Source organism: Gordionus sp. m RMFG-2023, chromosome 4, assembly GCF_954871325.1.
Source record: "Gordionus sp. m RMFG-2023 chromosome 4, tfGorSpeb1-WG-v2, whole genome shotgun sequence".
Lineage (NCBI taxonomy): Eukaryota > Metazoa > Nematomorpha > Gordioida > Chordodea > Parachordodidae > Gordionus > Gordionus sp. m RMFG-2023.
In genome coordinates, this window is record NC_088778.1 from 34,255,086 (window position 1) to 34,315,531 (window position 60,446).

The 60,446-nt window shown below is 30.3% G+C and overlaps 4 protein-coding genes across 4 annotated transcripts; 2 read left to right on the top strand and 2 right to left on the bottom strand.

Moving 5' to 3' along the window:
* Window positions 1–3,428: 3,428 nt before the first annotated feature.
* Window positions 3,429–4,713, bottom strand: LOC135928871 (uncharacterized). The gene is made up of 2 exons (XM_065465335.1): window positions 4,093–4,713; window positions 3,429–3,944 (listed from the first exon to the last, which is right to left on the bottom strand). Exons 1-2 carry the CDS (start codon window positions 4,711–4,713, stop codon window positions 3,429–3,431), a joined length of 1,137 nt encoding a protein of 378 aa, XP_065321407.1.
* Window positions 4,714–7,368: 2,655 nt separating this feature from the next.
* Window positions 7,369–20,750, bottom strand: LOC135928872 (E3 ubiquitin-protein ligase UHRF1-like). Its single transcript, XM_065465336.1, has 18 exons — window positions 20,598–20,750; window positions 20,399–20,515; window positions 20,274–20,348; window positions 20,099–20,229; window positions 19,831–20,055; window positions 19,172–19,293; window positions 18,069–18,264; window positions 17,501–17,582; window positions 16,328–16,390; window positions 15,612–15,719; window positions 15,351–15,455; window positions 14,807–14,913; window positions 13,752–13,914; window positions 11,914–12,051; window positions 11,071–11,461; window positions 10,392–10,525; window positions 9,754–9,852; window positions 7,369–7,683 (listed from the first exon to the last, which is right to left on the bottom strand). Exons 1-18 carry the CDS (start codon window positions 20,748–20,750, stop codon window positions 7,537–7,539), a joined length of 2,556 nt encoding a protein of 851 aa, XP_065321408.1. The 3' UTR covers window positions 7,369–7,536.
* Window positions 20,751–32,449: 11,699 nt separating this feature from the next.
* Window positions 32,450–34,621, top strand: LOC135927819 (uncharacterized). The gene is made up of 2 exons (XM_065464016.1): window positions 32,450–32,610; window positions 32,900–34,621. The coding sequence occupies exons 1-2, from the start codon at window positions 32,535–32,537 to the stop codon at window positions 34,543–34,545; spliced, it is 1,722 nt and encodes a 573-aa protein (XP_065320088.1). The 5' UTR covers window positions 32,450–32,534; the 3' UTR covers window positions 34,546–34,621.
* Window positions 34,622–35,303: 682 nt separating this feature from the next.
* On the top strand, window positions 35,304–38,736 carry LOC135927820 (brain-specific serine protease 4-like). Its single transcript, XM_065464017.1, has 4 exons — window positions 35,304–36,034; window positions 36,284–36,558; window positions 36,927–37,072; window positions 38,454–38,736. The coding sequence occupies exons 1-4, from the start codon at window positions 35,304–35,306 to the stop codon at window positions 38,604–38,606; spliced, it is 1,305 nt and encodes a 434-aa protein (XP_065320089.1). The 3' UTR covers window positions 38,607–38,736.
* Window positions 38,737–60,446: the final 21,710 nt, after the last annotated feature.

Genomic DNA, 60,446 nt, shown 5'->3' on the forward strand with positions numbered 1-60,446 from the left:
CCCCGTTTTATTTTCTCAGTATACGACAACTGCAGTAACGAAAAGAAAGAGAAAAGATGCTGAGATTTTTTTTTATCTGATTTGGTGTTGTGATCCTACGTAAAAAGTACATATTTGTTGGATGGAATATTCTTTGATCGTGATAATAACTCTATGAAAAAAAAGAGGAGAGTTACTAGTAGTGTTGTTAAATGCCTCATTTTGAGCCGATCTCAGTTTTTTATCCAGAAAAAAATATTATGCAAGCCTGAAAATTTTGCTCATAGAAGGAGCAAAGTTTCTAGACATCTAGTATCGAAATTTCGAGTCTTAGTCCATATTTTTCTGGCGAAAATATCGAGTTAGCTGTTTTTAAAAATCGGCTCAGAACGTTCCGTTTAACAACATTAGTTACTAGTAGTAATAACATTTGGTAAAAAAAGAAAAAGAAAAGATTTTTATTTTTATGTAATATGACGATCAATTGATCGATAAAAATGATTTTTCGATAAATATTTTTTTTTATCCAGCCTTCTCCTACCTATTTTTATATATATGAATGTGATTTGTGCTGCAGAAGGAAAAAAAAATGGAAGTTGCCTTTAATTTATAATTAATTTTATCAATTTAATGATATATAAGCGACTACACAGTTGACCATTATTGTATAAAATATGCAATCATATGCTCTCAGCAGCTGTAATAAGCTTAAATTAAATAGCCACACAAAAAATAGATGTTGGTTAATTTGCAGTCATAGCCATGACGCTAACGATGTTAACTCATATCAGAATTTATTATGTTAGATAAATGGATGAAACAAAAACACCAAAAATCTAGAAGATATTATGCAAATATATTGAAGCCTTAAGTTATTTACACGGCAGGGATGCCATATTAGAAATAAAACATTTTGTAACTATAAAATAAGAAAAAGTGTGTTATGATAAAAGCAATTAAGATATTATATATAATTTTCGCACCACCTCTAGTTGGTATATTATATCTTAAAATTATAGTGGCTTGTAAAAATATCAAAAATATACTCGTATTAAAAATTTAACACAAAACTGTTTTTCAAATATGAATAAAATAGTTTTCCTAATAACACGTAAAAAAGGGAAGAAAAGTTATCTAATTTATTACATCCAGTGGGATGAATAATAAAATGTTAAATTTTAATAATATTTATAAATAAATAGATGGCGTTAAATATTTGAATGTATATTATTACTTATATTTATTATCAAGAGCATTTATTAGTAAATTAAAATATTAACTGTAATATATTATTAGCTGTCAAATACGTTTGTAAAAGTGACATTTTACCTAATATTCTATAGCCAATTATATATAATAGAGGATTATAAACTATATGTCTACTTCTTTTTATAAATGAATCTCTTATATTTATTTGGATTTGGACCTTGAAAATAATTTTAGGAAGAGGCATGGTAATTAAATTTAGAAATCAATAACATAGTTAATTAGTGATTTTGAACTAGGCTAATTTCAATATTAAATTTGTTAATTTTTAATTAATATTTACTTAATTAGGGTTATATAATAATCTATTCTATTTTTAATACAGAAATTTAACAGTGAAAATATAATTTATATGTATTAATCTAATCTAATCTAAAAATTAAAATAGTATTCATTTAATAAAAATTTAGAATATCTTAATAATTTTTAAATAATAAAATTAAAAATATATATTACTCAATAGAATTATAAAAGAAATCGTTCGGGCAATTAAAATTATTTTTAGTTCAAGGGGATACTAAGGAGCCACAAAAAATTTTTTTGCTTCAGGGGGCTATTCAAATTTTTCAGGGGGCTCGAGCCCCTGTGCTCCCCCTCCCCCCTAGTGACGCCACTGATATTACCATATCTTTATAATCACATGTGATCAATTATAATTCCAAAAATGTCAACAAGAAATTGCGATTATTTTGAAAACAACGTATTCCCCATTATCAGTCCGATGTACGTATGATGACTCTTGTCAAGCTAGTTATCAAGCCAACGATCATAGAAAATTATCGTTTAACCGTTCGGAACAATTCCGATACGTATGATGCGTCTTTTTAAGCTATTTATCAAGCCAACGATCATAGAAAATCATCGTTTACCCGATAGTTTTGGAACAATCCTTATGGATATCCATATTCTTCACTATGAAAATACAGGTGTTCAGGAAACCATTCTCAGTTTGACGATTAAAAAATATTGCAAACCGTCATTATTCCAATACGTAATGTAATATTATATAACTTTCATTTCCTGGGGTTAATGCCGCTGGCCCATAAAGGGGTGGCATGTCATCACCGTCTTATTTTTTATTGATAAATATATATATATTTATAGAATGTCAATCAATTTTTCATGAACATTTGTTTTTTTTATTCGATTTTGTGAAAAGATGATAAAATTTCTTAAATTTGATGATAATTTATTGATTTTTTTTTTAACATTAATAAAAAATTTCTTGAATTCATGATGAAAATTTTGGATGATTGACATTATTTTGATTTTTAAGAAATTAATATTAAAAAAAAATATTTTGGTAAATCAATAAAAAATTTGCTTAAAAAATTATTATTGAAAATATTATCCGTATTAAATTTCAAGTGCTCTCCTTCGCTTCTTTTTGTATTTGAAATTTTATTAATAATCTTAATTTTGTAATCTTCTTTTTTTTGGGTGGTTTCTTCTTAATTTTGTCAGTATTTCTAAGCTGAGTTAATTTTGTCGGTTTTTATAAGCTGAGCTTTTTGTTAGTTTTATAATTTGTAACTTTCCTCTTCTCATTTTTTTTGTTTATTTTTAATAGATATCATATTTATTCTAGTGTTATTAAACGGCTCCTCGTTTTGAGCCGATTATAAAAAACGGCCAACTCAATATTTTAGCCAGAAATATATTGCCCAAGCCATGGGAATTCGCTAATAGATGTCCAAACCTTTGTTCTTTCTACAAACAAGATCTTTAGGCTCGCGTAACATTATTCTAGATGAAATATTGAGTTAGCCGTAAAAAATCCGCTCAAAACGAGCCATTCAACAACACTAATTTATTCAACATATTGTTTAGTTCGAAGTGGAGAACCAGAGAATATTTGTAAAGCTGCCAAGTCGTAACTCATCTTCCGTTGAAAAAAGTTCAGAAATTTTGGGAATATAAATTTAAAAAAAAACCCAATTGCACTTAAAGACACAAATACTTAAAACTAATTGTTATTAAAATAAGAACCAAATTATTTTATATTACCCCATATGTAACCATGAAAGTGTCAAGTGGATGCCATTTTTTTTTTAAAAAAAATATAATTTGTAAAATTTTTTTAATATAACTAAATAAATTTACTAATATAATGATCAAGATTAAATTTATTGTATATTTGTTATGATAAAATTTCGTAACCCCTACTCAAAAATTGATTATATTCATATCGGCAAACCTTTCCAATTTTGTGGATAATAAATATCATACGAAAAATTTCTATGAAATTCATTGGATGAGTTTTTTAGAAAATTTGAAGGGCAAATTGTTAAGCCACCACCATTTCCCAAGTCTCTCAAATAGGCTCCCCACCATCCATAAGTGCCTTGTGTTAGAATCGTATGATTGCAAGATGCTAGTATGGCTAAATCGTCGATGGGCGAACTTCCCGGGCAAAAATATATATTGTCGATATTTCCCAAATTTTGGCGGGACCACTCTAAATCATCGCTACACGCTATAAACGCGAAATGATGTTTCGAAGATTTATGGGATTTGTTATCCTTGCCAAAATAACGCCTAAAATAATTTATAGCTTTTTTCATGTAAGCCAATCCCGTAATGTCCTTGGTTATCTCTATTCCATTTGAACATGTCCGTTCTTCTAACGTGAATGGATACGAATACCAAATGTCGGTCATTTGACTTGGCATGGCTGTTAAGGGACTCAAAATAACTAGCTTTTATTTTTTTCCAAAAATTTGTCAGCTTTCGATTTGATGTTGTCCCTGAAAGTAAACTCTCTTTTGATTTCCTCTTTATATTTTTCGAAAAATTTATACGAGTTTTAGGGTATCCCGTGAATACATTGTATCCCTCCTTTTTTACTTTATCCACTAGTAAAGTATTGTATGCCGGAAGATCGAATTTTTTAACTCCACTCTTCGATCTAGTGGAAGCAGAATCTTTGTAATCACAAGTTATCGGCAATTTGAGCATTTCCCGATGACTTAACTTAAAATAATGGGAGAATATTTTCCCGTCTAAATATCCATCTGTTACCAATATCGTCGGAATTTTTCCCGTGTCCTTCGCCAGACTATATATCGCGGCGTATTGGAACATTATATTACCTAATCGCCCTAACGCCTCCCATCCAATGTATCTGTCATCTACATCACAAGTCATTGTCGTTTTATTTATGTCTTTAGTAATATTTGTGACTGGCATTATAGACGGTTTTTCGATGTAATTAGGATATGAATTATTCATGTTACGAACACCTGATGAAACAAATGAATAAGTATATAACAATTCTGGCCTAAAATCCTCGTGTTTAACGAATGATATGTTCAATTTCTTGGGCCACCATAGATGAATCCTACAAATACTAAATGAATAAAGGAACAAGACTAGACAAATCAAAGATATATGCGACAGCTTCGCTTTTCTAGGAGTCATGTTACAATATTCGTAAAGGGGAAATGCCCCTGCTTTATGCGTTACCATAAAATCTTGCGGATATTTTCCTTCAAATGCTTATTTTAATTCCTGGAAATAATGATTCTAAATATAATTATCATTTTTTATATTTAAAAAAAAAAATTATTTTTATAAGATTTGATAAAATTTTTAAATAATATTATTTGTTTTTAATACACTTTTCTAAAAAATTTATTTACTTTTTTAAATAATCACATCGATCAGCAGAACTCATAAAACAAAAACAAACAAATATTTGCTTCGCAAAGCATTTAATTTTGAAAAAATATAGGATAATTGGTGAACTTGAATCCTAAAATTCGGATTCGGTTTAAGGTCGGTTGAGTTCGGATATATTTTTCAACCCGGGTTCAGTTCCGGGTTCAGCTCTGGTTTAAGAATTTTTGAATTGATAAAAAAAATAAATAAATAATTCTATTATTTAAATCATAATTTAAAAACTAGACATAAATTTTGGTATAAAAAATTCATTTTTTTTATTTTATAGGAAAAATATAGTTAAAAATTCAAAGCAGTCATGTATCAATTTTAAAAATTTTGTTTCGACGTATTTCTTTAAATTAAAAATATCCGATATAATAATTTTTAACTTTGACTTGTTCACTTTCATTTTCCTCGAATTAATAATCTTCGAGAATAAGTTAAAAATTAAAAATAAATGGCGTAAATGAATTTAATTGGTTTAAAATTTATTAACACTCCAATAGGAATCTTTGGAAATAAATTTAAAAAAAAAAATTTAAAAATGGCGTAAATGAATTAAGTTGTTGTTTAAAATTTTATTAAACACTTCGCTTAATTGGAAAATTTAAAAATATTTATAAAATTTCGATTAATTTTCATTTAAAATCATACGAATATCTTAAATATATTATTTTAAACAATACACTGAACCCTGGTTTCAAATAAAATTCCCGGTTTCGATTCGGGTTCGGATTTTTTAAAAAACCCGGGTTTTTCTCCAGGCTCGGTTTGAATCCCTGTATTCGAACAACATATAAATAAATTAGAGGCGCACAATTATCAGAATTAGCAACATGTAGGATGTGCCCATTTTCGGAACGGAAATTCGGATATTACAATCTTTTCTTTGAGATAGCGGCAATTTGAAAAAATGTATCGAAATTGTATTTTTTTTAAAAAACTAATTTTTATCAAACGAAACATTTTAACAGTTTTACCCATAGCCGTTTTACCCGAGGAAAGGCATTTAACACACTAAATCATTATATTGTTTGACTTTTAACCTGAAAATTTTTTTTGGTAGTTTTTATTCTAAACGTTATATGGAAGGTGATTTATATATTTATATATATTTAAATAAATAAACAAATAATGCTATAAATAGGTAGTTTTTTTTTATCATTTATGTTTTTTTAAAAAAAAATAAATTGTTTTTAAGCAAATTCTATCAAACTAAGGAAGATTTTTCGAAAGATTAGCAGAGGCTAGACATTTGATCACACGGCGAAAGCATCGCCGCGTATTGAAAATCCACGCCACGTTATTCTGAAGATTGATCAATGTATCACGTATTGGCGATTCCAAACGGACGATAATAACAATAACACAACTCAAACGAGATCAATAAAGATTTGGATTGGTTGATCGTGCCTCGTTTAGCATATCCGGCAAATGATACATATTCTTAGGAAATGTTATGAAAAAGGATTGGAAAACATTTCACAAAACTATGAATCGGATTCTCGTTAAGAGGGAATCAATTTTTTTTCTACTTCCTCCCAAATTTAAAAGAAACAAAGTTGAATTTATAATCGTTTTATTTTGTTAATTTGGACGATTTCATTATTATTCTAACAAAGAAACGGTTATTTTACCTCGATATTTAACGAGAGAACCAAAATTATCTATATATATATAGCAGAGACCTTCAGGCCGGGCCCGGGTCACCTTAAATTTTTACAAAATCCGGGCCGGGCCGTTTCAATTGGTAACCTCAGCAGGTCTCCGATATATTGGTTCAATAAATATCAATAATTCCAAACATTTACAACTTTGGTATTTTTTTTATATCCCCTAATATTTATTACAATAAGATCACGGCCAACCCTATTGAAACCCATTCTAATCAATCTATATTGATCTTTCTCCAATCCCTACATAAGTGATTTGATCAAATTTTAAAAATGATAAATCTGATAACCAATGAAAATATGTTTCACGTTTTTTCAAAGAAAGTAGAAGTTTTTACAAATAAATTGCATAACTCGATCTTATAAAATACGCATGCGCAAGGTGGTAGACAGCTTATTCAGAATTCGAAAAATATAAAGGGGAACGTGATATACTTAAATAAAAATGGTGGCCCTATCAAAACAGAGTATCAAAGAATTACACATATTGTAAACAACACCCAATAATCGTTTTTCGAAATTTTTATTTACATAAAAATCGGTTACAATAATATATATTTATTCATAACTTTTTAACTAGAGTTTGTTAAACGGCTCAATTTTTAAAAACCGGCTAACCGAATATTTTAGCCTAAAAAATGTTATGCAAGGTCCCAGAATTTCGTTAATAGATCTCACCACCTTTCTTCCATCCATGAACAAAATCTCTAGACCTTTTTGAGTAATATCGATGCCCAGAATATTAAGATCAGCCGTTTTTTTTAAAAAAAAAATGGCGCCGTTCAACAACACTACTTTTACCGCGAATGTTATATATTCATAAATTAAAAAAAATCTAGAGGTAACTACGTTTTGGTTGGCTAAAATATCTAAACTATAAAAATCCACAAAAAAAAAATAAATATGTTTTTTTTAGAAAATAAGTTTATGATTCGCAAAAAATGATTTTTGATTTTCATCGTCCTTTATCGTAACCCGGAAATAGGTGGAGCAACGCTTTCCTCAGATTTTCGTTGATCGACATTTTGTAATTTTTCCCTAAATCTATTCGACACGTAGGACATTTGTGTATATCAGCCTTGAACGCTCTCTCCAAACATTCCTTATAAAATTTTAAAAAAAAGTTTGTGAAATAGTTTATTTTTTTTTTATATTTCCGATTTGTTATCTATTCAGCCAATAAAAATTTGGTATTCACGTGACACTTAAAAAAATGATAAATAATAAACATTTAAGAGTGACGTTTTTATTATATTGTTTATTATTATAAATATTTAAAACTATCTATTGATATTTTACGCAAAGATTTATATAAATTTTAGGAATTTGGAGTTACGTCAAAAAATAAACTTAGCCTATTATATCGAAAATTATGAAAATACGAAAATTTAGAAACAGATATGCTGGAGGTGGCGCCAAAAATAAAATCTCAAAAAAAAAATGCAATTCTTTTTACAATAACAAACAAAAAATTTAAGGATATTTTAAGAAGTCCCCCTTGAACATAACTCACGGAACGTAACGCCAGAAAAGCTATATCAGAGATATTAAGTGAGTATTCTAGTCCTTTTTTTCGGTACCATCACCATGTATCTGACCTTGACAATCCTTCGAGTAGTTTCGTTCGTGCTTAACATTCTAAATCTTAAATTTTCGTTCCCAGGCCTGGAATCGTATTCGAGCCTACCCTGGTAACATCCCGGATATATAAAAGTCAGATCCGTCCTTCGGGATTGGAGGCAATATAATGCTTGAGCTTTATTTTTTTTTTATGCCGTTGTAATGTTCGCTAAAGGGTTGACTTATTTGGCATACCCATCAATGTATTATAATCGCTTAATCTTGATTTCGTCTCTGATATAGCCTTTTTTCTGGCATTAGATTTGGGAAATGTCACATTCACCACGAGTATGTTCAAAGGCGACTTCTTAAAATATCATTAAATTTTTGTTGTTATAAAAAGAATTGCATTTTTTTCTGAGACTCTTTGGCGCACCCTCCAGCATATTTGATTTATTTTAATTTGTTCTAAATTCCGTATATTCATAATTTTTGATATAAAATGATAGGTTTATTTTTTTTTAATGTAAATCGAAATTCTAACAATGTAATTTAATAAAAAAATAAATATTCTTTAATATATAATAATATAGAAAAATTGAGCTATATATTATATAGAGAGAGAAATTCATAATATCATATTATGAATTTCAGATAATTTTGAACTATTTATATATATATGGATTGTTATATCATGTATCTTATAAAAATAAACCCAAAAATATAAGAATGCTATTTTTATGCTGAGTTTCCAATAAGAATCCATAATTTTTTCAAAGATCTCTATATTGTTTTTAGGAAAGAATAAGAAAATCTCTTGGTCCGCTTGAGAAGGTCCTAATTTTGAACCTAATGCTGAAAATAAGAATATTTCTTGCGAAAAATGTATTGGTACAAAAATTGGGTTGTTGATTTTTTTTTTGTATTTCTTAATCCTACTCTGTTATGCTGATATTAGTGGATAGAATTTGATCCAATAGGAATGAGTTAGACATAAGTGACGTCCCAAATAAATTACTTTTTGTTTACAAAAAGTGTTCACATAGTCTGGACCGCCAACAACGCCACGCCTCATAAATACAAATAATTAGTAAAAGCCTAAAAGCAGCTGACAATCCGAACATTCTCGAACCTACAAATCTGACCAAAATCTCTTATTATCGCTTCCCGGAAACCCCAACTCAAAAATAGTTGACCCTTATAAATAGTGTTTTTAATATTTTTTTAAACTAAACCAATGACAATATAATATGACAATGCATCATCCATTAAAATCATACATCAATGAAAACAGCTGGGGATGCCATTTTGATTACCCATATGATCATTACTATTCCTATGTCTAAAACAAACCTTATTTAAGATGCACCTGACCATCGAGATAATAAGGAAGCGTGTTATTAATTTTAATAGTAGTTTTTTAACACGTGATGGAGATCTCTAATTCACAGGTCATATTCCTGACATGGAATATAATTCCTGGAAAATAAATTTAACTCAAAAAAGAAAACACCAATAATTTAAAGTTGCATTGGCGCTAACATTGTGCTTATAAAATATACTTTTTAAATTATGATTGACAAATTTTTTTTTTTTTTAAAAAAAAATAAACTTTGCATATATTGTGGTTGCATTTGGTCGTGATTGGATTGCAAATCAATTCCTTGCAGCAGATGCATTCGAAATTTTCTGTCACCCTTTGCAGGAAGGGCTGAATCAAATGATAATTTAAAAAAAAAATATGATTAATAAGCTATAATACTGCAGCTATGGAAATCAACAAAGATCAATTAGACGTAGCTGTTGTAATTGTGTATTTTTATATGATAACTTTATATAATATCTAATGTCAATCAAATAATGTTTAAGGCTGCATTCAAAGTGGAGTCGGGTCCGTTTTTTTTTACTTCCGTTCCGTCAAAAGTCAATCTCATTAAAAGTGACATATATGTTCATATTGCGTCCATTCCGATACCTTCCATCTTAAAAAGGGATCGGTCTCCACTTAGAAATGCAACCTAAATGTAGATTAATATCTTATGACAATGAAATGATATGGATGTAAGACATCAGTCAATCACTATGGATTAGTGAGATAAAAGTGAATGATCAAAAAACCTATTTTGCCATGTATGATAAATAAAATTATATGTAGGACATTGTGGAGTTATTTTACGCCTACTTAAATAAGATTAAAAAAACAACTATAGAAAAATAAAAATATTTAGGAGTATTTTCAGCTGAATATACCTGGATGCCATCCTGGAGGAATTCCATGCAATAGACCCAAAGCTTGCGATTACATGTATCCCCATCTATAGTGTTTTGGATAACGGGGGGCAATTTAAAGGTGAACGCTAATTTAGGTGCCTTCTTGATAATACCTTAGTTGTATGAGCGATTTAAAAAAAAAAATTTTTTTTTTCCTAGAGGATACATGAATTATCAAAATCTGTAAACATGATTTTAGAATTTACATTGTTTACAAACGGAGAGAGATTTATTAATAATGGCGCAAATACTCAATGCCATGGACGTCGAATTATATTTATTAATGCAAACTTTTAAGGATTCTGTATCAAGAAAAAATGGAGGTCCAATAAAGGAATTCAGCCAAATCTCCCGCCAACCTTTTCGATCCCAAAATTTGGCGCCACAACCAGTTAAGAATCGAGATCGTTTAATATAAATGATAGGTAGTGAAAAAGTTTTACAAAACATATTTTGGAGTGCCCGTAAAATTATATATATCAGAAAACTTCGTATAGGTCGAATTTTTGATAAATTTTTTTTAGCCTATCTCTTTAAAAATTTTTTTTTTTTTGTCATTTTCTATTAGGATTTAAAAATTTTTTTTTGTTATTGTGTGTTGTTATATCGTTTCAAGTCCATTTTACAGTCCGCTAGCAGGAAAAAAGTTGAATCATACTTTTCTCATTTTTAGTTTCCAATTCACCCTTCGCATCTTTAGGATCGACTCCGTCGTTGTCGGAAAGAACGTCTATATCGTTCCACTCGTCGGAGTCTTCCCGTTCACCCGCCTCGATCTTAATATCGCCAGTGGCATCGTTTTCGCACAAGAGAGGGGTATCGGGACCTGGCAAACCTTTACTCCTTCTAGTTCTACTTTTAAGACCTCCCACTACGACTTTCATCAATTTGTGTTTTGAATCGCCATTCAAGTTTTCTTTGCCAGCGTCGATCCTGATATCAGTCTCGTCTCTAGCTAAATTTCCTGGGTTAGAATCGGAGTCTGACTTAAGGAGTTCTTCTTGGAGCGCTTTTTTATCTTCATTGCCTTTGGTATAACCTTCTGGATACTTTTTGGGGTTTTTGAAGAAGGATAAGATTAAAAAATAATACCAACCAAACAAATCTGTTTTTTATTTTCATAAAAAACAGATTTCATTTATAGATTAATTGTATAAAAAAAAATTGAGTTTTTTAAAAAAAGCGAATATGATTAAAAATTAAGCAAACCAGCAGAGATTCGAATAGACAATTTAACACAAGTTCTAAGTAAAAATTAAATAAGTAATCCAGGAAAATAAAATGTATTAAGAAGAAATAGGCTAAACTTTATAAAGAAACAACAAAACTCCATAAATAATGAGTGAAATTTTGATCTAAAATATCTAAGGATTCAGATAATACACATACTTTTCTGCTATAAATTATAAGAAAATATCTATCAATTCAATTCAATTCTATCAATCTATCTATCATCTATCTCTTATTACGCGAATAATAAAGAAATTAAGTAACGACTGACTTGAAGTGTCAAATTGAGTTTAGAAACGAGTGCTTTGCCTTCCTTGGTCCAAGGGGCTGGTGTGGTATCATCCCTCCTCAACAAATATCTCCAAACTTTGTAACCTGCTTTCCCTGTCTGAGGCCAATATTTCACAACCTAAATAGTACATAAAGAAATAAGGTATTTAGATGCTTACTTAGATGAATCAGTTTTTCTATTTTAACATTATTACTTGGTAAATAAAGTTCAAGTCAGTATTTTTGAATAGACTTAGGAAGGGTATATGAAAACATGGATATGAATATATGATCAAATTAATTATCTTATGTGCAATGATAATATTTTAACAATAGTACGTCATACACAGAGTTAATAAAGGTGGGCACTTTTAAAAAGCAAAAAAAAACCCCTTACTATATTTTTGAAAGTTTCAAAGTGTAATTAATTATAGCGTTCATTATTCATCCATAATTTAAGCTTAATTAGCCCGTACATTTAACTTGACAGCTAAGTTATTATTATTATTATATGAAAACAGTTGGCTCAAGTTACATTTAGAATATATTTTTTTCTTCTTTAAAATTGTATTCCTACTTGTAATATTGTCAAAATAAGAGTATAATGTTTAAAAAAAAGGATACATGTATAAACCAATGACATTAATATTAATGTAGACTTTTTTTTAAAAAAATGAAGATACATTTAAGAACTGTAGTCAATGTTACTGGCTTTAGCAACCACCAAGTAAACAAAGATTGGTTCCTAAATATACTTCAATATTGTTTTTTTGGAACTTTTTTTTTTACTGCTGGCCATGGCCAGGCCTGATCAAAATTTAAGGACTAGGAAGGGGTCTCTGATGCGTGTTCAATTTTTAATTCATTTTAATGACTAAAAACGCCATTGAGAGCATAAATACAAGATATTTCACATTTTTACACGGTTAGTGCTTGTTATACCGCTATAAATTAAAAATATCCGCTAAATTGATAAGAATTTTTCGAAAAGTAATTTTTTTAAACACTTTTATAACACTATTGTTAATGTATTTTTTTTATCACATTTCCAGTAATAATTAGATTCTATTAAACTATCCCCAAGTCTGAAACGATGATAACCTCTTACCGGTGTTGTTTAACGGCTACGTTTTGAGCTTATTTTTTAAAAAAACGACAAACTCTCATCCAGAAAAATATTAGGCGCCAGCCTGAAGATTTTTTTCATTGAAGAAAAACAAAGGTCTCTAGACATATATGATCGAAATCTAGAGGATTATTCTGGCCAAAATAATGAGCTTACTAGTGGTTTTCCTATTCCTAAAAATATGGAAAAAATTAGACTTTTTTTTCAGAATCAATATAAATTTTTTTTGCCAATTTAAAAAAAAAAAATCTATTGTTAGTTGATCGTTTTTCAATCGCAACCAATCTCATTTTTTTTAAGATATCTTTTTTAAAGATGCCATAATTTCATTAAACTGCTTCTTGGGTTCGGTCAAATTTTAAATGTACAGCTAAATATGCTTAAATTTTGGATGAACACATATATATATAAATATAAATTAATCAAAACATCCATATCCTTTAATATCATTCCTCAAGGGGGTTAAAAAAAAATCAAAATTAACATATCGTCGGCTGAGTATTATATTGTCCTAAATCCACTATTTTTTTTTTTTACAAAAATCAACGACCGAAAATATTTAAAATATAATTTAAAAAATAATCCTTTATTTGTATCATTAACACTGTGATGATCTCCTATTTAAAATAAAAGAAATGTACAATTATTTTAATATTCTCCTATAAAATTCTTTTTAAAAAAAATGAAATATTAAATAAATGTGTAAAATCAACCTTGTATATACCATCGTATCGATTGCCTTCTTTGGGTGAGAATTTGGAGAATTTCCTAGCCTTGTAATTGCGCACGACTCTAAGGGGCAACCCGGCTCTCCAGTTATTAGCCTCCCCGCCGATATTATCGTTAAGGGGGCAGTCACAGTTCTTGGCTAATGATCTTACAGATATAGGAAGAAAAATTATTTTGAATTCTATTCAGTGATCCCCAATATAGCAAATAATGTTTTACAGTATGGTTGGTCTGAAGGAACTAATATCACCACCCAATCGGATGCCTTCTCTTGAGATCAACCCCAATTTAGGTTGGCTTTTACATCACCGTAGTGGAAATGGTGATCATATTCTATCCCAGATCACAGGGAACATTTTAGACCTCCGGAAACTGCTCAGAGACGTTGCCACTCCTCCCGCCATGTTGAGAGGCAGAAGATAGGATATTGGTGATAAAATTGATAATGGGCGACAAATAGCGGGGCCCAGGATAGTAAAAGGTGGGGTTAAGGGGAACAAAAGGTAAAACTGGCTTACCCAGGTAAATCTGGAGAACCGACAAAAAACGATAAAGAAGAATACGAGTTAAGTATCCAAATACATGTATACTTCTCAGTGATGTTGCTAGTTTATCAACTTCCATAATTTTGAAGATTAGTACCAAAACGGGGAAAGTAATTCTATCCTTGAACGAGTAAAAAAATTAGAAAGTTTTAGAATCTAAAATTTGCAAAATCCTTCAAAGGGTCTCTAAAGTTTTCACGGGATACTTGGATATATAAATTCTGTATCTAAAATATCTAGAAAAGGTATCTGTATCGTTATCTTTTTAGAGATGCATTTGAAAAGTATCTGTTAACAATTGTGATTACAAAAACATTCGATCAAGAAATAATGGCGTATATTTGAAGGATACGAAAAATAGAATACTCGATGGATGAGAAGACCTCCTTATAAAAATGAAGTTGTTAAATAGTTAACATCGAAAAAATCGATTTTTTTTTTCTTAAATGACATTCATTCATTTAAAAAATATATAATGATGGGCATAATAAAACTTGTTGTATTTAGTAAGTTTTTGGTCACAAGATTGAACAGCTGTCCGCTTATTTCCCGACAAGTCCCTTCCACCGCTTCCGGTATAATAGAATTCATCTCCGAAATCCTAACATTAAATCGTAAAAACGTCAATATATACATATAATAATAATAATTTTATTTTTTTTTATAAATTTAAATACCTTGGGAAAGTAGATAAATATAATTTTATTATTTAGTTTTCCTAGAGGAACATAAGAACAAGTAGTGTCGTTAAAAAGTCCGATTCGGGTAATAACAATATGTAAGCCAAAAGATTGCACATAGCTAGCAGAAGTGCTTAGAATTCCATTTGCCAAATCTCGATTTATCGGACCGGTTTTGAAAAATCGACCCAGATCGATTTTTTTTCAACAATACTAAATACAAGTTTCTCCTGGTACCTATTCCAAACTCTAGAAACTCTCAATATAATTACACACAAGCACAACTAGGCTCTAAAAAAAAATGTGAGTGTCACCTATAAGAGGATAATGATATGTGACGAATTAAAAAAATCAAAACTTCGTCATCTTCGTATCCGCCAGAAAAAACGATGGAATAAGCTCCTTCCTCTTCTCTTCCATGAATTCCCGCCACGTGAGGCCTATGTACTCCGCATTCTGATACCTTCATCATAGATTATTTTTTTTAAAAAAAAATATTGAATAATTTTTTTTCCACCCGGGAATGCTTTTTTTTATAAGATTAAAAACGATTATGATCACTTCCGGAGTTAATATTCATTCATGGCGATAAAAAAAAATAATATAATAAATTCTTTACCTGAAGTCGAAATTTCCAAGAAGTGCCAACACTGATACCTGGAATAGGTCCAAAGTGATTGGAAGGTACAATGGTACATATTCTGGTCCTACCAACGCACGCCATACCCTTAATTATTAATAAATTATTTAGGTATATAACTTTTTGCATGACCTCACCTCTCCCTCTCAATCCGATATTTAGCTCAATTTAGCATGTTAACTTCAAAGAGATTCGTTATCTATCTTATTAAATCTAAGTATTACTTCTATTATAGGACAGATGTGTTTTTTTTTAAATAATATGATTTCTTAAAAAAAAATTGGAATGTTAAAACAAGGATAAATTCTGCATGTACAAGTAGAACTTATTAAGTATTATTATTTCTCTATCAAAGACAACCATATGATTATAAAATGACAGGAAAATGGTGGATTTGGTGTGGGGTTGATTTTATACGTTATTAAGACTAGGAACCAGAGAATGAGTGGTAGGTGAAAGGAGAATATTCCAATTGACAGAGAATCTGAAGACGATTCAATGAACAACAGGATTAAATAAAGATTGTATAATTCGCTACTTATTAGTCGAGGGGGAAATGAATGATAACCTCCTCAGTCCTCCCAAAATACAGGAATTATTTCCAGAATAGATCTTGACATGTTTTAAAATAATGCCATTATAAAACCATGAAAAAAATAATTGTGTCCAGCATTTTAAATTCCAAGTAATTTTACCTTGCCCCAATCGTGAGAAGAATGCAATCTTTTGGCCGAATTCGCTAGGGCATCTTTGGCTCGCTTATTTCTCGTGCTAATATAAAATTCGGTATCCGAATCAGAATCGTCGCCCGCGGAAGCAGCCGAATAATCGGAGGCAGAGTTGGCATCTTCACTGGCGGAACTCTTTAACTTACCGGAAGTGTTGCATGTTTTCGAACGTTTATCTCTTTTACGCTTTTTAAAAAGAAAATAAGATAATTGAAATTTCAAAAAATCAGGCCTTCAATTAGTTAGTTATAATTCGCTCTTCTAGTAGACATGTCATAATACCTAGACTCTGACGATGCATTCGTTAAAAGTATACATCAACGAAAAAACAGCTGGGGACGCCATTTTTGATTGTTCATATCATTATCAAAAACATTTTAAACGAGAGGCCAAATTATTCCTATGTCAGAACGCTAACTTTATTAAAATTGCCTGATCTGTTCTTAACATGAGAATAATTGCCAAAAAATGGTTTACGAAAATGGCGAGTCCAGCTGATTTGCATTCAACTACGCCTTCAAATGGATCATCATGAATGCGTCATCAGTTTAGGTATTATTATTATTATATGTTATTTGGATTTAATGTAATTTAACAAAAATGGAAGTAATTTATAATAATAGGTGTAAAGATAACATTAAATAATTTAATGATTATTTTTTAGTTGAGTGATAAAACTAATAGGCTATCTTTGTTTGCTGGATACCTCCATTTAAATATTGTGAATTAGAGACTCCTAGAAATCCCGACCCTTATAAAAAATATCATAACGTGCTAGGAAATACGTACAAAAAAAAAATCAGAGTTGATAAAAGATACTTTTTAAGATCTAGATACAGATACATCGTCTAAAATAATATCTAGATACAGATATTTTAATCAAAAATATATCTAGATACAGATACCACATTTTTATATCTAGATCCTTTAACAACTCTGAAAAAATAAAAGGGTAGAGTCTGGCAATTCGTGTACAGAGGAGAATAGAATGGAGTCAGGCCTCACAAATCTCTGATTTTTGGATAAAATTTCAAAGTGCCAGATTGGGCTACTTGTTCAAAAAAAATCTTAATGGATGGGGCCTTTCAGATTATCTGTTGTATATACTATTTAAATATAAAAAGGTTTGCATATATATACCTTTAAGATAGACTTCAACAGTTTTCCGCCATCTCCGGGCTTTATGATTTCATCGGAGTCCAGCTTGCATGCGGGACAATACCTGTATTTTTTTTTTTACAAATTCATACGAATCGTTTATTTAATGCAGATAAGGTTTGAAAATAAAAGATAAAATATTAAAGATTTAGATCTTTGGCTGAGAAGATTTTTTTTGCCACTTGAGATATTTTCTGAATCTATTAAAATTTTTTCAGAAGCAGTTTAGATAAAAAGATCAGTTTATTTTAAAAAAACTCAAATTTGATAATTATAGGTGAAACATCTCATAAATTTTTTTAAAATTTTTATTCATTTGAAACACTATGAAAATTAAAAATACAATTTCAAAATTGTGTTCCCAAAAAGGAACCATAATTATATTTAAAAAAATTTTAATCTAAATTTTAATGACGTATATATAAAAATTCCTTAGCTTCGTTTGTAAAAAACCCGGTTTTTTTGCGAAATGAAGAAAATTATTTCTTTTTAAAGATATAAATATAAATATAAAAAATATTAGCAAATTATTTTAATTTAGTTTTGAAACCAATCTTCGTCAGATAGAGGGAAATCGTCTGGGTGCATAGGAGGCTCCAGACAGTAGGAATGGTAGGCTAGGTCGCATTCGTCACACATGATCTGTTTGTCCAAATTATTTTTCCGGCCACAAACCGTGCAATGGCAATCTTTGCAGTTCTTCTTCGGATCATCTTTGCATTTATCGCAACCATATTTCAATTTTCCTAGGTGTTTAAAAAGAAAGAGCATATGATACTAATTAGATATATTAAAATTGATCATGCTATTGTACACAATAATTGATTAATTCATTTAAAAAAAACTTATATATTTAAAAATAAATGTGAAAACTGAAATATATTATGCTCTTCCAAAAAATAAATAAATAGAATTTTCCGATTCTATAAAATAAATACGGAAAATTCGAATTCTTTTCAACACCTCTAGGAAAAATGAAAAACATATTTCAGCTATTCCCATGCCATAAAATTTTTGATTATTACTTAACTGCGTAACATAATGAATTACACTTTCAAATTATTGTAAAAAATTAAAGTCATTTTTTTAAAATCAATAAATAATTATATTAATGCTTTTGATAAAATTATCTCTAGTCACATGATCTATGAATCCACTACAATTAAACACTAAGAAGTGTTGTTGGGTAATTGATAAATTGAATCGTGTTCCTATTTTGCTAAAGTAGATACATCCTTGATCAAAGTGAAAGGATCTGATACACTTGCAAAAGGTACTATTCATGATATATTATATAATAAACATTATAGACAGAAGGGAGCATATTGCGCTAAATATAATCCCAAAACCATAATAATCTTATAACAGTAAATTCAGAAAAACCTTATATGAAATTTGGATATCACCAGTATATTATACATAGTTTAATTTGAGCCATTTTTCAAATATGTTTCCATGTAAATTGAAAATATTTTTTATAAAAAATATCACTATGGTCAAAATGAAATATATAATAAAGAGGCTTTTCGAAAACCTCGGGAAGTATTCTAGCTATTTTTTATAATCATATTCCATTGATTATTTATAATATGTCACTATTTGATTCTAGAATTTTCTGTCTTGAATATAGTATATTTTCTCATTATAATGTACTTATAGGTTTAATTGAATCGTGTTCAGTGGTATCATTTTGATCCTGAGTTTTTGATTTGTTTATCTCATAGATTTCCTCGCAAAATTGGATTTTACAGTTTGTTAAGAATTGTTCATCGTTCCTTTTTATTGTGTTTTTTTAATAAAATATTTTTTTTTGTAAATACTGAATTAAAACTATAAAATAAATGACAATATTATATTGAATTTTAAATTTAAATGATTATAATCAGATATGTACCATATAAAGTTTAGTATTGGACCCATACTCATTGTGTTGGGTACTTTTTATCTTTTGCTAATACCAGATTATCTAACCCTCTAAAGGATAATCTAACAAAATTATATTTTCTTGCAAAAATTATCAAATATTTTTTAAATTCATAGTAAAGATTGTTAATTTTGTAGACCATATTTAATTAATAAAATAGTTTTAAAAAAGTCCTCCCCCCCCTCTTATGCTTTCTAAGACTGTCAAACTGCTGTTTAATAATTTAAAAGGCTTTTAATACATTTAGGTAAAAAAAAAGAAGTTGTAAATTTAAAATAAAGTTTGTTTTAGTGTTTGTTTTCCAGTAAATTCTAAGTATAGGTGGTATTAGCCTAAGAAGTATTAGTATCAGAAAAAAATGGTATTGATGAAATAAACAAATAAATACCCTAGATTTATATCGACATATAGATCTTTTCTTCTGTTGCTCATACTTTTCTTAGAAACAGAACATTCATACCAATAACCTCTATCCTGAGGCTTATCAATATTGTAATTAACTAATACAATTTGGCCAATGTTTAATGAATCCAAGCTTAAAAGATGAGAAGACCTAAACCTGATTGTGTTAGTCATTTCATTGCTTATAGGTATGTCGACTATTTTATCGTAGCTAAAAATATTCAAAATAATATACCATAAAATTATAATGTTACCCAATATATTGCACTTTAATAATAGTTTCCGAAATTGAATTGAGGATATTATTTTTTTGATAAATATTTATAATTACAGATTCAAACCAGGCTCCACTATCTTCATCTTTTACATCAACTGCATCTTTTATCTAAATTATTGTTCATAAATATTTAGTGGATAAAAAAAATTAACTTTAAAATCTCCTGAATTATTTAATTGTATAATGCTTGCGATTTCTTTGTCAGCTATATTGTTATCATCAATTTCCTAAAATATTAAAATACAAAATAAAATCCATCATTTAATTGTATTATAACTTCATTTAATATTGCTTTAGGATTGTCAATTGAGGATAGGATATTTTCTTTAACCATCAATTGTATGATTTCATTTAAACCCACTTCGTAATCATAAAGTGAATATGAATCTTCGAGCTTAAAATATATATGTGGTTTAATTTATTTAAATATAGACTCCTCGAATGTCATATAAAGAAATATAAGATAAAATAAATACTTGTTTCCCTCTGTAAAATAAACGTTGATGATCAACTTCAATCAAAAACTTTTTCGATATTCTCATCTTGAGTTCCTTAATTTTAGTCAGCTTGCTTAGGCCATCAAAAACTTCCATCCTTTTTGCATCAAACGTCCTAATTCTGATCCACATTTAAAAATTTGTGAACAAATTTTAAAATTTAAAAACCGCGGCTGCAAAAATGGATAGAGGTACCATTTAACACATGTAGTTTATAAAATAGTTTATCGTCAGTTCATTTAAAATCGAAAAAAAAAATTAAAAAATAAAGATTTGAACTTTGAGGGTCTACAGTTCGAAAAAAAAAATGAATTTTCAATAGAGATTAAAAACATATTAATTATTTGTTTAAATATATATGTTTTAGATGGTCAACTTGATAGCAAGACTTTCAAATTATTCATATTACTAACATAAACACCAACAGAATTTACTTATTTATAGACATTTAAAATTAAAATCAGCCCTTCTCCTACCCCATAACTTCATAAAGTAATTAAATATTTGCTAATTCCCGGGTATGAGCTTTTGCTTTCTCAACTCATTTTATTAGTGTTAGCCTATAGTAAATAACAGTTTACCGCTGGAGTACAAGTATGTGAGGCTTGTCCACAAACATGTAAAGGACTCCTCATAAATTTTTTTCCAATGTAACCTATTCCAGTTTGATGGAAATGAGGTAAATATAGCATCTGTTAATTCTTTAACGTTAGAGGTAATGGACTTCACATATAACGATTCCATCAAATCTTCTAGTTTAATTATTATAGTTAAAATACCTTTAAGTAATAATATACTCCCTTTTTAGAAAATTTACCTATTGACTATTTAAAAATATATTATATAAAAAAGTCCAATTTATAATAAATAATTTTAAGTCAGATAGATCAAAAATTATTAATTTATAAAACACTAATCTCCTTTACTTTACTCGGTCATTTATCAGCAATTTTTCTCTGATGATTTTATGGGATTCACCGATTTCCGTCTAATTTATTATGCATTTTCGGTCTTTTAAACGTCTCACCATTAAGTCCACTTTATGATATCTGTCGAATCGAATACAATCTTTTAAAGTTAGAAATTTTCCTCTTTATACTTATGACATCACATAGTGTTGTTAAACGGTCGATTTGAGCCGATTTTTAAAGATGCTAAACATTATAGCCAGATAAATACCGCCTAAGCGTCGATATTTCGCCAATACATGCTCAAATCTATGTGCCATCTATTAGCAGAATCTTTAGGCTTACATAATATTTTTTTAGATAAAATATTGTGTTCGCTGTTTTTAAAAATAATCAAATTGAGTCGTTTAGCAACACTAACATCACACTTTGTACATTCTGTTTATAAGTCTCTTCTCATGCGTTGTCATTGTCATATTTTCACTATCAAAATAATAATTAATATTTATATTAATATTTTGCAAATTGCTGGTTCCTTGACAACTTCTAAGTGCTCTTTCCATGACCAAACGCTGTAACTATTGTAATATCCTTACTTTCCAGTTTTTGTGCCATCCTTTTTAATAATTAATATACAATTTTTATTTGCTTTAATTAAACAAAAGCTGTCAGTGCAATAAATGAGACACTACATATTGTAAGAATTTCTTTATTGGAAAATACTAGAGCATAATAAAAATAATATATAAATTATCATGTAAAAAATTATACTTTTGTAATATATATTTTATCTACTTTCTTCTTAGCCATATAAATTTACATAAGGATTATTTAAAATTCATTAGTCAAAATATATTCCAATTATAATTACGGTTTACCAAAATTGTTCACATTACAAAATATCATTATGTAAATAAAATGCTATCTTTATATGTAATTTTAAATTTAGAATAAATGGGCCTATGGGTGTATGGTATTGCCATTGTTGTGTCTGAAAAATATTATATAATATATTATAATCACTATCTGAATGATTAAATAGGCAGTTTTCCTATTTTATGATGAAACATATGTGATAGTTTAACAAAATTTAGTCGAGATACCTCATGCAAGTTTAAAATCAGAAAAGATATTGATTGAGATTGGCTTAAAGTCATATGTACTATAGTCATCTCATAAACCACATCGCAAAAAGATTAATAAAAAAAGTAACGGTACGAAAAACGATGGGAAATCATTTGGGAACATTATAATATTAAACCCCACGGATTATTTATGCCTTATTTTTGATTCAACACAAAAACTACAAAATCTGACTATCAAGGTTATTATGGGAGGGGGAAAGTTTGGACTATATATACAAGATCAAATGGGAGAAAAACATTAATTATGAAAATAATACAAAATATCCACAATAAATCCTGGAGTGATGCTAGATCGACTAAAGTCATTATAAAAATTGCCGCCTTATGAAAATATGATACTCAGGGCAAATCGATATGTTTCTAATGGTATGTTTAAAGCTGGCAATGTCAACTTAATGGTAGACTTGAAATCTAACTGATAACAAGATAAAGCACAAAAAAATTTAAACTTTGTAACTAAATGAGTGTCTCCGTTATAACACAAAGATATAATACTCTTATAATATAGTTCTAATCTTGTACTGTATAAAAATGTGACATTTTACCCTATTAACAGACAAAATATAGAAAAATTCAATTAGTTGAATATATTATACGTCAAGTCCCCAATAATATTCTAAATGCTAGAATACGAAATATGAATAATAAAACATATACACATTACAAATTTATCTGGAATAGGAAAAATATTATATGAATAGGAACCATATAACACAGATTTGTCACAATTACTAACAAAAGAAAAGAATTCAAAAACATTACACATGCTACGAAGACCTACTTGGAAAAAAGTTAGGAAAAATAAATTACCATTAAAAAAATTAATTGTATTTATATAACCTAAGAGATAACACTATATTTAACTAAAGAATATATAAAACATTTTTCATAACATACTATAATACAATTCTGCTATAAAAAAATTGTAGGATGCATATTGTTGGAAAATTTATTAATACTGTCCTTGACTTACCTTGATCTTCCTTAAATGATTTAGGGGGAGGATGTAATACAATAGAAAATATACTTCGCAAATAAAAATAGTTTATCAATAAATAACCAAATAGGTTAGGTTTCTATAAGTCATCCTTGATAACTTAATTTATTTTTTCTGTAACAAGGTTTGCTGGCATCTTTTAAAACAAACCGGTATAATTATTCGAGGAAGGAAATCTGCATAGTTAACGTGGTGGGTCGTAAACAGGGTTGCCATATCCCCCCCCATCAGCGGGAGACTCCCGAAATTTTTTAGTTTACACGCCGATATCTCTCTCCCGCAAAGCTACCGCAATTGGAAATCTCCCGCAAAAATCTACAGCAATTTTTTAATATTTTTACGTATTTAATATATCAATAATAATTTTGTGAGACATTAATTGATTATTTTTATATTTTTATAATAAATTTTAAATATTTATTCGAAAAACATGTCTAGTTTGTAAATTTATTTTTATTTTTATCCAATAATAAATCAACATCATTTCATTCATATAAGTCAGTACAGGGGAGTTCGATTGCAATACAAAAATATTCTCAAAAATAATAAATAATACAGATGCAACTACATTTGCGGAAATCGTATTCATCTATCATGTAGTTCAACATTCACAGAGCTATATCATCACAATGTGGGTCGAATCTTTTTTTCATGATATTTAACGACTTTACTATAAGTGTAAACCTTACTTGTGGCAGAACAAAAATGAACCAAAATGTTTTATTACCTGAATCCTAGAGGTCAATTCTAGACGATATGAAAGATGGGCATCCATATGCAATTCTAACAGACTCATCTAATAAGGGAAATATTAAAACATTTCCCTCGATCCTTCGCTATTTCAACAAGAATAAGAATATTTCAATAAAACTGTTAAAATTTTTTCCCCGGATAGTGAAAAATCCAAAGATGTAACTAGCCACATTATGGTAAATATAGCTGATTCAGGGTTATCAAGGATTTGCATGTCAGCTTTCTGCGCTGATAATGCCTCTGTAAATTTTAGCCAAAACCAAAATTACCGAATTGAGGAAGCACAATAATGAATTAATACCAATTGGCTGTATATGCCATATACTACATAATTCTTGCAAGAAGGCAATGAATGTTGGATGTCGAAAATTGTGATGAAATATTTTAACGAATTTTGTTCATCAATTAAAAGAGTTGGTGAAGTGTCTGACTTGGAATGGTGTGAATTGTTGCGATATGTACCTATCAAGTGCTTATCATTAATACCTGCCATTGTAGAATTAAAATTTTACGAACCCTTAATAAAATATTTCTTAAATAAAAATTTTAAAAGCTGTCCTAAAATTTTGAAAATTTTTTTTGAAGATGAAATGGCAGAAACTTATTTAGAATAAGTTTCACATGTAGGAAATCTATTTCATGCATATTCAGTTGCAATCAAACTATTCTTTATTAAAAAAGATTTACAAAATCATGCTACAGCTCTGTTCATCTCTACAGTTAAAATTTGATAATAAATTTTATGGCGCTATTGCTAAAAATATTATATTAAAATGTTCAAATAATACTCGAATTAATACATTTTTAAAAGAAGCAGATATTTTTATTAAGACAATTTTAAAATATTTACAATCAAAATTTGATTTTAATAACTATTTACAAATGTATAAATATTATGACCTTGAAACATAAACCATCAATTGATGGTTTTTATAATTTAATAAATATATTAAAAATACCGAAAGACATTGATGTCTTGTTTGAGGAGATTGTAATTCTCCCTATTTTTTATGATTCGCCAAAATACTTAAAGTTTGAAGGTCTAAAAGCAGAGGAGAATTTTTTCGTAATAACGATAAATCCCCATGCTTGGAAAAAATATTCAAGTATGCCATCTCCTTACCTCATTCTAATGCCTCATCCGAGCGCATTTTTAGCCTGATGAGGACTGCCTGGAAAAAGTAGAGAAATCGGATTGCTTTAACAACATTAGAGGCCGAGTTAATGGTTAAACAAATATATAATATGTCATACCAGGAATTTTATAAATATCTCAATAACGACGGTAAACATTTAGTTCTATTATTTAAATCTCAAATAAAATGTAATTAAGTTTTAGCAATGGCGCCATAAAATTTATTGTCAATTTTTAACTGTAATGATAAACACATCTGCAGCATAATTTTGTGAATCTTTGTTAAGATTCTTCTGATTGCAACTACACATTAACAGCATGTAGCAGATTTCCTACATGTTGAAATCATTCCTAAATATACCTCTGCCATTCATTATTGAAAAAAATTTCCAAAATGTTAGGATAGCTTTTATAATCTTTATTTATGAAATATTTTTTTAAAGGTTTTAAAATTTTAAAATCGATGGCAGGTATTAGGAACGTATCGCAACCAAAATTGTGCTGACTCAATTCTGTAAATACATTCTGTTTTTACCAAATTCACTGAGGCATTATCAGATCAGAAAGCTGACATGCAATTTATTGATAATCTCGAATCTCATATATTTACCATTATGGTTAGCCATGTCTTTAGATTTTTCACTATTTGAGGGGAAAATATTTAATAGTTTTATTGAAACGACCTTAATTTTGTTGAAATAGCGGAGGATCAAGGGAAATATTTTAATATTTTCCTTATTAGATGTATTTGTTAGAATCATATGTATGCCCATCTTTCAAATCGTCAGGAATTGACCTCCTGGATATAGGTCCTAAAACATTGATTTAAAAATTTCTACATACTTTCTGATGATAAGTATCTCTGTGAATGTTGTACTACAAGATAAGTGATTACAATTGCCACAACTGTAGTTGTATCTATATTATTTCTTATTTTTGGAGTACCTTATTATGTATTTAAACGTGATAAGTGATAATTAAGCGCCTATCCCTATAATGTTATACACACACACGGTAGATTTCCAATTGCGGTCGTTTTGCGGGACATTCGCATAAAATATATTTTTAATTGTAGAATTAAAATCGTTTTTTTTTAAATAAAATTTTATCTTGTTTACATTCTTTTATATTTAAAAAAAGATCGTTGTTAAATAATATATTTTAATAAATCAGGATGTTATTTTATTTTGAAAAATAGTTACCGACTTTGTATTTATATAAACTAATTAATAAAAATAATAGGCGGATAATTAAGTCGATTCAAAATCCCGGCCGGTTCGCAAATATTTTTTTTTAGCAATTTTTATCATTCTGCCGCAATTTTCATATTTCTCCCGCATAATACCAAATTTCTCCCGCATATTTGAAAATTTTGACCTAGCAACCCTGGTCGTAAGCCAATGTTTGAAAGTAGAATAAAGCAATACTTAGTTATTATAATGTCGGAGTTGGCATTTGATGACCTTTTTATAAATGGATATATATATTTATTCCAACACTTTTTAACTCCCCCACCATGATTTTAAAAAGATTCTCGAATTTTCCTGATAAAATGTAAAGATTTTTTAACACCAGACAGGCATATTATGATGCTGTTGCATATGGATCCAAACCAAAACGAATATCGGTTCGATTTAGATTCAAATTCGGATAAATAAAGGTTCTGTTCGAACCTCTAAAAACCGGTTTGAACACTTTTGCATAAAATCCTCATTCAAATTATATGTTTTTTTTTACGATATTTTGATTTCATTGAGTTCTAGAGGGTGGTTTCTTTTTTTTTAGTGACGCTGAAGATTTACTCCGTTGTGCCTCTCATAGTTGTGTCACAATCAGTAATACTACATTTTGATGTGTCATATATAATACTACATGTGAATAATTTATATATTGGATTGGATTCAATTTATCTTTAGGCATTATAAGCTTAAAAATATTTTAAAACTATAATATACTAATCTTAGAAAAATTGTGACTGACACTTATCAATCAAAATTGATTTATAATAAACTTTAAAACAATTCGAATATAGGTTAAAATTTTAGCAATATACTAGAAAAAACTTTCATACTATTTTATAAGCACAAAATCATGAGGTTAGAATAGGTTCATAAGCATTCTAGCAGTTCGGCTCAGATTCGGTGAGAAAATTTGTAGCACTTTTTAGGTTCAGATTCGATTAAAAATGCCGGTTAATACCGGCTGAGAAAATTTGTAGCACTTTAGGTTAGGTTCAGATTCGATTAGAAATGCCGGTTAATACCGGTTTAACGGTTCGGGTTGGATCCCTGCTGTTACACATCATAAGACATAGAGCAATTATTGTCGACACAGTAACTTTTAATAGTTAAATTTTGACTATTTTTATTTTCTCAAATGCTAGTAAGTGATCTGTATCGGGCCTAATTTTTTAAGCCCGACCCGGCCCGAACCCGAACCCGAATTTTTTTAAGGAAATTTTGCCGGCCCGGCCCGGCCCGACCCGAACCCGAATTTTTTTTTATTCATCCCAAAGTAAAAATTATTTGTCCGCCCGATAGAAATTAATTTTTTTTTAGCTCTTAGTTTATTTTTTATATTTAACATTTTGTATTTTCTTAGTAGGCACTAGACAGACAATTTATTTAGTATTTAATCATTTATTTTAAAATACTATCAAAATTACCTATAAACCAAACAACAAATAATAATTATAACGTTAAATTACACAACTATATATTAAGATTCATATTTATAATTATGATTTAAAAAATATCAAAGCATCAACATTTTCAGGTTTCAGTCTATTCCTTCTTTCTTCTAATAGCCTTCCAGTCTTTGTAAAAGTTCTCTCTGACGTTGTGGAAGTTGCAGGAATAGCTAGAATTTTTCTAGCCAATTTTGTCATCTTAGGTAATCTAATTTCATTTTTGCTCCACCATTTTAATATATCTTTCTCTGGATCTATATTTTCTATATTCTCTTTTATATTCAAATTCTTATAAATTTCAAGCTCATCTGTTTCTTTTTTTTTCAAATTCTTCCTCATTGTCCTCCCATCTTTCATAGTCATTGTCTGATATATAAAAATAAGATAAATAGAACAATTTTAAGTGTACCTTTAGATCTTTTAGGAGATTCCATAATTTGAGAAACGCCTTGTATCTACAAATCTATAATATCAATTGAAGGTTTACAATATTCTTCAGAATTAATTATATTTTTGACTGAATTTTCTACTTCTAATATTTCCATTGATGATAACGTTCTTAATTTTCTATATTTGGGGCATAAAAATGTCGCTATTTTATGCAAAATATTGATTTTAAATTTAGATAATAAAAAAATTTTAAAATTGGTTTTTATTTGTTTTATTTCATTGTTTTGAAAAGTATCATTTAAATCCTCGTGAAGAGTATTATTAAAGCATAGCAGTACTTTATATATAGTAGGATTAATATCTCCTTTTAGTTCTTTAGTAGCTTTATCAAAAGGATGTAAAATATCAATCAAATTTTTTAAAATAGATTTCTCCAAGTTTTCCATTTTATTAATATCTCCTTTGGATGATAAAAAATTGACAATGTCATCATATTGGTTATAAAATAGATTTCAACATATATAATTTTGAATTCCATCTTGTTTCGATATCTTGTTGTAATGTTTTGTCTAAATATTGATTCATGCCGCTTTGTTTAAAATACGCGGTTAATTTTTTTAGCAGAAATAAGGGTTTGATATATATATTAGGAGCGATAATTTTCAAAGATTGTTCCTTTTAAAGGTATTTCGAAGAACTGTATTTAACAGATGTGCGCTGCGATTTAATCTGGTGTATTTTTCTAGGGCTTTAATTATATTAGCTCCTTGATCAGTTATAAATATTATATTTTTCACTTGACCGGGAATTATCCCAATTGCAGCAAAATTTTGTAGCATTTCCTTATGTATGTTCGCGACGGTTTTTTTTCTCTTCTTTAAACTTACTCGTAAATAAAACATGTTTATATAAGGTTTCACTTTCGATATAATGAATTGAAACAAGTTAAATAGGAAAACTTTTTAAAGCAATCTGTCCACATATCAGTGGTGGCAGAGCACTTTTTTATCAAATAATTGAACATGTATTTTATTAACCAAATTTGTTCTAATTCGATCCGTCATAACTATCAGCATTTCTCGATAAAGTAGTTGGATGGGGAATAATTTCGCTACAGTCAATATTACCGTAAATGGAGCCAATTTGAATAAAATCTTGAGCCATTTTTATAAAGTCATCTCCAATTATCGAATCAAAGGCACGCATGTCCTTGGCGCATTAATAGATCATGGTATCACATATTTTCTTAGAATTTATATATATGGCTTTCTTTTGAATGTATCTAGTTATTTTAGGGAATAGAGGAATCGTCATTCTTAACGCACTCGTGACGTCTTAAAAGAGAATTTCCGTCTAGTTTCTGCAAATAAAATGAAATATTTTTATTGCACAAAAAAAGAATTGGACCCAATTTATTAATTATATTTTAAAAAATTTTTTTCAAGGTCCGGCCCGAATTTTTTTTTAAAAATATTCGGTCCGACCAAGCCGAACCCGAATTTTTTTCAAAAAGGTAGTCCCGAACCCGGCCCGAAACCCGTTCGGGCCTGGCACGGGTCGGGCCTAACTTTGCAGATCTCTACTAGTAATAGTATTACTGACTCAAACTAAATGAACCTGATTTCCCCTGTAAAACAATCTGCTAAACAATCTATTGGGTTGTTATCATGTAGTTTGAGCCAAGCCTCATTTTTTTTTAGGGAAACCTAAGGCCATTTAATTTATTGCAAAGGAAGTTAATTCCATTTTGTTCAAACAGCTGATTTATATGAGAAGCTATATTTCGGATAGACATGCAGCATTATAATTTTTAAAAAAAACGTTGATCTCAGCTGTTAAATTAAAAAAAAACTTAATTTGATCGTTAAACGTTCAATCTTTAATTTTCCTAGTGTGTATATACAATATAGCATACGTATTACCATATAAATAAATAAATTTGTTATTGTTCCTATTCCTATTAGAGGTCTGCAAAGCCCTCCAGTTAAAATTTTACGAAATGTTGGCCTCGCCCCCTCCTACTCGTTTAAATTTTTTTTCCCGGCCAACATATTATCTATACCTATTTTTTTCCCGCCAATTTAGGTTCTTACATCTCTACCCTATGGCTACCTACTTCTATAACAACCTTTTTATATAAAATTTGCGCTTGATGTCTGTATTGTATATTTGTAATTGGTTCATATCCAATGACACATAATAATACCCTAGACTGACGATGCATTCATGCATTTAAAAGCGTCGTTGAATGCAAATCAGCTGGATCCGCCATTTTAGTGACCCATATAGTGTATACTCATAAAAATCTATTATTAAATTGATAACTCGCTTCCATATTATCTCGATGTTCGGGCTATTCTTCGATAAAGTTTGCGACAGGACATGGGAATAAATTTGGCCTCTCGTTTAAAATATTAATAAATGATATGGGTGGGTAATCAAAATGGCGTCCCCAGCTGTTTTTGATTGTCGTGAAGTCTAGCCATTATTATATGTCATTGGTCATATCAAAAATAACTTGTTTAATTTTTTATACCAATTTAAATCTATTATTTATAGATACAATATTTTGATTGGGCAGTTCCTTAAAATATTAAAGATCAAAATATTATGTATTAAAATTTTTACAAAATATTAGGTATTTGCTAGGCGTTGCCCTATTTTTTATGGGTAAAATGTCCTGTCCGACCGGTACGAATTGCCAGGGCCCTCTATAAGTTTTTAAATAAAGTCGGAGTGGGCTTGGCTTTACAAATCTCTGATTCCTACATAGTAGTTAAAAACTTTAATACTCGGGTTAAACTGTAGGCGCTAAACCCATAAACCGCGTAATTCAACTTCACCAAACCCCTAGTTTAATTTTTTTTTTAAAAAAATTTTAAATTCAATTTTATATATAAAACCTAGCATCCCCATGTGTTTCAACAATTTTCAAGTTGCTATAAAAAAAAAATAGAAAAAAATATAAATAGAAATGAGATTCATAAATAAATGGAAATCTTAGTATTAAGAATACATGCTGTATCAAAAAAGCGGGCTTAGGATTTTAACCATTTGCAAGCTTAAAGATTTTGCTCATCAAAATTAGACACCTGTTCGTCAAATCTTGACATTTATATAATACTATACTACCCTACATAGAATCAAATTTTCTTCATTTTTGCTATAAAGAAAAGGGAAAAAAAAAATTAAAACTACTTTCAAAATATTACGCACACAAAAGGGGAAACCAGCTGGGGTTTAAGCGGATGATTAGGGTTTTAGTTTAATTTATTTAAACGGAAACGCTATTTTGTGTATTTCCCCCCCCTTCCCCCCCCTTTTCCCCCATTTGCAAAATGGTATAACAAATAAACAAATATAAAAAATAAAACATTTTTTAGAAAAATATTTTATAAAAATAAATAAAATAATATAATTAATATTTAAAATAATTAATTATCATTATCATATCGTATCGTAATTTTTAAGAATTTAAAAAATTATGAATAATTAAATAAATTCTGACATAAATTAGTTTTAAGAGATAAAAAGATAGAGATAAAAAGCTTCCATGATTAATGGATTCGATAATTGGATGACAAAACAAAATGAAAATTAACCATTGTCAAAAACTTAAGAAAAAAAAAACAATAAACATTTTTCCTTCAAAAATATTTAAAAAAAATTAATAAATGCATCTAATCTTGTTGAATCCTTTATTTAAAAAAAAAAAATCTTCTTTTCTTTGAGCTTTGGAAAAAAAAAATTAAAAAATAGAGAAAATAATTAAAATAAAAATAAGAATATGCTATTAAGAAAAAGTAATTTGTTATACTAGGCCAAAATAAATTTTCATTGTTCAATTTTTCTATTTTTTTTTTAAAACTCCTCGCGCTAAAATTCATATTTTTTTGTAAATGTTAGGCATCATGAAAAAGATATTCATTCTGTTGGCCATCTTATATTTTACTATATTTAATGACTGCGACACGAGTAAGTCCTCTAATTTAGTTTAAATTTGTCGGACACCTGCAGGCCCGGTTCTAAACTCGGTCTGACCCGGGTATCCGGGCACCCGGGCCTTGGGCCGTATAATTTTAAAACCAAATATTGGAAATCGCTATTAACAACTATAAAAAATCAAAAATAAATATAATATATTTTTTTAAAAAACCCGGGCCGGACGGACCGGAAAAAACTTTTGATAAATAATTCAGGTCGGGCCGGGCCGTGTAAAAATAAATTTAACGTAACGTATTTTTTTTTCATTTATAACTTGCAGCCGGAGATGTTAAGGGTAGAAAGGATGATTCGCAAACGAAGATTAAATCGCAGATAAAAATCTCTGAATATTTCTCGGCAGAAACCCCCAGGCCCTTACCCCAGACATCCCACCCGCTAGTATGGACGACCAATTCTATCATAGACGTTCATACAAAAACTGGTAAGATTAAACCGCGAATAAAAATCTCCGAGTATTTTTCAGCGGGGACCCTTAGACCCGTACTCGAAACAACACTTTCCTACCAGTTAGCAACGGCGAAACCAACAATCAACTTGACAAAATCTAAAGCGACTAAAAAAGTTACGGTTACCAAGGCAAAGACTAAAAAGGTTATCAAAAGAATAAGGGTCAAAGGAAAATCCAGAAGAAGAACCACCATTTTGCCAACAATTATCACCCCGATCCATTTCAAAGAAGTGACAAAAATTACGGACACATTCGCGCACGTTAAAGGTATATCCAAGGAGGAATATTTGGACATGAATAAAAATACGGAATTCGAAACAAATATTGAAGGCGGGGTTTATTCCAACTTTTCTGGCAGCTCGATCCACTCGGAATCCATAGAAATTAGAACTGAAACAAAAGTAGTGGATGAACGCGGAGACCAAATTTTCAAGGCTCTCAAAACGAACGTTGCGTCAGATACGGACATGGCAAAACAATTCACACTTGCTCAAATTTCTGGGGAGCCTGATCCTAGCATAACAACCAAACTATTTGATGTTATGACACCGTCTGTGCCTACCAACGATGATTTAGACGACTCCTCCATAATCAAAACGGTATACACAGGGCTAGAAGAGGACGCTTCCATAGAAAGTAAAACTGAAACAAAAGTGGTAGATGAACGCCAAGACCAAATTTTCAAGGCTCTCAAAACAAACGTTGCATCAGATGCCGATACCGTAAAACAATTCACACTTGCTCAAATTTCCGGGGAACCTGATCCTAGCATAACAACCAAACTATCTGATGACGCGTCAACGGCTTTGCCTGCTAACAATGATTTCGACGATTCCTCTATAATCAAAACCGTATACACGGGGGAAGAAGAGGATGCTTCCATAGAAAGTAAAACTGAAACAAAAGTGGTAGATGAACGCGAAGACCAAATTTTCAAGGCTCTCAAAACGAACGTTGCGTCAGATGCCGATACCGTAAAACAATTCACACTTGCTCAAATTTCCGGGGAACCTGATCCTAGCATAACAACCAAACTATCTGATGAAGCGACAACGGCTCTCCCTGCTAACGATGATTTCGACGATTCCTCTATAATCAAAACCGTATACACGGGGGAAGAAGAGGATGCCTCCATAGACGAAAACATTGAAAAATTAGAAGAATTAACGGAAAGTGGCCAAGATAATAACGATGCTCAAGATGGGGGGAAATCTGGCGAAGAAGAAACATCAATAGTTGGTCGGGACGAAGAGCTAGAAGATAATTCGGGATCGTCATTCGTAAAAATCGATAATAAAAAATTTAGCAAATCTTTCGATGAAAAATTTATAAAAAATAAACACGACATGGGTGACGAGAAAGTAGAAATCATGGAAGAAAGTGGCACAGGGAAAGGTACGAAGACTTCGTTCCTCGCCGAAAGTGCCTCTAATACTCGACTCAAAGAAGATGACTAAGGATAATAAGGTAATCGTAAACGACAATAAAGATGAATATGTTATTAAGGGTTTAAAACTTACGAAAGTAGCAAAATACTTGGAAAAGGATGGCACGGAAGTAGAAAAAAGGATATACGAAGGAACTGGGCCCAGAGGTGAAATCATAGTTAAAAAAGAAATCGTTCGCAAAATGATTTCTTCGAATTTCGGTTCCAAAGATGAGCATGTACTTAAGGCGGGTGACGGTCAGAGTTATAACTACGAGCATAGAATCGAAGAAAAAAAAACGTACAGCCAAAATCAAGCGGGAGAGGAGGCGTTTGTTCCGAGCCAAAAAGAAATAGCCTCAGGTGAAATGACCCATTCAGAAACTTCGAAAGGAAAAAAGGGTAGGATGATGGCATCCCCGGTAGCTCATAGTAAATTGAGAAACATAACTACTCATTCAAAGGTCAAGACGTTTCGATACGATTCCCATTCTAAATCGGGTGGCCACGACACTCACTTGCATCACGGAAAAGTTATTGGCAAGAAGAACAAAATGGACAGCTTCAAAAAAACTCACCGTACATGATAAAAGTTCTTGCGCCAGTTGCAGAAAAGTGGAGGCACATCATACCTCAGATGATTCGAATTTAGATTTTGAAGACTATCAGGTAATTTTCCCATCGTATGACGTTGACTCCAATATCGAAGTGTTGGAAGATATAACGGAGGATCATTTGACGGGTGGATCGGAAAACATTTATAATCCCGGTATTGACGAGGTAAAAGTTATGGGACTCACCCACTCCGTTATAAAACCTGAAAGTCCTCGAGGGAAACACAGAGTTCTAGAACAAACAGCTGGTAAAGGATCCAGGAACAAGAGATCCAATCGATATAGGCCGGCTCGGCATGATAGTCACAGCGATAACAGACATTATCAGAGGAGAAAGATGGACGAAATGGATATTTATCTCCCGGCGGGTAAATACGTAGAACTAAATAATCCGCATCACGAGTACATGAATTATGATCCCACACCGACAACCTACTTTAGAAAACCGTTGCCAACCTTTGATTATTACATCACATCTAATCTTCGTCATCACCCGCCAAAAACCTCTGCGCATACTAAGAAGGTTGATACTCATCACGGCTCCACTCATATCACCAAACCTAGACATACGACTCACGTCACCAAATCCAGACATGCCACGCCTACTCGTTCGCATACTACAAAACGAGCGGAAACCACGAAATCCTCAACTACACATAAAGCTTTGGCCAATAAGAAAATTTCTTTGAAAAAGGTGAGATGCGGTAAAATTTACCTGGCCGGTGACACCGATAGTGAAGATAACGAGAACTATGAAAATAATACGGGGAGAATTGTGGGCGGAGAGGAAGCGAGAGCCGGCGAATGGCCTTGGTTGGTCAGTCTTAGGTATACTGGGCTTCACGCATGCGCAGGAACAATCATAAGTCCGATTCATATCTTATCGGCTACCCATTGTTTTCCAGGGTAACTAGATTGACATCATATATCATATAATTAAATAAAATTACAATTGGGATGACACTAAGAAAAATATTTTATATAGATAAAGTATTATAATGTAATTATCAATGGTGGGATTGAATGTTTTAGACTTTAGACTTTGTTAATTTATGAATGAATCGAGAATGACTTAAGTGTCCCCTGAACAGCGTGCCCCGGCTTCCTTCCTTAATGTTCCCTAAGTAAGATTCAAAAAAAAATTATTATTTTCAGTTTCGTCGACGTGAAAAATTTTACTATCGTAGCAGGAACTCACGTAAAAAATAGCCGAAATCTGCCCCTCGAACAAGTGAGATCCATTAAAACACTGGTAAAGCATCCCCATTTCGATAGAGAAAGCAAGTACGATAACGATATATCGCTCCTGATAATTGACAAACCTTTGGTATTCGGGGAATACGTTCAGCCGGCCTGCGTGCCGAGATCAGGAGAAATCGTTCCTCCTTCTACAGAAGATTGTTGCATAGCTGGGTTCGGAGACACGAAAGGTTAATATTAGTTTTACTTTTACTCGGAGATCTGTCCGGATATTATTTAAAAAATATATTAGATTTATTTTTAATTCCGGCCCGGCCCGGCCCGAATATATTTTAAGAAACCGGGCCGGGTTTAGGTCTGGGCCTGCAAGTCTCTGCCTACCAATATTTCTAAATGGAATATATATTTAAATATAATTTTTATAGTAACTATTATAAATAATATTTAAAGATTATATCTTAGAATCCCAAAGAATATTATTTTTAGAAGAAATATAAATATGAATATTAATTAGATATCAAAAGAAAAAATGGTTTGATTTGTTTATTGTTTTAAAAATTTAAGTTGCGTTAAAATATGGTTTTTTATGTGACAACAGACACGTCCCAAGAAATCTTTTTGAACGAAGTGTGCATTCCGATGATGTCACCCAAACTTTGTAATTCGACAGACTACTACAATGGCCGATTGACAAGAACCATGACCTGCGCCGGCTACGAACAAGGAGGAAAGGATGCCTGTAAAGTACGTTACTATATGCCAATGCGTATATTTATTATCCAGAGGCGTAACTCGAAGATTTCCCCTTCGCACTCCTCACTCGCAAATATAAAAATTAGTTCTGGGGACCCCAAACCAATAATTTGAGACCTACTGAGGCTCCCAAATTTCTTTAGAAAAATTGGCATGGGTCTCCACGCGCCGTAGTTACCGCGAGTTGTTTGTACGCTTCCAGGTAAAATCTTTCAAAAATTGTTTGAAAGGTACACGGGGTACTTGGTTCTTCTACACGAATATTTTATTTGTTCGAAATGCCATTTTTTTTTGAAACTTCGGAAACGGGATCTTAACCGGAAGTGGATTCATTTAGACCCGATCGTACACTTGAGAGTATTTTTAATTTCGTATAAATTTGGCAATACGGTTATATGCCAATTGACCGATTACGTTAATAGTCTATAAGCATTGAATTGGCAATTCCTGATGACTCTAAAAACACGTGAGAATCGGATGATCCCCATTTACTCTAAAAAAGATGGATTATTTTTAGGGAATTGGGGGGGGGGAGGAATGTAAACAAATCTGAATAATTTGTCTTTTCAACACGAATGCTTAAAAAAATTTTTTTTTTCTTTTTATGGATGACCGCCATGTTTTTTTGTTCTACATCCAAATCCCTTATTTATAAATTTCCTCCATCTATTTTTAGTTAAAATATTAATGAGTAACGTGAATTGATATCAGGTTACATTTTCTAAATGAATATTGTTTGCTATATGCTGTCTATTCAGATTTAGATATTGAAAGATATTAGCGCGGTTTTCTATATTTAATTAAGAAAGAAAAGAAAGAAAAGAAAGAAAAGAAAGAAAAGAAAGAAAAGAAAGAAAGAAAAGAAAGAAAGAAAGAAAGAAAGAAAGAAAGAAAAGAAAGAAAGAAAGAAAGAAAGAAAGAAAGAAAGAAAGAAAGAAAGAAAGAAAGAAAGAAAGAAAGAAAGAAAGAAAGAAAGAAAGAAAGAAAGAAAGAAAGAAAGAAAGAAAGAAAGAAAGAAAGAAAGAAAGAAAGAAAGAAAGAAAGAAAGAAAGAAAGAAAGAAAGAAAGAAAGAAAGAAAGAAAGAAAGAAAGAAAGAAAGAAAGAAAGAAAGAAAGAAAGAAAGAAAGAAAGAAAGAAAGAAAGAAAGAAAGAAAGAAAGAAAGAAAGAAAGAAAGAAAGAAAGAAAGAAAGAAAGAAAGAAAGAAAGAAAGAAAGAAAGAAAGAAAGAAAGAAAGAAAGAAAAGAAAGAAAAGAAGGAAAAGAAAGAAAGAAAGAAAAGAAAGAAAAAAGAAAGAAAAGAAAGAAAGAAAAGAAAGAAATAAAGAAATAAAGGCAACAAAATCATATAATAAAATTTTTGAATAATGATAGGGAGATTCAGGAGGACCTCTGATATGCGATGTCAACGGTTACTCTAAGCTATTCGGGATCGTATCGTGGGGCGAAGGCTGTGCCAGGGATAAAAGACCCGGCTTATACACTAACGTATCCCTATTCTATGATTGGATTGTGCAAAACTTATAAAAAAAAGAAGAAAAAGATGTCATAAATATTTATAAATCATTTTTTAAATTATAATATAATAATTATTAATTTAAATATATTATTTAAATGATTTATTATAAATAAGTTATTAAATAAAATCTATTCTGTAGTTTTCTGCTTCTAAGTGTTTATGGCGAACCTTCATCATAATACCACATTCATGTGTGATATCTAATTTCAGGTTCGAGCACAGTTTTGTAATAACATCTTTTTATCTCGCTATTTTCAAAGTAAAATTTTAAGTTAGCTCGGATTCAACGGAATAATACCAGCGTCGTTGAATGCTAATCAGCTGCATCTGCCATTTTAGTAACCCATATAGTAAATTATTCACATGTGTTGATAACTTGCTTCAGAACATAGGAATAATTTGGCCTCTCGTTTAAAATTTTTTAATAATCATATGGGTAACCAATATGGCGTCACCAGCTGTTTTTCATTGGTGTACACTTTTTAATGAATGCATCGTCATTCTAGGTATTATTATATTGTCTTTGCTTGGACTATTATTATTATTCAAAAATTATATATTCGATAGTTTTCGTGAAAATTTTTTAGTATTTCTAAACTTTACGAACTATATCTTAATCATTTTTAGTAAAAAAAATACAGATTAGATTTAAAGCTCTAACCGGATAGAGGTTGGGGGGGGGCACTTTTGGGCAAGGTCCCTAGATAAACTTCTTCCTCATTCCTAAACATGAATAATTTAAAAATACGAACAATTATAAATATAAATGAGGTCATTAACAACAATTTATTTATCATCTGTAGCAATGTATAGTACACTATACTCTAATGATGTAATATTAGAATATTATGCTGAATATTCCTCAGTTTAAGATTCTAAAATATGATAAACTATTTACTAAGTAATTTTAACACTAACATTTGGGACTACATATTAAAATCCCTCCCCCCATTAATTCTCTCCGTGCTCCTCTAAGTAAATAATTTTGGTTAGGGTCCTGAATTCATTTGCTCATAGTATATTTATAAATCAGTTAAATTTTTACTTAAGAAAGAGAAGGAAGGAAGGAAGGAAGGAAGGAAGGAAGGAAGGAAGGAAGGAAGGAAGGAAGGAAGAAGGAAGGAAGGAAGGAAGGAAGGAAGGAAGGAAGGAAAGAAAGGAAGGTTAAAAGATAAAGTCTTTATTTGAGATTTAGCTAACTAACAAAATTCTCAATGTGCATATTCAGAGATCTGCAGAGGTACCATTTGCAAGGCCCGACCTGTATTTTTTTTCCATAAATTATTCTCAGGCCCGGCTCGGGTATTTATAAAAAAATTTCAAGCCCGGCCCGGCCCGTATATCCGGGCCTGGTTTATGTGTTATTTTTTCCAACTTCAAATCATTTTTTGGGAAGCGTTTTTTTTTTAAAAAAAAATTTAAAAATCTTATTTTGCCGGAAATACGGTCCATCATGTTTGGAATACCTTATTCTTATAAATTATGGACAAATTTTTGCTGTTAACCTTTGAGTCAGCTGTTAACCTTTGAGTCAGCTGTTAACCTTTGAGTCAGCTGTTAACCTTTGAGTCAGCTGTTAACCTTTGAGTCAATTTATATAAAAAAAATTTATGGAAAATCTAAATATAAATCTTATCGAGTTCAAAAGTTCGTGACAAAATTGGCTGAAATTTTTAGGGTAAGGAATTCCAGACAGGATGGAAAATGCATTTCCGGTTAAAATCAGATTTTTAAGATTTTTTTAAAATTTAAAAAAAAGGCGCTCAAAATTTTTTTTTTAAGTTGAATTGCCGGGAAAAAAACACATTGGTAAATTTTTTAGGCATTTTATAAAAATACAAGTTAGTTCTCGATTTGGAAGTTTCTTCTTGGAAACTTGACGTGCATAATTTGATATCTATTTTCTATATTCTGGGGAATAGGGGGTTAGTCCGCTCATATTTCTATCATTTTCTGTTGTCAGGATCTCGGCAGAGTTGCGGTGTCAATTTCTACATGTATTTTCTCATCTGTTTTGTCATACATACAACAAATAATCATCCCTAAAAATTTCAGTTGTATTTGTATGTGTCGTTTTAATGACAAAAGTTTTCAAGTCGGTAAGCGTAACATATACTAGTCTGTTGTCAGGATTTCGGTAGAGTTACGGTGTCAATTTCTACATGTATTTTCTCATCCGTTTTGTCGTACATACAACAAATAATCATCCCTAAAAATTCAGTTGTATTTGTATGCGTCGTTTTAATGACAAAAGTCTTTAAGTCGGTAAGCGTAACATACACTAAGTGTTGGTTAAACGGCCCGGCCCGATTAAAGCCGATTTTCAAGGAGGTGGCACAAACGGGTTTGAAACATCTGTTAGCAAAATCTCAGGGCTCAGCCAATATTTTTCCGGCTAAAATGAGCTGAACCGTTTTTAAAAAATATATCAGTTCAAACCGAGCCGTTTAACACCGCTATAACTTAACATATGATTGCCCATTCTCTACCGGGCTCATAATAAATAATTTTTTTTGTTTAAAAAAAATATCCAAGTAAACAAAATAATTGGACTCAGCTGTTTTAAGTTATCAAGCCCAAAGTTTGGTTCTAACTACAAAATTTTAGAAACCATAAAATCACTCCCCCCCCACCCCTTCTCCCCTCCCCAAGATTGTTGATCAAAAATCCTAATTTGTGTTTACATTTCCGCTCCGAATGCGCTTTATAATTCAATATAAGACGCGCCTTTTTACTCAATCGCAACCCAGCGCAAACCCGGCCCGGCCCGAACTTAGATTCGTAAATTTCTATAAGCGAATACGAATGCTGATGTATTAAGGATTTTGTCAAAATGTCGAAATTTAAATTTAAACGAATAAATATATCGATATCAAATAAAATTGCGAATAAAATTGCGAATATTAGAATAAAAAGAGACAAATACAGAACGAGTTCTCGGTATCCCCAACTGAAAAGATACATATTATTTGGCATTTTGTAAGCCATTTTTTTCCCCTCCTCGAATCAAAATTAGATAAATATATTCGAGGTTTTAGACTCACTCTTCCTCATCTGTATTTCCGGTTATCATGATCGACAACGATGAAGATGTAACGAAGTTGATTTAAAAATGTTGCTAATTTATTTCTTCTTCAAAAAAAAATACCGGGATATTCAGGAAGATATTTAAAACATGTGTGATAATATTCTCCAACTAAAAAAATAAAAATAAAAACAAGAAAGACAAATCTTCATTTCCTGTCATAATTTTTCCATTTTTCAATTTCCTATCAATTTTACATCATTCCATTTCCTGTCAATTTTACTTTTTATCCATTTCCTGTCAATTTTACATTTTCCTTAATGTTTTATTATCTTTCCCTATCTCAAATGTTCCTTCTTTACCTTCCATATTCACAACCCAGCCTTTTTGTTGATTAAATTGAAACCATATTTTATTTCAGGGTTACTTATAAAATGAAATCCCCCCCCCCCCCCCAATTCCTCGCAATCTTCCCATATAAATCATGTTAAATATTTTTTTAAGATCCTTTTTTTCCCATAAACAATTCCCTAGTGGAGATATTAAATTATCGCAATCTTTATAAAGAACTAAATTTTTTTAACATCCATATGTTGAAACCAAAGATCGAATAAAAGCAGAAATAAATATTTATTTATTGGGAAGAAGAAAAAAAATTGTATTAAACCGAAATATTTGAAACCCAACCCTCTAAAGGTTTATTCTTTTTAAAATCGTATTTCTTTTGTATGAATTGTTAGTATTATAAGGTTCTAACTTAAATTTTAATAGAAACGAAGTTTAATATTTTAGGGGGCTTTCTAACTACAAATCTCCTTTTACTATGATGTTTTAAAATAAATTTTTTTTTGTAAATTCAATGGATCACTTTTGCGCTATTTAAGATTTTCTAAGGTTTAGACCAAATCCTCAAACACTTACCAATAAATCACTCCAGGTCTTTTTCTAGAGACGGAGGCTTAGCATTAGCTATTCACAAAGGAATATTCATTCTGTAGAGTTTATAGTTGTAATATATGGATTTTCATTAGATCTATATTTTATAATTACACATTTTAATTTTCAGATCTTTAAACAATTGTCCATCCATTTATTATAATTGAGTATTGAGTGAAGTGATACTATGAACATGATTAAAATATATATGTTAAGAAAGAAAGAAAGAAAGGAAAGAAAGAAAGAAAGAAAGAAAGAAAGAAAGAAAGAAAGAAAGAAAGAAAGAAAGAAAGAAAGAAATTAATAAATGAAGGTTTTATTTATATAACAAATCGACGCTTTTATAAAATTATACATGATTCAATTCATGGCTGAAAGCCCTACCGAGCAATAATCTCGAGAATTTCTTAACTAAAGAACAACTAAGGGTTACTATAGGATATAGACTTGGACGCGTAAATTCACCCATATCATCGCATAAAATTTAAAAAAAAAGTATTGCATACCTAATATATCTAGAACCCTGTTACCACTCAATTGATGACGGCCTAAGATCCGGAATCTGACCCCTTAACCCCTGGGCCATGGACAAATCCTTGATGTGGCTTATCCTTCCCCACTAATATTAATAGCAACCTGCTTACTCAAGCAGAGACTAAAAAAAAATAAACAGATACAAAGGCCTCAGAAATTTTATATTCTCACCACTAGCAAAGTCAACCAATGGAATAGTTGGATTCTTTTTTTCAAAAAAATTTAGCTCACAAAATTAAATCGCAAACCACTTGTACCTAGAGAATTCCTATCATGTGAATAGATAGAAACGTACAAAATCAATTTTTTTAAATTTAACTTATTGTTCCCTTTTGGGAACCCAATCATGTTTTTCTTAAAATTATTTATTTTTATTTTTTTTTTAAAGTTTATATTTATTTTTTTTTTGTTTTCACATTTATATATATATAAAATACACTAGTTATTAATTTTAAAAAGATTATGAAAAGGATCATTTGGAATAAAAAAATTTTTCCGGAAGTAATTAATTTTATAAAATAAAAATGTTTTCCTTGAATTTCTTTTTAATTAAATAAATAAAAAAATTTTTATAATTGAATTTCCGAATTATATCATACAAAATAAAAATTATTGTTATTATTATATGAGACAGTTTCAAATAATATATTCTACTTTTATTATTGTCGATTTTGGAAGATATCTCGAACCTTCTGTCGAATACTGTTAAACATCATCTAAGAGATATAGGAAGTTCTTCTAGATACTCAGCTAAAAGTATCTAAATATCTTAATTCGATGGTAACTGGAAACTTGTGTCATCTAGTTCTATATCATCTTCCATTTTATTTCTTCTCTTTCATTTTCAAAGTACAAACATTTGGCCATTTTAAATCTTGATTCCTATAACCTTAACTTTAAATTACAATAATATATTTTTTTAAAATTTATTATGGATTTTACATTTATAATTCAATACTAAAAGTAGTTGTATTTTGTATTTATTTCAAATATTAAATAATTACAGGATTACTTTTTAATTACTTAGCATTTTTTAAAAAAATATAATTAAATTATCTAAATTATTCGAATATTAAAAAAAAACAAAATATAAATACAAAAAAAAGTATTTAAAAAGTATTCGCGATACTTTCCATCATCTAGGATAGTCAAAAAGCCCGCATCGGGTCTATTTTTAAAGACTAACCCGATTATGATTTTAGCGGGAAAGAATTCACGTATAAGACTCGAGATTTAGCTTCATAGAAGATGGAAAGGTTTGGATATCTTTTTGCCAAAATCTTTAGGATTATAAACTATTATTTTGACTAATATCTTGTTCGTAGGGTTGTTAACCTAAATAGAACTTATAACCATGTTCCGAACCAATTCAATATTCTAGGATGATTACCTCTTCAACCGTTTCTTTAGATGTTTTAAACCTTTGCAACAAAACCTCAAACTGCGCATGCTCTAAAAAAATTGTTAGAAATGAATTATTATGATAATGGCCACATTTTAATCACTTAAAATTATCGTATACAAAATAATAAATCAAAAAAAATGATGACGAATGTCAATTAATAAATATGGCATCAAAAATAAGATATGAACACACCTACCCCATAGCATACCTCTCTATTTCATTTTATCGACTGGGGAAGTGTGGGTTGATAAGTTCTGTTTAGAAACTTAATTTTTTGTAAAAGCACTTAGCGATACTGTGAGAAAAGAAAATATTTAAAGAAGAAAATTCGATATATAAAATTTTTTTTATTAAAGAATAAATTATTAGTATTAAAAGTTAAAATTTATGCCAAATTTATTTTCAAAATTAATATTAATAATTTTATACATTTTAAAAACAAAGATTTAATATTCATCCTTTTTTTGAAAGATCATCTTTACCCCAAATAAATTTAATTGTGTCCAATGATCGGTAAAATAATATAGTTTATATAAAATACAAGAAAATCTCTCTCCAAAATGGCCGTTTACACTACGCCTAGTCGTATCTCGTACTATAGTACCCTTGATGAAGATTATCCCATAGTCTACATTGTCCTATACACCGTATTCCTGGTGCTAGGACTGTTGATTAACGGCGGAATATTCGTGGTCATTCAACGGTGGAACCGCGGAAACAGGGCTTACTACTTTTTAAAGTTTATCATCTGCCTGAACTTCCTCTATTGCGCCATTTTGATAGCCGTCATAGTAGAACACATGAAGATCGGGTGGAACTCGACGGGGGTTTGCCACAATAATTTGATATTAAAAAAGGTATACGTGATGATAATATCGGCCATCTTGGATATTAACCACGTGCTTATAGTCGCCTATTTCTACGACATGTACCTCGGCATAACGCGAGCGGATATCAAGACAATAAGGCAAACTTGCGTCTACACCGCGACCCCTTATGTTATACTGGCGGTCTTCTTCCCGCCAAATATACCCTCCTTTTTCGCGACAGTTGAGGGGAACGTGTGGGTCCAAAATTCCGTTAACGCACCGCTTTATTTCATTTGCAATTACGTTTACTCCGCCAACATCGTAATCTATAATCTGATTTTCGATGTTACTACTATTTCAGCTTGTAGTGCCGTGCTGGTCTACATACTTTTTAGGATGATTAAGTTCGCCGCCAGATATTCTTCCCTCACCGTCAAACCATACATCATCGATTCCTTTATAACAACGAATGTCACCACGAGTGAGTTAACCAATCATGGAGGACTATTCAACTTCGAAAATATTGGATACTATGCTACCAAGAGAAGGTTTCTCAGGAGGGCTTTGATTTTTTTCTCGCTAGTATTGATTTACATTTCCCTGGTCTTTCCTGAGATCTTTCATCGCTTCACATATTTTATCCGTTGCAAATTGGGTTTCTGTCCAATATTCTTCACGTCTTCTCAAAGAGTCTTGATGTTCTTAGAAATGTTGTGCTCCGTTTTGATGCCCATTCTGTTTGTATTCTGTGATCGAAATTTGAGCAAATATTTCCGCACAAAATCTTATAATTTATAAAATTGATTTTTTTTTAAAAATGATTTATTCATCCAATTTTTTTAAATGTAGAAATCTTATGTATTTTGATAGCCTATTTTTGCTTAAAATATAAAAATTATATCGACACATTCATTATAAATATAAATACCAAGGTTGTTAAAGATACTTTTTAAATGGATCTAGATACAGATACATCGTCTAAAATAATATATAGATACAGATATTATAATAAAAAATCTGTCTAGATACAGATACAGATACCACATTTTTATATCTAGATACAGGATCTAGATACAAGTATCTAGATCCTTTAACAACTCTGATAAATACAATAGATGTGTAATTGATTACTTTCCTAGATTTTTACTCTCCATTTCCTAATTCTCTTTTTTATTTTATACTGATGTCACTTCTTCTATTTTTTTTTGGAATTAACTTAATTTTATTATAGTTACTATTATATTGCTTTAGCTAGAATTTTAATTAGATTATATTAGTTTAAATAATAATAATATATATATATATATTTAAAAATTATAAAATTAATTATAAATATAATAAAATATAATAAAATAAAATAAAAAAATAATTTTTTTTAGTAGAATTATTTGTGGTGATTTTAATTTTACAATTTATAATTTAAAAAATAAAATTAAAATTTATATTATTTTTAAGAGTGTGAGGGGGGGGGGTAAGAGGAGGAAGGAGTGTAGTATATCTTCTCGGAAACATATGTTCAGGAATATTTAAGGGAAAACCTTGTTAATTTTTAAATCTAATTCGAATGATAGAGGGAAAAGATTGGGACTTTAGGAATTCTCGACCTATTATAATTTTTAATCTCTAATATGATGTTCACTGAAAAAGCTTCCTCTTAGCAAATTACTATTTGTCATACTCACAAAATTAGAAATGCTTGAGCTTGATTGGCCTGCAAAGGTTTAAAATCTTTAGCTAAGGATCTTAACACTTTCGACAAGAATCCCCTACCCGATATAATTACGTTTGATACCTGGATCTAGAAGACAAAAAAACTACTGGAGTCGCCCAAAGCTACTAGAAAACCAAAAACGAGAAGAGTGAAAACCACTAAACCTAGAATGTCCTAACACATAGGAAAACTATTTTTTTATTGAAAATGATTCCCCTGAACCTATTACTAATTTAATAGTTTTGCAAATAATACTTTTTTCTTTAAATAAAAACATTTTCCTTATTTTCTGGAACCAATCAAATTAGAGATTTAATTAGTTTACTGGTAATTAGAATCTTGATCGCGAACCCTAACAGATATCTAATTCGGCAGCCGGAGCGTAGCCGGAAACTATCGGAATACATATAGGGTCTCCCGGGGAAAAAAGGCGAGGGATGAGAGTTTTATCAGGGTGGGGCATAACTACCTTTATAAGTTTCGTTTAGGAGGGGGGCCGACCGGAAAACCGAACTCATAAGAAGGGGACAGTGTGGAGGAGTTATATTAAGAAATAAGTGCTAAAAAAATATTCTAATTAGAAATGCTTTTAACGGCGAACCGGTTAAGTTGATAATTTAGAAAATTCAGCCATAATATATTTAAAAAGATATCTCATTATTATAATTCCATCTTCAAGTAGGAATTTACTTTTGGCTCAGGTTCCGGTACTCTTAATTTTTGGCCTTATTTTGTGAATTGCTACAAAGGGAAATCCCTAACACTAACCCTAACCCTAACCCTAACCCTAATCCTAACCCTAACCCTAACCCTAACCCACCTTAGCCCTAACCCGAAAATATGAGATAATTGTAAACACTTTAAATAAGTTTTTCCAAACATTTATATTAATTTTGAATCGATATACATTTAAAACATTTTTATTATTAGTTATTACGGTGAAAAAAAAAATTTCCCTTTTCAAATGCGACACAAAAAAAAAGAAGAAAGAAGTAAATACGATATATTCTTAATTTTAATTTTAACGAATTACAATAAAACTTAAAGGAATGCCGGGCCGGGCTGCATTTCGATATTCTTCAAATATACCATAACCGGGCCGTAAAAAATTCTCGAAAAAAAATCCGGGCCGGGCCGGTATCGGGTTTTTATTCCGCGATTTGTAAGTTTAAAACATTGGTATACTCCTAAAAAAAAAGGTTCGATGAAGGAATTGGCATTTATGTCGGACAAAATGGCCATGAAAGGTATACAAATAATTGGGGACGGTTATAAACTTCTACTACGATAGATTCGTGGAACACTAGAAAGGGTGTTGATATCATCCCGAGTCACGATCTACTGACGGGTGACAATCAAGAGAATCTCCGGTAGACTGACGTTAATAAAACGAACTACACTCCTTTCGAAGATGGCATAGTTATGATAGAAAGATAAGTACGCATGTGGGAATGACAAAAGAATGTTTCTTACACGGCGGAGAAATAAATGAAGGAGGATAGCGCGGTAATGCCCTTAATCTCGCCTTCACTAATGCCTTCTTTCAAAAAAGAAGAGCGCGGAACACGATAAACCCAAATAGATTATATTCTAATCTCGCGTAAAAATTCTTTGAAATACAGCAAAGTATACTTCTGGCAAATGGCTCAAATTTTCTTAAAGCTGTAAAGCTCTTACATCCCGAAATTGATTGTGACATAGGGGAATGAATAAATATGATATCGATAATAAGTGTATAAGATTTTTCTTTAAACAGATTCACAGTGTAATTTATGCAGCTCCCACACTTCAGTTTGCACTTCAAAATGCAATAAAAGTGACTTCCATTGTGGATACTCTTGCAAAATGCTAGGGAGGCCTCCCACTTTATAAAAAGTTATTTAAAATATATAAAACTCTCTAAGCCGCCTGTGTTAGATTTGCACCAATGGGAATTCAACCCCCTCAGTATATGTTAGAAAGGTTGATATTCTCAATCCCAAATATAGATTTATTTTGGGATCAATCTGATTTTTAATTGGCCGAAGATTGGGATGAGAATGATAACGATTGTAGAAATTAAAAAAAAAAAATACTAAAAATCAACGATTCCAATATGACCAATTAACACTCACATATTTTTTTTTCAAAGTGAATTAGATGCTGCCTTGAACTAGAAAAATGTTATTTTAACCGATTAAAACCGTTATCCGCTCATTTTATCGGATGTTAATAGTTGGGATAAAGTTATTGAACAAGATAAAGTAAGGTAGGATAAATTTTTTTAAATGCTTAGAAAAGGAGGAAAGTTTAAAAAAAAGCCTGTAGATTTCTACACAAAATTTTTTATAAAAAAATTCACGCACATATGCGGAGTTCTGGAAAAATTGCTAAGCGATTCCTCGGAAGGCCTGCTATGGGGTGTGGTTATTCTAAGCAAATTTTATTAGAAATCGAAACTCACTACATTAGGTAAAATCTAATTGTTAGAAAACAATTTAGCTTATCAATTCTGCAAAGATTTTTCTATTCCTAAAATTTGATAATAAATTTTTCTATTTGATAAAATAATAATTATTCTCTCTTTAAGATACGCTAATTTTGTATCATGATGCAACAGTTACATTCAAAACAGGTTTTTACCAACGCGGTTCATGCAAAGGCCTAATGCCCAACGTGGACCCCGCATTTGTCAGTTTAGAGTCATGCAGCAAAGATAAAGGTTAGTAAATTTTTAACCCCCTAAACTGTAGGGATCCCTGGTTTTGGTGGTAGAAAAGTTGCCGATATAAGGACCTATTAAATTTAAGGGCAACAATGGCCGATATTTGAACCTACAAATATAGACTGTTATGGCATCTTAACAGCTGGACCAATACTGTTATTATAATATTGCGCTTTACCCAGGCTGGGGCATGACCAGTCTTTATATTATGCACCACTGTATCAATTCAAATCGAACCTTTACCTAAAACAAAAACAGAAAAAAAACATAATAATCTAAAATGTAATAATCTAAAATGTAATAATCTTCTTCTTTTTTTTTTATAGTTCTGCTATCATTCTTTATTGATAATTAGAAAACTTCTTCTGCAACCTCATTCCTCCATCCCCATACTCTATTAATCTCACATCCGGATTTTTAGTTTGAATATTCATTCCTAATTCGATCCCACCACTTATTTATCTTCGAAGAAGTAAGTTGCCTTCTTTCAAAATGTAGAAATCTCTAAAAGGCCTCCGACAAGTTTCTTTTTAATATTAAAAATATATCAATTAGCGATTTTTATAAAAATATTAATCTTTTAAATCTTATCTTTTAAATCCTTAATATCAAAAATTTATTTATTTTAACTCTCATTAAAAGCTTTAAATAAGCTTATAAAATAAATATTTTATCGATTAAACCCTTTTATAAAAATGATCAATCATTGAAGAAGATGAATTAGTCGGATGAATAAATAGTGAGAATATTTTAAGACCAAATGCGCGCCAGATTATTAGAATTTTTAAAGAAAGGAAAGAAAGGCTGTGCCTGAAAAGTAAAAGTTCCTGGCTCTGATTTCGTTCCTCAGAATCGGATAAATTTAATTTTTTTTTAAAAAAAAGATAGAAAAGAATCTCCTTTCTTAATCTTTCTTTCTTTCTTTCTTTCTTTCTTTCTTTCTTTCTTTCTTTCTTTCTTTCTTTCTTTCTTTCTTTCTTTCTTTCTTTCTTTCTTTCTTTCTTTTCTTTCTTTCTTTCTTTCTTTCTTTCTTTCTTTCTTTCTTTCTTTCTTTCTTTCTTTCTTTCTTTCTTTCTTTCTTTCTTTCTTTCTTTCTTTCTTTTCTTTCTTTCTTTCTTTCTTTCTTTTCTTTCTTTTCTTTTCTTTCTTTTCTTTTCTTTCTTTTCATATCGTAGCCAAATTTATTCATAAATCTTTTCAGTTATTTGGAACCCGTGAAAATAATCTTAGCCGTAAATTTTAAGGCATTTCATAAATTATAAGTAGCGAGAGTAATTAAAAGATACTTTAAAATACAGACAACATTTTTGTATCTCGATACTTTGTTACTTCCTTTCTTCGAATACTTGAAGTGCATAAATATTTCGTTAAAAATTTGAAAGATTATATTGATGGAAATAATGGCTCATTAATTACAAACAAACACATTTTATTAGTTTTTAAAAATAAAATCTATAAACATAAAAACAAATATATATATTTTTTTGAAAATATTTGCAAAACTGTGTATATATAATTTTTAAAAATAAATAAATATTACAGTTAAGAGTAGGGCTGAACCGACCGATTGGAGCCGATTTTCCAAACCGGATCGATTAAGATTTTAGCCAAACTAATATTTATGTGAGCATCGAGATTTGGCGGCGGATAGAAGTTCCAAGCATTTCTGCCGGCGAATGTGCAAAAGACTTTAGGCATATACATAACGTTATTTTTTTGAAATATAATCCTAATCGGGCCGGTTTTTAAAAATCGACCCGAAATCGGGCTTTTTAGCAAACGCATCGCGAAGAAGAGGATAATTTAATGGCGGAAATATTTCCTCAAATTTTGCTCAGTCAAGACGAACAGGATCGGGAGAAAAGCGTAGCTCGCCATTTCTAAAAATATGAAAGTCATTTGAGATGACGAATAAGTAAGTGGCGGACACGCACCTAATTTGCATCGGAAAAAATATATTACGTAATGGAAGGTCTTGGGATAATTCAGCGAAGAAAATATTAACATTAAGGAGAATAGCGTGAGAATCTTCCTCAGAAAGCGTCTACCGGTAACGGTTAGTATTTTGAACCGGTTTTCGTCGGTAGTCACGTGATCGATTCCCAAGAAATTTATAACGTAGGGTTTGCGTACAAGGTGGGAATATTCGATCGCGGTTCTGATCGCTTTTACAACTATCCAGGTCAAAGCGGCGCAGCTCACGAACAGGGTGAATAGGTCGAAAAAGATATTGAACATCTGAGTTTTTGAAGAAAACGTGTAATTACAAGCGTAAGAGAATGGGGTAAAGGGAGTCTGGACCCATATGTCCTTATTTTTAATCGACATAAAGTAGGAGGTTATATTGGGTGGAAAAAAAACCGCTAGTACGACGTAAGGGGTCGCGTTGTAGATATTGGTATCTCTTATAAGCTTGATGTCGTTGCGCGTGATGCTGAGGTATTTGTCGTAAAAATAGCAAGCTATCAACACCTGATTGGAATTCAAGATGCCGGCGAGCATTATCATATAGAACTTTTTCAATTTTAAATCATGGTAGCAAGTCACCCTAGTATCCCACAGAATCATGACGTGTTCTTTTATGATGGCCAGCGAAACGGCGCAATATATTACGTTCAAGCTGACGAGAAAGCTCAAAAAGTAGTGCACCCTATTCTTGAAGTTGCCGCATCGGAGAAGGACGAAAATCGCGCCGTTAATTAACACTCCCAGGGTCAATATCACGATAAATAGGACCAGATAGACGGTTGGCAGATAATTAACGTCCATAGTGAGTGGCATGAGCCATATAATATTTTTTTTAAAAAATAATGAATATATTACACTTTATAATGTTTATTATACTTTGATTACCAAAATGAGAGTAAAAAATTTTATTGATTGATTTGCTAATCCCGTTTGATTGGCGTACACGTGTAATAGAAATTTGGTATAAAAGGGTATTAAAACGAAATTAGGCAATTTAATAGTTAAAGCTACTGATTTAAATCGGATTATGGAATTATAAGATTTTAGGGAATTGACTTATATCGAAAAATTTGTTGGTTATAATCATAATAATCTTGATTATAACTCCCAATGATAATTTAAAAAAATAAATAATAATCTTAATTTTAATAAGAGTATTAAAATTTATTGATTAGATATAGGTGTTTAGCATAAATTTTGAGGTTTAACTTCTAAAACTCTTTTTAACATTATTTCTAACACCGAAATATGGGATTCCTTTTCCTTCCAATATAGAACTTATATTAGACAAGAACATTATTCTAGATTAGTATGTTACTATCTAAGTTCTTAGAGGCTATAGGCATAAGTAATATTTAAGGCTAAATGTATATTTTGAAGTTCATCTTTCTAGAATTAAGGAACGATTTAAGAACAAGTTCGGAGAATATGTTGGTTACACTGACTTTACTTAAAGGCATAATTTTGAGACAAAATATATTTTTAATTATATGTTTAAACTATAAGTTTAGAACTAGTACCCTTAACTTACTCTATTGATGTATAAAAAAACGTTTCATACTAGGGGCCAGGGCTGAAGAAATAAGTTAATTGACATAAATATTCTTTATAAATTAATTTCTAATATTAGAGAATATAAATCCTTGAATAGTGAATCAATATTAATTAGATTAGAAATTGTTGACTGAAAATTCAAACAAAAAGAGTGTTATAACTAAAAATAAAAATATTTTTCCCATTTTTCATAAAATTTTTTTTTAAAGCAATGAGTGATATAACATTTTACGATATCGTTACTCGAAAATTATTCTTAACCTTAACTAGTAACGAACGGCGTTCCCTTTTCCTCTCAGAAAAGTAACGCCGTTAATAACGATACAGCAATAGTGTACAATGTTGGCAGAACCTCTTATTGTATCGATATCAGAAATTAAAATCCCCGATTCATTCTATCCTGTGTTAATATTTTGCAACTACAGCTGTTAAATTTATAAAACGTTACCATCGTTCCAATATCGTACATAGCTTTTCATGTTGAAGAGAGACTTAGTACTTATCATTCATCCCATTTATTAAAATATTCAGGTCTTCTGCAGAGGAAGGAAAGGGGAGAGCGACTTCCTGCAGTGTAGGGTTTCAATCAAAAGATGAATAAAGTGTTATAATTAAAGATGAATATGAAACGCTATTAAAGAAAGAAAGAAAGAAAGAAAGAAAGAAAGAAGAGAAGAGAAGAGAAGAGAAGAGAAGAGAAGAGAAGAGAAGTACCAGAGTTTTGTGGATATAATAAATAGTGTTTAAATGGTTCGTTTTGAGCCAATTTTTACGAACGGTTAACTCGGTTTTGTATGCTTATAACAAAAAGTGTTGTTACCCGGGTAGATTTTAGCCGATTTTTAAAAACGGAACGGATAACTCGATATTTAATCCATAAAAATATTACGCAATCCCGAAGATTTCGCCCATAGATGGCACAAAGGTATGGAGGAGATCTACTATTAGCGAAATTTCGATGCTTGGAAAATTGTTTTCTGGTTGAAATATTGATTCATAAAAATTCTAAACTACACTTTGTTTTCATAATGCAATAATTTTATCTCCACAAAAAATTACAAAAGAGTATTAATTTTACGAAAAATATTTTTCCAAATTTAATTTGTAATTAGTTCTAGTTTCCAATAAGAAAATGATAAATGAATGAAGATCATGTCCCCTTAATTTGATAGGTGTGAATATCTCTGTTCCCTCAGGTAACAGATGGAATATCCACTAAGGTGATTAGTGCCACGAACGGCTCCTTGTCATAAAGGGCGGTATCGGTATATTCTAAAGCTAGATGCGAATAATTTTAAAGTATTCTCTATAAGTCATAAAATTTTCCAGATTTTTAGTAACATTCGAACTAAATGCTAGGTTCTGGCGGTCAGATAGATCAATGCATTGTTGTTGTTTTACCAGGTCATAGACTTTTCTTGTTATTTTTACTTTTAAGGTAATATTTAACATTTATATTTCAAAAATTTGAATGATTTGGTTTGATCTCTAAATCAGAGCTGCAAAAAGTACTATTTACAAGGCTCTGACCGGATTTTTTCAAAAATTCTTTCCGGCCTGGCCCGGGTTTTATATTTTTAGGCAAGGCCCGGCCCGGATTTTTTCAAAAATTCTTTCCGGCCCGGCCCGGGTTTTTTATTTTTAGGCAAGGCCCGGCCCGGATTTTTAAATATATATTATATTTATTTTAGAATTTTATGGCTAATAACGGCGATTTCAAATATTTGGTTTCAAAATATAAGGCCCCGCCCGAATATTTTTTCCAAAAAAATTTTCAGGCCCGGCCCAGGTATATTAAACCGTATACCCGGGCTGGGCTTAGGGTCGGGCCTGCAGGTCTTTGACTTAATTTTTTTTATAAAGCAAATTCTCTAAGCGAAATATGTATAATATAATTCTAAAAACGTCTACAAGATTTTTTAAATTAAATATTATATTTAATTGGCTGAACTTTAAAGATGTTTTACAAAAAAATTTCATTTTAAGCACCTAAACTTCTTCCTTCTTATATGAATAAAATAGAATACATTTGAAAGACTCTGGGAGGCTTTAGCAAGGAGTAAGTATCAATGAAAATAAAGTTAGAAAGTTGTTCAAAATTTCTCCCTGGTTCACAGTATTTTAATAGTATTATACGCAAGAATATAAAATAAATATATTTTATCAATTTAATTTAATTTCTAAAAATCAAGGAATCAATATATTTTTACATATCTATTCATAATAATTATAATAATGATGATATTCTTAAAATTATGTCCAATCACAACATCATACTTTGTGATTGGCATTTTATAGTTAATATGAGAGTTTTCGAAAATATAATAATTGACAGTTTATGATACATATAATTATCAATTTCTATTTTTAATCCCTTTTTTGGTTGCATGATTGGTATCCTCAGAATTAATGGTGTATAGTAGGGTTTACTTAGAAAGAATAAAAATTTAACCGTGAACCCGAGTGCTCTGAAAACTAGTCATTCAATAGCACTGACAGGTGAGCATGCTAAAAACAATATGGAAGAGAATAGGGTGTTAACATTTGATATCCTACGCTCTTATTCTTTAAGAAACGAGAAGTAGTGCGGTATATTGGGTGGAACGATCACCGTTAATATGGCTAAACATGAATATTTATGTAGAAAGAACGTGATTGAACGTATAATCAAAACGTATCCTAACATTTGATTCCATGAGCTTAGCCAGAGCGGCAAAAAAAAATGTAGAATATAAATTACTCTTCGACAAATATTTTATGAATTGTAAAGTATTCTATTTAAAAATAGATTGTATTATATTTAATTTTGACAAAGAGTGGAAAATTTTAGATCGAATCAGCTGTTTAGTTTGTATACTATAACTCCAGATTTAAACCGACTTGTAGATATAATCTAGAATTGATGACATATCATAAATTTTTGTTGATAATAGTATAATTTTCTGGATTGATTTTGCCTGACGGTTTAAAATGATAGTTTAAAACAAGTATAGTTATATTTTAATATTGATAAAGGTATGACTAAAATGCCTTGATCTGCCACTACATTACCCTTTAAATGCCTGCAGACTATTACCCCCCCCCCCCCCACGACTTAAACTTTAATTCATATTTGGCTTGAACTATTCCACATCTATATTCTGCTGTTATTATTTACACTTTATAAAACAATATGAAAGACAACAAAATAAAATTTAACAGGAAATTCAGTGAGAGAAGGAAGGTACACGTTCAAAAGAGGGAAATAAAATTTAATTTTTTCTTCAAAATATGAGGATTCAGGAAGATATTAAAAATAGATGATGATATAACTATAAACAAGAAATATTTTTTAGCATATATGCAACCCAACCCTATGCCTTGGAAATAAATTTTTTTATAAATCCAGCTATCCCCTTTCCGGATGCTTGCCCTTTTTTCGAGGATCAAGGACCCGCCAAATACTGCTAACTTGTTAATAAACCCTAAGGTTTTTTTCCTGAGATAACCATAGCTATGTACAAGGCAAATCACATAGGCCTTGAATTACGAAAAGTTTACTACGCAGAAGTATTATTTATAATACATATTTTTGATAACTCGTTTTAAATTAAATATATATATTTATTTATGATGTATATTATATCTAAATTTTTAAAATATCTACTTATTGATGGTCGCTAGTGTTGTTAACGGCTAACTCAATATTTATCCAGAAAAATATTACTCAGGCCTGTAGATTTTGCTCGTAGCTGGAACTCTAGACATATATTAACTGAATCTCGAGGTTTAGGCAATTTAGTCGTAAAAAATCGGCTCAAAACGAGCCGTTAAACAACACTGTCACATGCTAAAGCAAATATAATATGCTAATTAATTATAAATTATGTGTAATATATATATTTTTTTAAACTATAAATTAAAATTATAAAAATAAAAAAATTTAAATACAATTTATATAATAAAATATTTGAAAAAAATGAACAACACTATGTAAACATTAAATGGATTGAAATGTCTTCGTTAATTACTTAATTAATTTTCAGAATGTTAAGCAATTATTCATCTATTTTATAATATTAATTATATATTATAATGCATATTGAGTATTGATAGAAATGATAATATGGACATGATTAAAATAAAGATGTTTTAAAAATTATATTAATTTAAAAATATAAATAATATTTTAAAACGAAATTTAAAAAGGTGTATATATATACAATTATCTATAATATTAGGTTCTAATGCAGTTTTTTTTTACCTTTCTAATTATATATTTTTACCTATAGTCATACAATTATTGAATAAAGGATAACATATATTCACAAACAGACGATTTTTATAAAAGATTATCCAAACAGACGATTTTAGTAAAATATTATCAATATATATTTTTACCTATAATCATACAATTATTGAATAAAGGATATTATACATTCACAAACAGACGATTTTTATAAAATATTATCCAAACAGACGATTTTAGTAAAATATTATCAATATACATTTTAACATTAATTTACATGATTCAATAAGAATATTCGAGAAAAAAAAAGTGTGAAAAAATTTTTCTTACAAAAATGGATCAAGAGGATTTCAAAGAAAAGTAAAATTAATTATAAAAATGTCTCCATATTGAAATCTATTTGGCGATGCTACTTTAAATGGGTTGGGTTTTTGAGTTTTTCTCGTATAAATATTTTGACCCCCAAATATGAACATCAATGTTCCTACAACAAGGGTCAACAAATATGACATTCTACCACATAATGATCTATATATCTCGCTTATGTACTGCATCTTTAGGGTCTGGCTTCCTCTTTCAAAGACCCCCAAAAAGTTCTCTTGACTTTATTACAGATCCCATCGAATATAAATATGCAGTGCGCAGAATTGGGGAAAAAATATTCCTCTTTTTGTTTGGTTAAAATTTTGTGGACTTAAAAAATCTCGGGAATTTAAATAAATCATTTCATATCTTATAACAAATTTAGAAGATTCTAGATATTTATATAAAGGTTGCTAATTTTTTGCTAGAGCCATACCAATAAACTTTTGCCATTTATTTTTTATCTTGATGGAAGCTCCTCCCTCCATTTTGTTTTATTGGAAAACTCAAAATAAGAAAACATTACAATGGGTCAGCGAGATTTGATCGAAATAAAGTTTCTTAAATTTTTGTCACCCGAGACAAACAGGATCGGCAGAAGAACGAAACACATCATCTCCAAAAATGACAGGGCCCTTTGTAACGGAGAAGAAAATGATGGGCAGAAACCAAATTTGCATCGAGAATAATATAAGATGCGATAAAGATTTATCGGAAAGATCAGCACAAAGTAAGTTAACACCATTGAAAATAGTATCAAAGCATTCCTCCGATATCTTTTTCTGGTGGTCTCGTAATTGACATTTCGGGGTTTAATTACCTCTACCTGGGTTCTTATCTGGCCGATAATTGTCGTTGTCACCGAATCTATAGCGCAGGGGCTGACTGCGAGGGAAGAATACATGGCGGCAAATCTAATCATCCCGAAAAATATGTAAACCAGCATTCCGGCACACACTGAGATTTTGAAAATATCGAAAATCAGATTGAAGGTTATCGCGTTGGAATAGAAAACGTAATTGCAAACATAGGTCACCTGAGTGTCGAAGTTTTGAACCCACGCGTATTTATTGACGAAGGCGAAGTACGCCGTTATATTTGGGGAAATAAATATCTCCAATATAATATAAGGAATCATGGAGTATAATTTGGTTAGTCTTGTTCTCTCCATATCCGAACCCGTTATGCTGAGGTACACATCATAGAAATAGGCAACCATGAGCACGTGATTCGTGTCCAGAATAGCAGCGATGATCATTATGTATAATCTTTTCAAGGTTAAGTTGTGATAGCAAGGCACCTCAGGACCCCAGAGATCCTTGGCGTGTTCTACTGCGGTAGAGATGGAAACGATGCAATATATTATATTCAGGATGATTATAAACCTTAAGATATAGTAAGCCCTTTTTCCAGCGTTCCATTTTTGGAGAATCAAGAATATTCCGCCATTGATTAGCAATCCCAATGTTAAGAACACGATGCAAAGTACGAAATAAACTATCGGATAATTGTTATCCACATGGAAAAAGAATTGTCCAGCCATTTAATGTTAGTTCAAAAGCAATGAAATTAATTAAAAAGGTGTTAACTTTCTCTAACAATAAAAAAGAAGTGAATTATTCATAAAAAAATAATCATATTTAATCTGTTTACTTCTTAAGTGCCGATCGAACTTATCCAATAATCTTTTAAAATCTTACCTTATTAATTGATTTCTATTACCTTTTCGTCATAATCATGATTCAAATATAGAGTGCATTTATCATGGCAAAAATAAATAAATTATGATAGATTTAAGCTGATTATAGAAATATCTAGGATTACGAATATATTGCAGGATTTAAGAAATGTTCCATCTATAAATTTATTCGAGATTGTTTTAAATTTTTTTTTTGTTTCAAAGTGAATCAAGGGGTATAATGGATGACAAGATGACAATCTAAAAAAAAAAAATTTTGCGGACACGTCAGTTATACAAAAACTAACTCAATATTTTAGTCATAAAAATATTGTCTAAACGTCAGGATTTCCTTAATAGATGTTCAAACCTTAGTGTCCATCTAATGAGCAAAATCTTAAGGCTTGAAAGAAAGAAAACACGGGCGGCCGTAGATTTGAAAACCGAATATTCGAAATCGCCATTATTAGCTAATAAAAAATCAAGAAATAAATAAAATATATTTTAAAACCGGACCGGGCCGTACAAATGCGTCTTAACCCTTTGCGGTTCTAGGAATTATTTTTTTCGGTTACAGTTTAAAGTTTTATTTTATGAGCTTTAAATATTTCAAAAAAATACTTAGGGTCAGGGTTAGGGTTAGAGTTTGGGTTAGGGTTAGGGCCAGGGTTAGGGTAAAATGAGCGGTATTATATGGATAACCACCTCCCACTAGCCTTATCAGTGTCAGTAGATTCATATTATAATTTACATTTTAATCTACTATCCTCATCATACATATAATATTTATGCCAGTGAAATGGAATGATTTTTGTTTTTGTCGAATAAAGGATTTTACCTGAAGGGGATTGATAGTCGGTTATTGGTAATATTTTGTCAGGGATTTGAAAAATTCCTAAAATATAAAAGGAAATTTTAAATAAAATATTAACA

Excerpts from the sequence above, each read along its gene's own strand:
- LOC135928871 (XM_065465335.1), bottom strand. The coding sequence starts at position 4,713 with ATGGTAACGCATAAAGCAGGGGCATTTCCCCTTTACGAATATTGTAAC. Across the intron at positions 3,945-4,092 it reads ATACTTTACTAGTGGATAAA|CTAGTTATTTTGAGTCCCTT; the intron begins GTAAAAAAGGAG and ends AAAAAATAAAAG.
- LOC135928872 (XM_065465336.1), bottom strand. The coding sequence starts at position 20,750 with ATGTGGATCAGAATTAGGACGTTTGATGCAAAAAGGATGGAAGTTTTT. Across the intron at positions 18,265-19,171 it reads CGATTCAATTAAACCTATAA|GAAAATTGAAATATGGTTGC; the intron begins GTACATTATAAT and ends TTAAACACCTAG. Across the intron at positions 9,853-10,391 it reads TCCTCCAGGATGGCATCCAG|CCCTTCCTGCAAAGGGTGAC; the intron begins GTATATTCAGCT and ends CATTTGATTCAG.
- LOC135927819 (XM_065464016.1), top strand. The coding sequence starts at position 32,535 with ATGTTAGGCATCATGAAAAAGATATTCATTCTGTTGGCCATCTTATAT. Across the intron at positions 32,611-32,899 it reads ATTTAATGACTGCGACACGA|CCGGAGATGTTAAGGGTAGA; the intron begins GTAAGTCCTCTA and ends TATAACTTGCAG.
- LOC135927820 (XM_065464017.1), top strand. The coding sequence starts at position 35,304 with ATGGGACTCACCCACTCCGTTATAAAACCTGAAAGTCCTCGAGGGAAA. Across the intron at positions 36,559-36,926 it reads TGGGTTCGGAGACACGAAAG|ACACGTCCCAAGAAATCTTT; the intron begins GTTAATATTAGT and ends ATGTGACAACAG. Across the intron at positions 37,073-38,453 it reads GAGGAAAGGATGCCTGTAAA|GGAGATTCAGGAGGACCTCT; the intron begins GTACGTTACTAT and ends GAATAATGATAG.